General features: G+C 35.2%; 4 protein-coding genes across 10 annotated transcripts; all 4 read left to right on the forward strand.

The window, feature by feature from the left end:
- On the forward strand, positions 25,590–30,757 carry LOC109361369 (rRNA-processing protein UTP23 homolog). 4 transcript variants are annotated; one of them, XM_019606856.1, is made up of 7 exons: positions 25,634–25,684; positions 25,722–25,753; positions 26,162–26,352; positions 27,058–27,259; positions 28,854–29,168; positions 29,850–29,915; positions 30,468–30,757. In XM_019606856.1, exons 3-7 carry the CDS (start codon positions 26,162–26,164, stop codon positions 30,558–30,560), a joined length of 867 nt encoding a protein of 288 aa, XP_019462401.1. In that variant the 5' UTR covers positions 25,634–25,684; positions 25,722–25,753; the 3' UTR covers positions 30,561–30,757. The 4 variants fall into 4 exon arrangements, with proteins under 4 accessions (XP_019462400.1, XP_019462398.1, XP_019462402.1 ...); XM_019606855.1 differs by lacking the exon at positions 25,722–25,753 and having other exon boundaries at positions 25,590–25,718; positions 26,158–26,352; XM_019606853.1 differs by lacking the exon at positions 25,722–25,753 and having other exon boundaries at positions 25,590–25,709; positions 26,149–26,352.
- On the forward strand, positions 33,449–37,476 carry LOC109359145 (4'-phosphopantetheinyl transferase). 4 transcript variants are annotated; one of them, XM_019603697.1, is made up of 9 exons: positions 33,449–34,133; positions 34,352–34,565; positions 34,759–34,934; positions 35,318–35,418; positions 35,556–35,657; positions 35,817–35,972; positions 36,573–36,692; positions 36,937–37,066; positions 37,322–37,476. In XM_019603697.1, the coding sequence occupies exons 2-9, from the start codon at positions 34,456–34,458 to the stop codon at positions 37,447–37,449; spliced, it is 1,023 nt and encodes a 340-aa protein (XP_019459242.1). In that variant the 5' UTR covers positions 33,449–34,133; positions 34,352–34,455; the 3' UTR covers positions 37,450–37,476. The 4 variants fall into 4 exon arrangements, with proteins under 4 accessions (XP_019459242.1, XP_019459244.1, XP_019459243.1 ...); XM_019603699.1 differs by having other exon boundaries at positions 34,759–34,912; positions 35,356–35,418; XM_019603698.1 differs by having other exon boundaries at positions 33,450–34,133; positions 35,351–35,418.
- Positions 39,104–39,889, forward strand: LOC109360119. Its single transcript, XM_019604850.1, has 2 exons — positions 39,104–39,359; positions 39,498–39,889. Exons 1-2 carry the CDS (start codon positions 39,249–39,251, stop codon positions 39,642–39,644), a joined length of 258 nt encoding a protein of 85 aa, XP_019460395.1. The 5' UTR covers positions 39,104–39,248; the 3' UTR covers positions 39,645–39,889.
- LOC109359280 (receptor protein kinase-like protein ZAR1) lies at positions 44,833–47,426 on the forward strand. Its single transcript, XM_019603889.1, has 2 exons — positions 44,833–46,425; positions 46,526–47,426. The coding sequence occupies exons 1-2, from the start codon at positions 44,946–44,948 to the stop codon at positions 47,182–47,184; spliced, it is 2,139 nt and encodes a 712-aa protein (XP_019459434.1). The 5' UTR covers positions 44,833–44,945; the 3' UTR covers positions 47,185–47,426.

Raw genomic sequence — 72,089 nt, forward strand, 5'->3', positions numbered from 1 at the left:
AAGTCTTGTTATTAGAGTATGATATAATGTATGTGACACAGAAGGCAATCAAAGGAAGTGTTCTTGCAGATTACCTGGCTAATCAACCCATTGAGAGGCATGGGCCATTGCACCAAGAGTTCCTAGATGAGAATATTATTAATCTATTATCAGGAAAGTCGCTAGAAGAAGAAGTATGGACACTGGTTTTTATGGAGCATCCAACGCACTAGGACATGGAATAGGGGTCGTGCTTGTTTCCCCAGAAAACAACTTTACTCTTATCACTGCCCGATTATGTTTTGACTGCACCAACAACATAGCTGAGTATGAGGCGTGTGTCTTGGGTTTACAAGCAGATTTGGAAAGGAAGGTTAAAATAATGGAAGTCTTCGGGGATTATGCCTTAGTCATCCACCAGCTGAAAGGAGAATGGGAAACTCGGGATGGCAAGTTGGTACCATACAAAGAATACATACAGAAAATGATGGAGCAATTCAAATAGATCTGCTTCTACCATATCCCACGAGATGATAATAGGCTAGATGATGCCTTAGCCACTCTTGCTTCAATGTTTCACATAAATGGTGATGATCAGCCACTCATAAGATTAGAAAGTAGAGATCAACCAGCTTATTGTTGTGCCACCGGAACACGCAGAGATGGAAAACCTTGGTACCATGACATCAAGAAATACGTCCAGAGAAAGGAATACCCTCGAGAGGCCTTCGAGACTGACAAAAGAACATCAAGAAGGTTAGCCATGAGTTTCTTTCTAGATGGGGACATTCTTTACAAAAGGAATCACGACATGGTACTTCTTAGATGTGTGGAGGAGAAAGAAGCAGAGATGATCCTCAAGGACATCCACGAAGGATCATTTGGAACACATACAAATGGACACGCTATGGCCCGAAGGATCTTAAGAGCAGGATATTTTTGGTTGACAATGGAGACATATTGTTGTGCTTATGTAAGGAAGTGCCACAAATGCCAAATATACGTAGACAACATAAATGCTCCACCTAACCCCCTCAACGTCTTATCAGCACCCTGGCCATTTTCCATGTGGGGAATGGATGTGATCGGGCCCATCGAACCAAAAGCCTCTAATGGACATCGCTTCATCCTCGTGGCAATCGACTACTTCACCAAATGGGTTGAAGCATGCTAATATGCTAGTGTGACCAGAAAAGTCGTGCTCAGATTTGTCAAGAAGGAGTTGGTGTGTAGATACGGGCTGCCTAGTAAAATCCTTACAAACAATGCCACTAACCGGAATAATAAGATGATGACGGAGATGTGTAATAAATTTAAAATCAGGCATCACACTTCTTCACTTTATCGCCCTCAGATGAATGGAGCGGTAGAAGTAGCAAATAAGAACATCAAGAAGATTATTAAGAAGATGGTAGTAACCTATAAGGATTGGCATGAAATGTTATCTTTCGCCCTGCATGGGTATCACACTTCAGTCTGCACCTCCACCGGGGCAACACCATACTCATTGGTGTATGGTATGGAGGCATTCCTCCCCGTCGAAGTGGAGATCCCTTCCCTCCGGATTATGGCAGAATTAGGATTAGAAGAATCAGAGTGGGTTCATGCCCGATATGATCAGCTGAATATGATAGATGGTAAGAGGTTGGCTGCAATACGCCACAGTCAGTTATACCAAAAATGACTCATGAGAGCATTTGCGAAAAAGGTTCATTCATGTTACTTTCAAGAAGGAGACCTGGTGTTGAAGAAGATACTCCCAATCCAAAAGGACCATAGAGGGAAATGGACCCCAAACTATGAAGGACCATTCGTCTTAAAGAAGGCATTCTCGGGAGGGGCACTAATACTAACTACTATGGATGGAAATGACCTACCTCTATCTGTAAATTCTGATGTTGTGAAGAAGTACTATGCTTAGGAGACCTTTCCACACACAACAAAAAAAAGCAGAAAATAAATGAAAAAAGCAAAAAGAAGAGTATTAGTGTATTGATCACGCACATCCCCAGATACCTTTGCATTTTAAGGAGAATGATGTAGCAAATAAATCCAAAAATTATCGAAGATACCCTTAGTCACCCCATTTGAGCCAGACAATAAAGAAATGAGTTTTTTCAAAGAACCATAAAGAATTATATAACCGGGGAAAGGGTAGTATTCCAACTTATCATATTGAAAGTAGAGCAATCAAGAAGCATGAAAGGCCCGCTAATAAATAAAGGTCTTAGGCAAAAGTTAGGGCAAAGAAAAGTGGACACCAAATAAATAAACGTGTAATTCTCTAAAAGCAACAATAGTAAAAAGTTGGAAGTGGGAAAAGGAGATGGATGGCGGGAAACACATTTTGAGCCTTATACCTTTGTCTTTCAAAACCAAGTTTAGCCAGACCCCAATACAAGCTTACAAAGTCCTTGTAGAAGATTGATCTGTCTAAGATTTATGTCATGATAAAGAAAGCTGACTCCAAGGAAAACTCAAAATTATCATTTGCATGTCGTGATCAATACAAAAATACTCTAAAAATGAATAAAGAAAATAGAAAGTGATGAAACTCGTTAGGTCGAAAACCCAAAAGGGCGGCCTAAGCAAAATTTAGGGATACAAGTGGAAAGTATCCCTAAATTTGTGGATGATACTCGAGAAGGCAAAGAATGATATATTGGAGGGCTATAAGGCAAATTCATCCTCCAGGGTCTGTAAACTAGGGCAATTTTTGGAAACAAGCATAATTCACCTTGAAAACTGGGGCAAGTCTTTGAGCATAATTCACCATGATGTGCTGGGAAGTTTTTTGGGTAGTCATAGATTGTATGAAAGCAAACTAACATGGGTGTTATTCAAAACCATTGTGCACCATTTCAGCCCAAAATCCAAATATAAGCTTTGTACTCATCTTGGTTGATATATGAAATAATTTTTTTTGCATAATTTATTCCTCACACTATCTGACAAAATTTAAACAAGTCAAATCAATATCTAATAAATGTCACGAATACAAGTCTGTGACCATCCTCTAAGGAAAAAGGATAACATCAAAACAATCACTGCCAGTACTAACAATCTCCAATGAGACCAAGTCGTCTCGACCGATTAAGTGTTGTGGATGTGACGGAGCAATGAAAAGAAAAGGATAACAAGTAATCTTGAAAAACAAATTCATAAACACTCAATATAAACTATCATGGCATGCATACTCTGAACATCATTCATCATAAGCATCATTGTGCATGCTCATGTCAATCAATGCATAGTCCAAATCACACATTAATCATTACAATACAAACACCAATATGAACTTCATATCCCAAACAATAATACTTTTATACCATTCATCCGAACCATTTTCAAATTCGTGCCTTCGAGGAACCCCGTGCTTGACGACCACGAAGTCAATCTTTCAGGCTTCATGCCTGACCTTTTAAAATTTGAGGGTCACGTGCTTGACGACCTCAAATTCGTGCCTTCAAGGACCCTCGTGCTTGACGACCTCGAAGTCAATCTCTCAGGCTTCATGGCCGACCTTTTAAAATTTGAGGGCATCGTGCTTGACGACCTCAAATTCGCTCCTTCGAGGAGCCCCGTGCTTGACGACCTCGAAGTCAATCTTTCAGGCTTCATGCCTGACCTTTTAAATTTGAGGGCCTCGTGCTTGACGACCTCAAATTCACACCTTCGAGGAGCCCCATGCTTGACGACCTCGAAGTCCATCTTTCAGGCTTCATGCCTGACCTTTTCAAATTTGAGGGGCCCATGCTTGACGACCTCAAATTCGTGCCTTCGAGGACCCCGTGCTTGATGTCCTTGAAGTCAACCTTTCCAGGCTCCGTGCCTGACCTTTTAAATTTTGAGGGTCCCGTGCTTGACGACCTCAAATTGCGCCTTAGAGGACCTCGTGTTTGACGAACTCGACGTTAGTCTTTCTAGGCTTTATGCTTGACGTTTCTAAAATTTGAAGGTCCCATGTTTAACGACCTCAAATTATTCTCTCGAGGACCCCGTGTTTGACGACCTCGAAGTCAATCATTCTAGAACTCATGCCTGTTGTAAATTAATTTCCAAGCTTCGGCAGCACACAAACTTGCATCCTTGGTTTTATCTTGGGTCTCCAAGCTTCGGCAACACACAAACATGCGTCCTTGGTTTCACCATTTTCCCCCAAGCTTTGACAACACACAACCCTGCATCATTAGCTTTATCTTTGGGTCTCCAAGCTTTGGCAGCACACAAACCTGTGTCTTTGGTTTCACCATTTTCCCCCAAGCTTTGGCAGCACACAAACCTGCATCATTAGCTTTATCTTTGGGTCTCCAAGCTTCGGAAGCACACAAACCTGTGTCTTTGGTTTCACCTTTCTTCACAAGTTTTGGCAGCATAAACCTGCGCCATTAGCTTTATCTTTGGGTCTCCAAGCTTCGGCAGCACACAACCTGCATTCTTGGTCAGATCTTGCTTTCTATCACACCATGTCATAAAATCTTTTTGGACCTCAACAAAATTAGCGTTCACTTCTTTACTAGTTACTTATCATGATAGCACTCAAACCACGGTTTATGCGCTACCTAATAAGCAATAAGTAAAGAGGGGCAGTTGTGAGCACTCAATTTTGTCCGACCCAAAAATACTTCAAAACTAATTTTTGATAAATAATGTTTTGGAAGGCGTATCTCATCAAATCAAATAAATTTTATATGAATTTGATTAGGTTGTATGAATTGTTTTAAATAAAAAAATTCAATCTCTAAATGATTCCATTTTTTTTTTACTCAGAGTTGATCAAGGGTTTAACTTAGGGATTACAATCTCGCAATTTGAAAATCAAATAAATTCGATATTAAATTGATTGAGATTGCACTTTTTAAATAACAAAAAATAAAAATGCTTCTTAATTAATTAGTTTAAAGGGTCTATGCAACCCAGTGCATCAAAAACAATCTCGGCTCGAATTTTCAAAATAATTTAAGTGAGTATTTAATGAAATGATTTAATTCCAATTATGTCCCAAAGTTTGGTTTTGAAGCAAAATAAAGGAAGGTGATCGAGAAGAATACTCGATGGATAACCAATAATTCCCTAAGGGCAACCCCGCTCGTTTTTGTTTTTTGTCATAAGGAAATTTGAATGGAACAAAGTTTTAAAGTGACTTAATGAGCCCTATAGATTCTATTAAAAAAATTGTGATTATGACAATTATCCCTTTTATTGTCGTTTATGATATCAACACCAAAAACAAAAAAAGTGAAACAAATTTTGAATCTTTAAGATTTAGATTTGGATAATATGTGTCATAGTGATATAAGATCAATTTTTTACTCCGCATTAATTTGCAAGATCATATTTATTCTAATTATTAGAGACTTAATAACCTTGGCTTCCAAATTTGCACAAATTTGAAATTGGCTAGCGATAGAGAATATTAAATTAGATTAATGGAATGAGACAACTAACATTAAAGAGGTGGTAAATCAAATTTTGAATTTGGAATAAAAAACTTTCACCCCATAAACATCTCCAATGACTTAACGGAAGGATTTTCTCATAGGGTACGTATATCAATTTCTAAACTTGTAACAACCATATTTGCCTTAATGGGATGTTTTAACAAATTAACTAGTATGGCAAAATCTTGGGCATTTTTTGTCGTGCAACATATTACAATGTATTAAAATCATGTGGTTTCGAATAAAAGGAAATCAAGTCTCCCCCTTAACTTTCTCCCATGATTTAATGGAGTGATTCTGCTCCTATACTACACATGCCACACTCTGTTATTATAAATAGGAACTATACACACAGACGAATGAGGGGGCAATAGGCACAGAGACGAAAAAGCAGTCCAAACATAGGAAAAGAATCAAAATCTTCAGAAAAGCAACTACAACAAGAAAAATATCCAAAAGGCCATACCCAATTTCATTATGGCAAACAAGTAATATGCCAAAAAAACCCATCAAAAATCAAAAGAACCCTTTTTCCAAACACAAATCCAAAAATCCGGAGACCATAAAATCTTCAACCAGTGACAAACGCCAAGCATCTAAAACCATCCATCAACATCCTACAAAAGGTATCCAACTCACTCAAATCAGTCCCAGAAGTAAGAAGGGCAATAAGGTTCATTAGCTTCTACAGAGTATCAAAAGGAGTGGTATCACATAAAGCACTATTATGTCAATTAGCAGTGTGTCAATCACGTCGGTCTTTCATACTAAAACAATCTTTTAAGTAGAAATACATTCCTCATTCAATGTTTATACTCAATGCACATATACTGAATATTCACAAATAAACATATTAGGCATCCAAAAACACATTGTAAGAATATTTGCTTCAACACCCTTTTTTATAAATCAGAACGACTATTCCATATTCATAGTCTTAAATATTCATGAATACTCATTTAGATTCAAATGGCAAAAAAAAACAATTCTTAAGTCCCATAAAGTAATAGAATCAAAAGAATTATCAAATGAGCTCTAAAACAAAATCCTTATAAATCTAATTGTACAACATAAACCAAACAAAATATTAATGTGTACCTAAGTATATCCTCACGGGATGCTCCTCGACCGTTAACACTGGATCCTCTAGCTAGGGGTGTAAGCGGTTCCAGTTTAAACCGCAAAACCGATGGAACCAAACCAAACCAAACTGCAAAATATGGTCCGGTTCGGTTTTGCGGTTCGGTTCGGTTATTTTTTAAGAAACTGTTTATGTTCGGTTCGGTTTATGGTTTTAGAAATTTAGGAACCGTTGGAACCGAACCGCATATTAAAGAAATATATACTGCGGATTAGGAAATAAAGTTTTATTATTGTTTAAATTCTTCAACCAATTTTCTAGCTTAAATTATCAATTTTTGTGTGAATTGTAGTGTTATACATGTTACTAAATTTTATTAAGAATTTTATTAAGTTAGTATTATATATGTTATTAGTTACTAAATTGTTTCTTAGTGTCTTATGATTTGGAACATATTTTCCAACTTTTGTGATATTGAGTTTGAAACTAACATCTATTATATATTGTTATACATGTATTGTTACATGTGTTACTAATTATGAAATGTAAGGTTATAAATGTAACTACTATATATTTTAGTAATTGATATATATGTTAACAATCATGAATTGTATTATTATATATGATGCATATTTTTTATCATAGTAGTAGTAATGTTTATCCTTTTATGTATAAATAATATCTCTTGTAATACATTTTGAATGTTCAATTGATGCAAGATTTTTTATAAAAAAAGTAAATGGAAAAATCGTGGACCGAACCTAACCATTTAAGAGCGGTTCGGTTCGGTTCTCGTAGTTAATTTTGCGGTTAATTGAGCGGAACCGAACCATATGTTTGTGATCGGTTCGGTCACTAAAATGCACTAAAAACCAAACTGAACCGAATTTTTAAACTCCTACCTCCGACGACTCCATTGTCACGCTGCGCGAGGAGGCAACTCCTCCAATTACTAAAACCCGTCCCGACACAAGCCACCCTCTCGCGGGTCGGGCTGTATGGAGTCTAGGGCTTCAGAGCCAACCTTACGAGTCCCTCCAACCATTTGTGCCACCTAGGTGGCTCCACTGCCTTAGCCACGAATGACTGCCGCTCGCCGCTGCTATTTTTGGTGCCACTACGTCAAGCTTAGGGGTTTCACCAAGTCCCCTTTTCCTTTTTTTTCATTCTCTGTTCGTTGGAGAAGGATAACATCTAGTTGTCCTCTTTTGTTTTCCTTTTAATACATTCCTTTCCTTTGTTTTTTTAAAGCCAAATATTGGCCCATTTTGAAGCCCGTAGCCTTTAATCCCTTCGTGACTAGGATTTGTCTTCTTACTAAGTGGTACATTAGTCTACTTTTTTTTTAGTGGATCAACTAAAAATGATTTTTTTATGACAATGTAAATTAAGTCTTATTCTTTTAAATATGTTATTTTAAAATAGGGGTAGTAATATTAGTAATCAAAATTGTTTTAAATGGGAATTCGATAACGAGGTTATGTCTCGTGTCGCATCATCTTTTCCTTTCGAGTTGAGAAGTGGTTGCGGTCATTAGTACTGCCTCTATTATTTATCGAAACGGTAAAGGAGAAAGTGACCAATGTCGACTCTTTGTCTATTAATTATCCCTAAGGTTAAAACCAAACCAAATCAAACCAACTAATCTGTTCTTAAAAAAGTAGAATGATATAAACGTTTAAAAATGAAATGTTTCGAGGAGATTCGATATCGAGGTTATGACTCGTGTTACATCTTTCTTTCCATTCGAGTCGAGAAGCAATTGCGGTTATTAGTACTGTCTCTGTTATTTATCGAAACAGGAAGAAGGTAAACGACCAATATTCACTCTTCGTCTATTAATCTTCCTTCAATCAACTTTAAATAATTTCTAAAATTTTAATTAAAACCAACCAGCAAACAATTCTCTACTATAACTACATAGTCTTGATTTCCCTATTGCACCTAGGGGTACGTAGGAGCAAGATCAACTCTTGTCAGACACACAAAAAAATTCAATTTTTGTTTTAAGTAATTTAATTTTAATAAATTAAGGGTATTTAATTCATGCAATTAGTTAGGGTACCGTTTTATTACGAGTGAATAGGGTGCTAATACCTTCCCCAATTCATAATTCACTCTCGAACCTAGATATCAAGGTCAAAGGCCCAATGTGATTGGACCAAAAGATTTTTCTACATTTTTGACAGAGAAAAATGTAGTGCTGACTCTAATAAGGTCGTGCAACCAAAAATCAGGGCGCGACAACATGCATGAAGGAATGATTCACAACTCTTGATGAATCAGCCAAGAGCAATGTGAAGTTTGTAGATCATAGTTCAGTATCAGCAGAAGGAATTGACAAGGTTATGATTCAAAGAAAAAAATAGAAAGAAGGCCTACATTTCCAATGATCTCTATGTTCCGAAGATGAAGAGCAACATACTTAGCTTTAGACAACAACTAGAAAAAGGGTACACCATGGAGATGAAGAACGGAATGCAACAAGTATATGACAAATGCAAGCAAAGTGTCTTGTAGGCTCCATTCTCAGCCAACGGAAATTTCAAAATTAGCATACGAGTTGGTGACCAGAGGTGCTTTCAATCAATAATTTGAGAAAGACACTTGGCTTTGGCACAAAAGATATGAACATCTAAACTTTAAGAGTTTAGATTTGCTTGAAAGGGATGGATTTGTGACTGGTTTGCCACACGCCAAAGCACCAAAACAACTTTGTGAAGAGTGTCTCTCAACCAAGCAACCAAGGAACTCCTTTGTCTCACATATCCCTACAGAAACAGTGAAGGCTTTAGAGATAGTTTATTCAGATGTTTGTGGACCTTTTGAAGAAAACTCTATTGGAGGAAATAAGTACTTTGTGACCTTCATAGATGATCATACTAGAAGAGTATGGATTTATTTTATCAAGAAGAAGAGTGAGGTTCTAGACATATTTAAAAGGTTCAAAGCACAATCTGAAAAACAAAGTGAGGCCAACATAAAGCTGCTAAGATCATATGAAGGGGGAGAATATGTCTCAGCAGAATTCCATGACTTCTACATCAAGGAATGGATTATTCATGAGGTCGTAGTTCCTTATACACCTCAACACAATGGAACATCTGAGAGGGCAAACAGAACCATACTAAATAGGGCTAGGTGCATGTTAAAAACAAAGAGTTTGCCTAAGATGTTATGGGGATAAGTTGTCCCTACTATAGTATATATTCTCATTAGATGTCCAACCAAGAGACTTGATGATAAGACCCCTGAAGAGGCTTGGACTGGACTCAAAACCAATGTGAGTCATTTGAAGGTGTTTGGTTCCATTTGTTACAAGCATGTGCCTGAAGCTAGGAGAAGAAAGCTAGATGATATAGGTGAAAAACTCTTCTTTTTGGGCTATCACTCAACTGGTGCCTAGATTTTTTGACCCTAAGCAAAACAAGTTAATGATGAGTAGGGATTTGAAATTTGATGAGGAACAGTGTTAATTGGAACCTTATAAGCTCTAAAGAAGGTCAAGAGACTTTGCTGCAACTTGAAGAAATTGAAGAAGCTAGCAGTGTTGAGACTGAAGCAACCAATTCAAATGTGGTACCAAACATAATAGCAAATCCTCCAACAACTCATAGACAAAGACAACTACTCTCAAGGTTGAGTGACTATGAGATGTTCCCTGACTCATCAATAAATGTTGATGGAGATTTTGTGCACATGACATTACTGGCTGAGATGGAACCAATAGATGTAGGAGATGCTTTGCAACAACCATATTGGATTGAGGCTATGAATGAAGAACTAAAATCCATAGAAAATAACAACACTTGGAGTCTAACTCAACTATCAAGAGCAAAGAAAGCCATAGTTGTAAAATGGTTATACAAGACCAAGTTGAAACTAGATGGTGAGGTCTCTAAGTATAAAGCAATGCTAGTAGCAAAGGGATTCCTACAGAAAAAAGGACTTGACTATGATGAAGTCTTTGCTCTAGTAGCAAGACTTGAGACACTACGGCTAGTAATTGCTATAACTAGCTTCAAGGATTGGGAAATCCATCAAATGGATGTGAAGTCTGCATTCTTGAATGGACCCTTAGACAAAGAAGTATTTGTGGCACAACCACCATGGTTTCAAACCAAAGGCAAGGAAGAGTTGGTGTATTAGCTTCATAAGGCATTTTATGTGCCTAAATAAGCACCAAGGGGATGGAATAGGAGGATAGATGTATTTCTATTGCAACTTGGTTTTGTAAAGTGCACAATAGAGCATGGAGTCTATGTAAAAGGCTATCAATTCCTAGTATGCCTCTATGTTGATGACTTGTTGATCATTGGAGAAAATCTCAAGGATATTTCAACATTCAAACAAAAAATGCAAGATGAATTTGAGATGAGTGAACTTAGACAACTAGCTTACTTCAGTGGCATGGAATTTGTTCCACCCTGGATAATTTCGGGTTGTTCCAAGCCTGTCCCGAGCACATAAGCCAAAATAAGCATCCCTCGTTCACCCGCTAGGGACGGGCCGAACCCACTACAAGTGCCATCAATGCCTCTAACTCACTGCACCTCTGGTCCACCATTAATGTGCCTCTAACTCGTCATTAATGTGTCGCTGACATTCAATCTGCCATGCCGCCTGCAAGTTCCACCTGCCCCCGACAGATTGACAATTGCAGACCTACGGGGTGATTGAGGACAACCCGACATACCCCGCCGTACCCACCAAATACTAGCCAATGGCCAGACGCCACGTCAGTCAATCCAAACTCTATAAGTAGGAGACCCCCACACATGAAGTATCAATTAATACTCATTCCCTCATTTATTGCTTACATTCATTGCTCTTGCTCTAACTTATCTCTTATTTACTCTCATTCTCTCTAGAAAACCACATATTGACTTGATCATTATGGAACCTTTTCAGGTACCTCCCTCAATGGGTCTAGACAACACTTCGACCAAGACTCCTGCTCTTTGCTACTCAACTGGAAACCTGACTCCGACCATACCCGATCAACCTAGAAGAACATTGGCACCGTTTGTGGCTTACCTACAAGATGGTGATCACCAGTAACAAAGCTCAACCCCTCCGCCAACCAGAACCAATCACTACAAACATACCTCTGACCCACAATACTCCTTCAATCGACCCTCTAGCACTAGTACATCCATCTCAGCAAGCAAGCTTAAGTCATCCCCCAAACCCCACCCTAGAAGCACCCACCACACAATAACTCCTCCAAATGATCCAAACTCAAGGCCATATTATCCAACAATAGGTTCAGTTGTTAGCTGAACTTCGCCAACACAGACCTAGCCTAGTAACAGACCCTCTCAGCTAGTTGACGAGTAGCACTTCGTAGAGTCCGTCGAAGCATCCCGACTTATAGCCCCCCCCCCCTAAACACAAAAACCACCCAGATAACCTCCCCCTCTGACTATAACTCCCTCTCAGCTAGTTGACGAGTAGCACTTCGTAGAGTCCGTCGAAGCATCCCGACTTATAGCCCCCCCCCCCTAAACACAAAAACCACCCAGATAACCTACCCCTCTGACTATAACTCCTCATGAGCAAGATACCCCTTCAATGAAGCAATCATGTCCTCACCACTACCTAAGCATTTAGCTCGCCCAAATAACATTGACCAATATGATGGCACCACTGATCTGCAAGACCATCTAGACGCCTTTGAGGCCTCTATGCTTTACCATGGGACGACTGACCCATCATGTGTCGAGCCTTCCTTCTCACTCTGAAACGTGATGCCCTATAGTGGTTTACATGGCTGACACCAAATAGCATTGATCAGTGGACAACTCTTGCCAACAGGTTCAACATCCAATTTACAGCAAGCAGGGAACAACCAAGATCTTCCTATAGCATGTCTGGTATACGACAGGAACATCACGAGCCTCTCCATGCATACTTAGAAAGATTCAACATGGAAGCCATGAAGGTCTGCACCTTAAGTCTAGAGATGGTAGTACACATATTGGTTACATGACTGCAAGATGGCCTCTTCACGCAAGAATTAGCCAAGTCTTTGAACCTTACTATGGAAGACCTCCAGTCGAAAGCCCATCAGTTTATCAACTTCTAAGAAACACAACAAGCCCACCTATCTTCTGACCATAGGGAATACCAACTCCCCTCACGGGAAACCAAACGACCAAAAATCCATGAACATACCCGAGATGACCCATCCCGACCACCTAAAAAACCAAAATACTCCACATACACTCCCCTCAATGCCAGTCGCTCAGGACGAACCCGGGGAGAAAGTTGGGGACCCAAGACTGATCCAAATAATGTGACTTCCACACCTTATTCAGGCATGTTACAGAAGACTGTACCGAGTTGTGAGTCACTATTGAAGACTTAATTCAGGCTGGTCATTTACAACATTTCATTGTTAGGACAACCCAGCACGGACGATCGGCACCACCATGTTGACCCAGCCCTTCTAGGAGATGCTCTCCCCCAAAAAATCAACAGGAGCACCCTCCGAACAAAGACCGGGAAGACGGGTATTGCCCTAGTAACCAGCGACAAAGGAGTCTGGTGGACATTAATACCATATCAGGAGGGTTTGTCATAGGAGGCACCTCCCGAGCAGCCCAGAAAAGGTTTGTTCGGGAAGTTATGCAAGCAACTGTCTCAAATCCTCGCCAACAATATGAGAATAGGGTAGAACTCCCAATCTCCTTTAACGACTGTGCTTATGAAGGTGTCGTCTGCGGTCATGACGATCCCCTCGTCATCCCAGCCAAGATGAATAACAAAAAGGTTGGAAGACTTTTCGTTGATCAGGGTAGTTCGAAGGATATTATGTTCCAAGACTTGTTCATCAAAATGGAGTTGAAAGACGATGATTTGCTACCTTATGACGGTCAACTAGTCGGTTTCACCGGACAAGGAATCACCCCTCGCGGGTATATGGACATTTGGCTTACCATCGGGGAACAACCCCTAACCCGAACAATCCAAGCAAAGTTTGTGGTTGTTGATTGTAATTTTGCCTACAATACTATCCTAGGTCGGCCAACATTGAACCATCTTGAAGTAGTGGTCTCCACTCTACACTTATACATGAAATTTCTCTCGTCTAATCTCTGAGTGTGAACAGTCAAGGGACCCAACACAACGCCAGAAGTTGCTAGCAGATGAGCCTTCCCCCAAGTCAAACGTCAAAATAAGCGCCACCCCGAATGAAAAGGCAAAGGGGTGTGCACTTAGTTGAGTTTGACGCCAACACAGACGAAGGTGAGTTCTGACCCCAACCCGAGGGTGAAAAGACTTCTCTACAACTTAGGCCAACAAAGCAGAATTTGGTATATTTGGACAACACCCTCACCAAGACTCAAAGGTTGAGGTTACTTAAATGCTTGGAGACCAACACATATCATTTTGCTTGGTCAACTGCAGATATGTCGGGGATTGACCCCTCAATCATTTTCCACCAATTAACCACCCACCCGGGGGCAAAGCCAATAACATAGAAGAAGAGGAAGATGGACACCTAAAGAACAGACGAGGTTACTCGGAAAATCTCTGAACTCCTAGAAGTCGGTTTTATCTGGGAAATTGCTTAACCACCTAGTTGTCCAATATGGTATTGGTTAAGAAACCATCAGGGAAATGGCGGGTGTGCATAGACTACACATATCTGAACAAAGTATGCCCCAAAGACCCATATCTCATCCCAAACATTGATCATTTAGTGGATAACTCCTCCGATTATCAATATTTATCATTCATGGACGCTTATTCTGGGTACAATCAAATTCCCATGTACCCTCTAGATCAAGGTAACACTACTTACATCTCACCTAAAGTTGCATATTGCTACACGGTCTTGCCTTTTGGGTTAAAACGTATGGGCCACAAATCAGAGGATGATGAATAGTGTTTTTGGGGACCAGATCAGGAAGCATATGGAGGTCCAAATGGATGATCTAATTGCCAAGAGTCTGCCTACATAAGACCATGTCTCTATTCTATAAGTCATATTCAAACGGTTGCATAAATTTAATATGCGCCTCAATTCAAAAAAATGTGCTTTTGGGGTTGAAGCTGGAAAGTTCCTTGGGTTCTTGCTAACACGTCGAGGTATAGAGGCAAACCCGAAGAAATGTCATGCTGTTATAGATATGTGAAGCCCTCGCTCGGTCAAAGAGGTTCAAAAGTTGAATGGGCGATTGGCGGTGTTATCCATATTTCTCTTTGCATCTGCCAAGCATTCTATCTCACTCTTTCAACTCCTCAAGAAAAGCAAAACATTTGATTGGTCAGATGATTATGAGAAGACCTTCCCGATCTTCAAACAATATTTGGCCACTCCCCTAGTGCTCTCCAAGCCATAGCATGTCCAAACACTATATGTCTACCTTGCAGTAACTGGGGAAGCTTTGGCAACCGCCCTGGTCAGAGAAAGTGAAGAAGGCCAAAATCCAGATTATTTCACAAGCAAAGCTTTGCAGGGTCCCGAGCTCAAATACCAGAAGTTGAAAAAGGTCACCTACACCTTCTTTGTAGCAACAAGGCAGCTACTATAGATTTTCAGTCCCACCCTATGGTGGTCAGAACAAATCAGCCAATTCGACAAGTCTTGCATAAACCAAAGTTGGTCGGACGAATGATCTCTTGGTCTAATGAACTATCACAATTTTATATTCGGTATGAGCCCGGGACAACTATCAAGAGTCAAGTCTTATGAGATTTCTTCGTTGATCTGACTGCCCAACCAGATAATTTTGGTCAGATCTGGACAACTTATATGGACGGGTCGTCCAATCCCCGAGAAAGTGGAGCTGGTATCTTACTGGATAATGGCCAAGGCATGACCATTAAGCACTCATTAACCTTCACATTTTCCACATCAAACAACCAAGCCGAGTACAAAGCCTGCATAGTTGGTTTGTATTTGGCCAAGGAGGCCGGTGCAGAAAATGAAGATATCTGTAGTGATTCCCAATTAGACATCTCATAGATAACGGGCGTCTAACAGACAAAAGACACACTTCTGGGAAAGTACTTGGAGAATTTTAAAGAATTGATAGCTAAGTTTGAAGAAGCGTTCATCCAACATGTCCCAAGAGAGAAGAATGTACAGGTAGATATCTTATCTAAGTTGGCTAATACAAAAAATTCTGGTAATAATAGGTCGGGGTACAAGGGACAATTATGTGATCTAGTGTCATGGTAATTGAACAGATACCTATTCCAGATGATTGGGTCGATCCCATCATCAGATACCTATTAAATTGTGACCTTCTCGCTAACCAAAAAGAAAAACAAAGATTCATGCAGCATAGTTCATGGTTCACAATAATGCAAGTTTGTTTATATCGTCGGGGCTTTTATGCTCCCATGTTTAAATGCCTCGGCCCTGATAGGGCACGATACGTTCTCCAAGAAATTCATAAAGGCAGTTGTGGCCACCATCTTGGTGCATCATCTTTAGCCAAGAAAGTGCTCTGAGTAGGATATTACTTGCCGACCATAGAAAAGGGTGCCTCCGATTTGAGAAGAAATGTGTGCCCTGCTAGTTATTTTTGTCGATCTCCACAAAGCCTCACCTGAGGAGTTGACAACTACTATGACTCCTTGGTCGTTCTAAAAATGGGGCATGGATATACTGGGACCCTTCCTACTGGTAGTCGGACAACTCAAGTTCCTGATAGTGGCAGTGGATTATTTCACTAAGTGGATCAAAGCCGAAGCTTTATCCGCTATCACTTCAGCCAACATCCAAAAGTTTACTTGGAGAAACATTATCACACGGTTAGAGATACCGACCGCGATTGTCACAGATAACAGAACATAATTTTCAGATTGGAAGTTTGGAGAGTTGTTATCATGACTGCACATTAAGCAACATTTTACCTCGATCGAGCATCCTTAGAGTAATGGGCAAGAAGAGGCGGCTAATAAGGTCATCCTGAGAGGAATAAAGAAGAGGTTGGAGAAGGCAAAGAGAGCTTGGCTCAAACAACTGCATCACATCCTTTAAGCCTATTGTACAACTCCACATTCTACCACTAGGGAGTCACCATTCAACCTCACCTATGAGGCAGAGGATATGGTCCCAGTAGAAATCGGTGAGCCAACTTGGTGGACGATGCAATTAGATGAAGTCGCAAACCTAACTATCTTAAGGCACAATCTGGACTGGATAGAAGAAAAAAGGGATCGAGCTCGGATTAGAGAAATCGTCATCAAAAGACGAATCGCCAATAAGTACAACGCTATTGTGGTCCCCAGAGACTTTGAAATAAGAAGTTTGGTCCCTCGAAGAGTAGACATCGGTAGAGCCAAAGGGAAACTCATGCCAAATTAGGAAGGACCCTATCCGGGTAACAGGCACAACCGATAAAAAGGCATACGAACTAGAAGACTTGGCAGGGAAAGAGATCCCCCGCACTTGGAATGCAATGAACCTACGACAATTTTTTGCTTAAAATATTTAAATTGTATATGTCGGTCCTTTTAGCGACTAGACAACTCATGTAATCCAGTATTAACTTATATGTTAACGAGGTATTATTTAGATGTTTTTTTACAGGCCTCAGACGCACAATCAATATTAAAACCTAAGTGTGGACCAAGTCCCCTTGGTCTCCAATCATTAACCGTCAAAGGTGTGGGCATGCCCCCCTTTGGCTACAGCCTGAACTTAAAACCTAAGCATGGACCAAATCTCCATTGTCTCCAATCATTCACCCCTCAAAGGCGTGGGCCCATCCCCTTTTTGATGGCGACCTAAACTTAAAACCCAAGCGAGGACCAAGTCCATTGGTCTCCAATCATTCACCATTCAAAGGCGTAGGCTTGTCCCCCTTTTGATGGTGGCCTGAACTTAAAACCCAGGCGATGACCAAATCCCCTTGGTCTCCAATCATTCACCCCTCAAAGGCGTGATCCCGTCCCCCTTTGACAGCAGCCTGAACTTAAAACCCAAGAGTGGACTAAGTCCCCTTGGTGTCTAATCATTCACCCCTCAAAGGTGTGGGTTCGTCCCCCTTTGACGGCAACCTGAACTTAAAACCCAAGAGAGGATCGAGTCCCCTTGGTCTACAATCACTCACCCCCAAAGGTGTGGGCTTGTCCCTCTTTGATGATGGTCTGGATGGCCGATCTCATTTAAAAACAATTGAACAATCATCACCTAAGAAATATCCAACATTGTTATTCGGATCATTTATAAAAGCTCGGATAGTTATCGATAGCTGAATTGATTGGTTTTGTTATTCGGCTCTTTTGTGAAAATCCAAATAACCACCACTTCGTTCAAACATAATTAGTTATTTCGTTCATGAGATCCGGGAGTCACCACTTAAAGATTATTCAGTTTTGTTATTCGATTCTTTTGTGAAAATCTGGATAACCACCACTTCGTTCAAACCTGATTAGTTATTTCGTTCATGAGATCGGGGCAGTCACCGCTTAAAGATTACTCAATTTCATTATTCAGTTCATTTATGGAAGTCTGAATAGTCATCACTTAGGAATTACCTAGCCTTTATTGTAATTAATTCGTAGAAATTCTAGTGTCAGCTACTTGGACCTTGCTCGGCATGTTTTGGGAGATAACTCATTGTTGTTATTATGCTCCGATTAGTAAATACAAGATAAATTTGTAAGTTTTAGATAGGGAAAAATAGAAAATAAAATCTTCATTCAAAAAGGCGTCGGATTTATTTCGACCTATTACATCAGAAGCAACAAAAAATATAAAAAGAAGATACACCTAGAGAACTAAGACCCCCCCCCCATTGCCCCTGCCTAGAACGAAAGCTTCATCAGGCCCTCATCCTCGTCGGGGACTAGCTCCTCTCAAGAATAACCCTAACATTAATCCAAGTCCAGGACTAACCAGCCTCCGAAAGAACGAAACGGACTTGGGCAAAAGCTTTATTACATCCTGCATTAGCCGCCATGACCGCCTCATCCTCCATATTCACGTAAGACACCTTCAGTTGGGCCAGCTCCTTGGTCAAACGAGCAACGTCCACCCTAGCAGTTTTTTCCCACTCTTCGATAACCTCAACTTGGCACCAAGTTGACGCTTCTCTTCCTCAGCCCGACCCAAGTGTTAAGTGTCATGTTGTGAAGGAAATTCATATAAATTTTGGGCACTTATGGTGTAGTTATGATGACATTCATGCACAACTCTAAATAATCTAGTGTGATTAATCTTGTTTAAGGACCTTACATGTTTTTGTGTCAATTGTAGGAGAATAAGCAATAGAAAAGATGGAAATTGAAGGAATCTGCGTAAAAGGAGCTCTAGATCCCTAGCCCAAGCGACAATTGCTAATTCAAGGAAAAAGGCTTAAATCACCGCTTGTCCCTCGCTCAAGAGAGGGGACTGTCGCTAAAGCGACAATTCCTACTTTTAGATGTAAAAGTTTATGTGTCTTTCTCACCCAAGCGAGAAAGACAGGTTCAAAACTATGATTCTCTCGCTCGAGCGAGCGATTTGTCGCTCAAGCTAGAAGATATTTTAAATGCTGAATTTTGTTCTCTCGCTTGAGCGAGAATCTCTAGCTCAAGCAAGAGAGGCGATCGCCAAAAGCACCCAACACCCTCTAAGAAGCCCCATGTCCACCTAAGCATGTAAGGCTGCCTCCTGAACGTCCTTGAGTTGGAGCGACATCACCGATAGTTGCTCGTTGACTGCTAGATTTTGCTCCTCTAGAGCTCTAATAGCTTCAACATGTTTTTTCTCCAACTCATGTAACTTGATTGAATGCTACTCCTGAAGGTTGGAAAGGGCCTTATCCCCAACCCGAGCGGCCAATACCCACTCGCCCTCGAAGTACTTGGCCACAAAGGCAGCAAGAACCCCGACTTCCCAGACTTTCCTCAGAAACTCTGCACGGGCATGCAGTCCATGGTCTCCACCCCAACCAAGTTGAGCAACCCAGTCTCGACCGCCTTCAGGATTTTGTAAAGAAATGACTGCTTGGCGGGAGCCTTCCCTTTTGCTAGTGTTGGGGGCCCTTCCCCTCACAGGCTCTTCAGAACAGGGGATAGAAGTCCTAGTAGGCTTGACATCATCGCCAGTTAGGACAATCGGGCTAACATCCACAAGCGCATGGATGGTGTTGATCGGAGGTTCTGAATGGATGGGCGAAACGTTCGTTGGCTCGATGGATGGACCATCATCCCAAATAGGTTTAGAGTAGGCAGGCGAGTCAAACCTCACCTTCTTGGTGACCTCAGCACTCTTCCTCTTCAAGGCGGCCCTCCTCGGGAGGCTTGATCAATCTGATTGATCATCTATAGCAGCTGCTGAAAAAATGAAACAAATATAAGTCAGATCACATAACGACATCGCAAAAGAATAGGGCGCCTAAAGTCGAATACTCACCAACCTCCGCCTCGAAAACCTGATCGCCTTGGACTAACTTATAGCACGATATGACTCGGCCACCCTCTATCCAAGACATGATTTCATCTGCCACCTCCCATTCCCGAGCATATAGTTGGTTGTATGAGAAGCTGAAGGATTTGGCAGATTTCTAGTGGATCCCCCCGTTCCAAGAAAACGGAAAACATGGTAAACCGTTAGGACCATACACCCAAGTGTGCCGACTACCTCGAGCCTCCTCCGAGAAGAACTCGTTCTTCCAGTTCTTCATATACCCTTCGAATGATTGGAAGAGGGCACAACCATTTATGGACTGAAGTGACGTCCATCCTCGCCAGCCCGCGTCATTTTCATCGTTGTTGGAGCTATGACCTACCCATAACATCTAGAAGAATAGGCGGAGGGTGCATGGCCGCTCCATGACCTCACAAAATATTTTGAAACCCTAGATGAAACCCCATGAGTTAGGATGGAGTTGAGAAGGGGCCACTTGAAGATGCCGCAACACCATGACATACCATTCGTCAAAGGGTACCCTCACCTCGATCCACCGGTAGATGTACTCATACATGTAAAAACTCCACCAGCTCTTGTTCTCCAAAAGGATATATTGGAGAACCCGTTCCCAATCAGAGGGGTCGTACCATAAGATATTAGTTGTCGGGCGGGTTAGCACGTCTACATTTGGACGCTTGTCTGGAGAATAGAAAGAGATAGTGCCCAAGACTTCACAATCCACCCACAAATAAGGAGACTTCAGACCCACCATCTCCTCCATAATGGTAAATTGGTCAACACGGTCGGGAAAATTCCTTCCCATGAGCAATCTCTTACCAGAAGAAGTGTTAGATTCTGATCTGGACATGCCATCCAAGACCGGAACCCACATCTTGTAAAAAGTTGACAGGTCTGCCATATCAACCTCATTTTTGCCCCTTTTCTCTCTCAAATCACGCAACAAGGCGAGCAATGAAAGTTGTCATGCTCGCCTCCATACAGACCGGCTATTACTCGGGTAGAGGCGAGTCGAGCTCGCCTTCGATGATAGGCGGCAGACATAGTAAAGATGGGCCGAGGTCCGAACAAGACTTCCACCTCATCGGAGCTAGACCCCTCTCTAGTCATAAAACGAAAATAAATAAGCAAAATGGAGGAGAAATTACCGAGTATTTTAAATGAAGGTTCTAGAAGAAAATAGAGTTTGTTGGTTCAGATTCAAGAAATGATGCAAGCTCGGCAAAAAGAAGAGGCAAAGAAGCAAGGTAATGAAGGATGAAGGGGAAGACCCCCTATTTATAGGGAAGGGCCTGGACCCAAATCTTCCCCGAAGCCCAAACTCAAGGGCACATCCACTCGTTCAAAATCACTCGAGAGCATCCAACGGTGACTCGAAAACCAAAGCAGAAGATCTAAAATGAACAGACGCGTTGGTTGGACACCCGAGGCCTCTAGACGAAACATTGCCAATCCTCCACGTGTCGACCGAGGACATATAACCATCATGACCTACCCCCACACCTAGAGACTACCCGAGCCCACCAGACCATAACACTCTATGTCTACCAGTCTGCCCCACATTCGGCCGCCTTGATAGACTAAGGACAATTGTTCCACCCTATATTATTTCGGGTTGTTCCAAGCTCGTCCCGAGCACATAAGCCAAAATAAGCATCTCTCGTTCACCCACCAGGGGCGGGCCGAACCCACTGCAAGTGCCACCAATGCCTCTAACTCACCATTAATGCGCCTCTGACTCGCCATTAATGTGTCGCTGACATTCCATCTGCCACGCCGTCTGCAAGTTCCACCTGTCCCCCGACAGGTCGATAGTTGCAGACCTGTAGGGTGGTTGAGGATAACCCAACATACCCATGTCGTACCCACCAAGTACTAGCCAATGGCCACACACCACATCACTCGCTCCAAACTCTATAAATAGGAGACTCCCACACAAGAAGTATCAATTAATACTCATTCCCTCATTTATTGCTTACATTCATTGCTTTTGATTTAACTTCTCTCTTATTTACTCTCATTCACTCTACAAAACCACATACTAACTTAATCGTGAGAGAACTTTTTCAGGTACCTCCCCGACGGGTCCAGACAATACTCCAACCAAGTCTCATGATCTCTACTACTCAACCGGAAACCTGACCCCGACCATACCCGATCAACATAAAAGAACAGAATTCAAGAAGACAGACCAATGGATCTTTATGCATCAAAGCAAATATACTGCTGATGTGCTAAAGAGATTCAACATGGTCGAGTGTAAATCAACTTCAATTTATGCAGAAACTGGTGGCTTTGTAGACCTAGCTGAAGAAGAGAAATAGGTTGATAAAAGCTAGCTGAAGAAGAAAGGGATAATTATCTTTAGAATCACATTTCCAACAAAATAGAACAACAAAAACAACATGGAGTTGGTTAGTTTTTCTGATGCAGATTGGTGTGGAGATAAGGTGGATAGAAAGAGTACAACTAGTTATCTATTTAGCTTTGGTGGTGCACCAATAAGTTGATGTTCCAAGAAGCAAGATGGTGTAGCATTGTCCTCATGTGAAGCTAAGTATATAACAGCTTGTATATGCACTTGTCAAGTTGTTTGGATGGTGGCTTTACTGTTAGAATTGAAGATAAAGCAAGAGGATAAGATTTTGTTGATGGTAGACAACAAGTCAGAAATCAATTTGGCACTAAATCCAGTCTCTCATGGAAGAAGTAAACACATAGAGACGAGATTTCACAACATTAGAGATCATGTAAGCAAAGGGAAAGTAAAGCTAAAATTTTGCAATTGTAAAAATCAAGTGGTTGATGTTTTCACAAAACCTTTGAAGAAAGAAAGGTTTGAGATCTAAGAATGAAGATAGGTGTAAAAAATGGATAATGAATGTTGAATTAAGGAGGAGTATTAAAGAAATCATGTAATTTCAACATTAATAACAGAAAGTGGGGAAACTTTCACTAGTAGAAGTTTGGGTCATTTCAACCTTGTTAGTTTGTATAGTTTGCTTATGAAAAAGTTAGTTAGAAATGAGTTTAGTAGAGAAGCTATAAATAGATTAGTTGTATTTCAATTGAGTAAGTTGTTGTAATTGATACACCATACATTTCTTTAATATAACAAGATTTTCATTCATTTCCATATACTTCAATCTCTTCACTCTTTAATTCTCTAGCTTTTGTTTTTCTACTACTGCACTAAGTGTGTATGATTCTCTGTTCTGATAGCCTACATTAAGTGCACTATATGTGTGCGTGTTGAGCAGCTTTAGTGGCTATGTTTTAACACAACTACGAAAACATAAGGCTTCTCGAATGGTTTTGGAGACATGAAAAAGCTGCTTCAAGTCTGAATACTCAACACCACATAACGACATTAGAATAAATCAAAACCAATCCAAGACTTACGGAAAAAAAGAAAGAAAGAAAAAAAACAAGGTTGAAATTGAAATGATTGCCAAAATATCTAGTGGTATAGCTTCAAGAAGAAAGTATTCCACCTTCGTCTTCCTTCAATATGCATCCATCAGTAGTTGATAATAATAGTGTCTAGAATGAAATAACAGAGAAATGAAAAAAGTAGAGGAAAAAATACCGAAAAAATGGAGAATGAAATAAAGAAAAAATGAAAAAGAGAAACTTAGGTAGAGATAGAGGTGGAATGTAAGGAGTGATAGGTGTAAGTGAAAGAAGTTGGTGACTTAGGTATGAATAAAGTTAACTATGTGATCTTTTCTCGCTTATTTATCGGGTAAAGGCGGTGCCACTTTCTTTTATTAATTTATTTTATTTCTCTTAATTCATTGTCCCTTATTATTCATAGTTATCCCATTTTAGCCATTTACATTACATAATGCATAATATTTTATTGATATATCAGTGTAACAAATTTTTTTATATTGTTATTGTATTTTCAATTATCATTAACTCTTAAATAAAAAAAATAAAAAAAACGGTGGATGATACATTTACTGATTATATATAAATCTTTATACTATTATTGAATATATATTACACTCTACTACATAATGCATAATATTAATACTATTTTGTGTGTGCATAAAAATATTAGAGAAAAAAAAATATGGTAGGAATTTTTTTACGGTATTACTCCATCGACTATCATTCATATTTAATTATTATTGACTCTTTAAAAATAAGATAAATAAATAGTAGATGATGTAGTAATTGTATATAATTCTTTATACTAAAACACATCGATATTACGCTCACAATATATCATATTTTGTTTAAGTTAATACTATAGTCGTCATTTTTTAAAGTATACTTATCTCTCTTTTAGTGGTAGTCAATATGATGTATATATATAATTATGGGTGATTTATGTAGATTTAAAAAGATAGGTGATTTGTATAATTTCACTAAAACTCAAGATATATCATTATAATTCACTCTTTTTAATATTTATGCTTGCTAACGTATCACAACATACAACCTGCTTAGGGTGAAAATCCCAATCTTATTTATTCTAAATCCTATATAGGCTAACCTAAACTCGTCGAGGTAGCATATCTTGAGAGACTTATAGTTAGGGCTAGAAATGAGCTGAACCAGAGTTCTACTCGATAAGAATTAGTTCAGCTAGAAACTCGATTCGAGTTTGATAGAAATTATATTTTTAACTCGAGTTCGACTCGGTTAAAGTTCACAAACTATTCGGCTAAGTTTGAATTGGTTCATTAACTCAAATAATTATTTTTTTAAAGAAATATTATTTATATATATAAATATAATCTTTTATTTATATATATATATAAAATAATAATAATAATAATAATAATAATAATAATAATAGTAAATATAAAAGGTAAGGCATGAATCATAATAAATATAAAAAAATAGTTTATAATCACTTTATTTATAGAGTAAATTACATTGACACCCCATGAGTTTTAGTGAAATTACACAAGTTACCCCTCATTTTTTTACACCTACACAAATCTCCCCTCATTTTTTATACTTTCATTACATTCACCCCTGCATAAGAAATAAGTGTAATCTTTTAAAAAAACGTGATAAATGTAATTAAGTTAAACAAAATATGATATATTGTGGAGACAAGTCCAAATAATATATGAACCAATATTTCTTTATTATTTTTGGTTTGTTACACTATATTATAAGAGCGATTTAAATAATATTTCTTTAGAATTGTTGATGCATTTTGTAACAAAAATAATAAAGATACATTGATTTGTATATTATTTAGACTTGTCTACACAATATATCATATTTTTTTTATCTTAATTGCATTTATCACATTTTTTGTTTCAAAGATTACACTTATTTCTTATGCAGAGGTGATCAATGTAATGAACGTATAAAAACTAGGGGAGGTTTGTGTAGGTGTAGAAAAGTGATGGGTGGTTTATGTAATTTCATCAAGACTCAAGGGGTGTCAGTGTAATTTACTCTTATTTATATATATATATATATTGAACCAACTCATGAACCTAACGAGTCGAACTTTGTTTAACTCAAGTTCGACTCGTTTATTTAACGAGTTTAATTTCTAGTTTAAATTCAATTCATTTGGTTCACAAACCATGTTTCTTGAGTTAAATAATAAATCGAATTTCAAACTAGTACCGAGTTGGTTTGGTTCATTGTCATCCATTCTAATCATATATGGAAACCAAAAAAATGATAGAGATGAAAATAATAATTGAATTTTTGAATAAGAAAATAGTGAAAGGATGAGAGAAAGCAATATAAGAAAACCCTAACACCAGCATAACAATTCCTCTTCCCTCGACAGCGACGCCACCCTCACTCTCATCTAACACCTCTCTTCTCCCACCGTCGATTTTCTCACCGCTCATCTAGCCCTTTGTCTTACTCTCTTATTCTGCTTATAAGGTTCGTCTTCTCTGTTATCTTTATGTACTTCACACATTTCACCAATTTACTTGTTAGTAAATCACATCTGACAGTTTTATTTCTTATAGAAATTAAATTTCAATAATTATATGATATTTTTACAATTTCAACGTTAAAAATGACAACATTATTGAGGGAAAAGCGGTGATATGAATGCATATATCTATATTTATATATATATATAATTAGTTGTTTCCAGTAGAGGGTGAGACGGTGAGTCTCAGCCCAACAGTGAGTTGTATGATCACTAATTCAAATCCCGAAAACGGTCTATCTGACTGTGGGTTAATATTGACTACATGTGCTATACCTGTGCATTGGCCACCTTTTTTATTAGTTGTTTCTATAACATTGGTGCTTATGCTATATTTGTTTTATTTTGGTCAGATGAAGGTGAAAAAGCAGAAGAGACATAGGAAGATTCTGACGTTTTACACTGCCTGCTTTGGTTTTCGTAAACCTTTCAGGGTTCTATGTGATGGAACATTTGTGCACCACATTCATGTCAATCGTATAACACCTGCTGATAAGGCCCTCACAAATATCCTCACTGCTCCTGTTAAGCTCTATACAACCAGGTCCATCTCTCTCTCTCTTCTCTCTTTTAAAGAGCTGCTTTACTAAAAGGCTCGAGTTCATCATCAGCTCAACTGTGTTTTTACCAACATAGCTACTATAGAATTATGTAACATGTAACCATTTGTAATGTGAAGTATCCTTTGGATTGTTGACATGCCACGAGCTACCGGGTTCGAATAAAGTAACTGTAGAAAGGGTATTTTTGTTGTTTTAAAGTTGTTAGTTTAATGAGGTGGAGGCTTTTGATTAGTTGTGCCTAATAGGCACGTGCCTAACCTTAGTTACTAGGATTGTGATACAGGTACACACTTCATCTGGGTGTCTAGTTGATGATTTTTACGATATTCTTACTAGACTTATTTTAGGAAATTTGGTATGCAGTCACACAAGGTTATCTAAGCAACCTTAACTATGGTTCAATGATCACTGACCTGTCAATCCAATTTTATTCAATGATTGTATGGCATACTTCTCAGGGATCATGTGGACTTGATAGAATTATTTGTATCAAGTTGCATGAATTTGAATGTACAGTAACACTGCTCATTTTAAAAATTATACTTCTTAACTTAACATCTTTTTCTATATTCAGTCTCATTGGTATAAATCCTATTTTTTCTTTTTTGGGTCCTTCGGCATTTTTACCCTTTTCTTCTCTCTCATTTTCCCTTTGTAATTTTGAAATCCATATGGAGATGTTGCAGGTGCGTTCTAGCAGAGTTGAAACGGCTTGGCCGCTCATATTCCGAGGCTCTTGAAGCTGCTCAACAACTTATAATTGCAAGATGCGAGCACGAGAAATGTGCCAAGGCAGATGCCTGCATCACAGAACTTATTGGACAAAATAATTCTGAGCACTTTTTTGTTGCTAGTCAGGACACTGAACTGCGGAAGAAGTTGCAGGAGGTTAGTATAATTTTGTCAATGTTGTTTACTACTGGTAGTAGGTTGTCTTTTATTAATATTTTATTCTTAATCAAAAAAAGAAAAAAGTTATTTGCATAACATATTTGATGACATAGATATTTAAATGATATCCAGAAAGAATCCTTCCTAATTGTTTTGACTTGGAATGCAAACTTATGTTCTTATCTGTATTTTTAAAATTTATTTTGCATTGAGATTTTGAATATATTAGTCGTTACTATTATCTTTTCATATTGTTAAACGCCTTAAGCTGCTGGAAAGTTGAAATGATATTCAGAAGAAAAATCATTTATTCCAAAAGCTTGGTTGGTACTTGGTGAGGTGGCAGATTTGCACACTAAATGAATACTGCTGTATGTAAAACTTGGTTACTGATGGATGTATGCCAGTTCAGTTGGTTTGCTTGGTACTTAGTTGATTGTGACACGACCTTCATGGAGACTGTCCTGTCCAAACTTATTGATACTCGGACCATTGGATAATGCCTTATGCTAAAAACAATTTTCGTAAATGGTTGCTGTGTTTGAATTGTGGAGGAATTAGAAGATACTATCTTGGTACATAGGTTGCTAGATCATGGTTCATTTATTTGTTACTTGTGATGCAGAAAGATAACTATCATTTAAGAGTTTCAGATACCTTTAGCAACTTGAAAATTATTTTCACATATATTTCACAGGTTAACCAGTTTAAGTCTACAAAAGTCTGATCTTGTGTTTTTTATGGGATTAGTAATTAAAGGTAATCTTTAGTTAGTCAAAAGCCAATCTCCTTTCTTATTAATCGAAGAAGAAATTTATAATGGAGCATTATGGCATTGTTTGGTCAATTACATTGACCCCACCTAGTGAGATTAAGGTTTCATTGTTGTTGTGAGAAGAAATTCCTTAGTCAAAAGCCATTATTTTAGTGTCCACTGTTCAATCAGCTTCTTTAAGTGTACTTTTGATCATAGTAGTGAAGTGTTCTATGTGTGCTCATCTATTTGTACATGTCACGTTTTTCTTATTGAAGGAAGCTTTATTTCTATGGAAGGTGGTGGACTTATCCCATATGTATTCCTATTCAATCCATTATCCTTTTGCATTAACTTCACATATTAGTTTTAACTTTTAACCTCTAGGCTACATCTGCTTTCCTGAATGTGTAAACATCTTCTATCTTGGCAGTGTTGCTGATTGAGTGATATACCAGCTTTGCAATTCATCCAGCTTGTCTCATGGATGATTTTGGGTTGAGAGGAGTAGTAGAGCATTTCTAATAGTAATTAACTTTTTGCTCACTAGAGTGGTTGAAGAGAAAGTTCTTCGACACCTGTTCCATGTTCTATTCAACCCAGATCATGACTTCAAACTTGATGATGAATTTTAAATGGCTGCATTATATATTTCAGTCTTCCTCCAACTTTCCTATTTGTGTCATAAGTTTTTTATGCCACTCTGTGTTTCTTATGTACTGCTTTTTGACATTTTTTATTCGTGTCTAAAATATTGAGGTGCTCTTATAATGATGCAAGACATTTAGAATTTTACCACGGGTAGACTTTTATTCTTTTTAATCTGTTTGTCTGCAGATACCTGGCGTGCCTCTCATATTTGGTCTCAGAAATGCTCTTTTCCTTGAACCCCCATCTGCATTTCAGCGGCAACATGTGAAGGCTTCTGAAGAAGGACGATCTCAGATGACCAAAAAAGAGTACCAGATACTCAAGAACAGGGTAATGAATAGGCTGGCTGGCGAGGAAGATGAAAATACTGTTACAGAAGCAATAGAACATGAGGATTCAGGGTATCAACCCATAAATTTGCAGTCAGAAAATAGGAGTATTACTGCTAGGAATCAGATGGGCATCAAAGATAAACCCCAGTTCAAGAGAAAAAGGGCAAAGGTATACCCACACTTGTACTGTATCTATTGCTTGTCTGAGTTTTGATTTCCACATTCCAGTCTTTTTAGCCTTTATCATGTTGTGGCTGTAGGCAAACATTGTACATATAAGATGCGCAAAATCTTTTTTTATGTTTATATTATACTTTTTTGTGGGGGATTAAAAGAAATAATTTTTGGTAAAATTATTTTAAGGCCGGAATGATTAAAAATTAACTAGTTAATTTACAATTAGGTCAACAAATGGTTAGTGTAACAAACAAAAAGAAAGGCCATTTGCGGTAGGTGGTTAGTAATAGATACAGTTGTGGTAAATACTGGTGATAAGATTAAGTGGTTAGTAATTACACACTCTTTAAATACCCTTCTTGATACTTCCATTTCAGAAACAACTAACCCCTTCACCAGTATAAGTGGTTAGTACACTTTAAATACTGTTAACCAGTGGAGTTTAGTGTTTATGATATAAAAGTATCGTTGCCTGAAATCTAGTTGTTGTAAACCCCGCCCCCAAATTTTGTCCTGCTATTTTGATGTAGTTCTCATAGAAGGTACTTTAATCAAACTACAGTTGATCTTAAATCTGACAGGAGTAACTGGATTAAAGCTTTATTATTTTTAGCAGCTTATACTTCTTGTTCGTGTTGTCACATTTTGTTGATATTACACTGCAACTTTGTAGGGCCCAAACCCGCTTTCATGCAAGAAGAAGAAAGGTGGTGAAAATAAAAATAATGGTCATTTGAAGGTAGGGTTTATATGTTTCTTCTATTCGTAAATTGAATGTTTAGATTTTTTATTTTTAATGATTGAATTTCTTCAGTCTAGAACTTTAATCATGAGTTGCCAAATCATTAAAAGGGCTTAGCTTTTTTACAAGTTACAACTACTACCATTGATGTGTAGCTCTTTTGAGTTTTAATGATATAGAAATTCATTATTGGATCACAAAGTAGAAATCCTTGCCCTAAAGTGGATTAAATTTAAACCAGACTTTTCTCCTCGTTTTTATGCATATGCACAATTATTTATTGCATTTTTTGTGTGGAAGCAGCCTCGATTTTGAAGGTTTTTGCTTTTACCTTGTCATTTTCTGTGGTTATTTACTTATTTTAAGGTTTCATTAACCTAACCATTTACATTTTCCTTCGTTACCTTGATGCTGAAAATAATATTTTTTTATTACATCTTGATCAATGTGTTATATGAATTGTGTGAAGGTGTGTAGAAGTGGAAGATTGGTTAAAAACTAAGATTAGTTTCATATAGCTTTCTAAGTTATGTATTGTTGTTTTTTTATCAGGAAACGAAGGAAGGAGAAAGCACAGTGAAGAGAAGTAGGAAAAGGAAGAGGACACATAAAGGACAAACCCCAGTGGGAACAGGGAATTAGATCATTTTTTAGAATTACAAAATTGGTATTTATAGAAGAGCTCCTTGAGTTTGCTGTTTCTGATGAGTGAAGAGAGAAAAACAAATTTTGTTCCAAGCAGACATGACAGGAAAGTATATACATTAGTTGTATGTTGAATTCCGTATTGTTGTTCCTCTTTAGCCATCAATGTTAATTTGGTGTTTACTTCTAAGTAACTAAAAATATATATGTATCTTTTTATGAAATTACAGGCCAATTCTCTAATTGATTCATTGAACAAATTATTTGTCATGCTTATCTTATTAGGATGTTTGTTATATCACTTATTTTGTGCCCAAGGTAACATTTTATATTATTCAAGTTTTTTTTTGGCACTTGAAAAGTGTGAAGTATCAAAATATAAATTTTACAAATTGGTTAATTATGATTTCAACTTATTCTTTTTAGACAAATAAAAAATATATGCCATGAAACCTTATTTTCAATTAGTTTTTTATGTTAATATTCATTTTTAAATCAAATGTTTCATTGTTTTCAAAAATTTTAAAAATATAAGAAGCTTTCTATGCGTAATAATTAGGAAGATTTTTAGAAGGATGTAGATTTATACAAATCGTGTTGCAGTGACGCTCAAAACATTTTATTTATTAAAATTAAGTAAACCCAATCTTGGCTTTCCTTCTTAAATGTTGAGTATTATCACTCAATAAGCCGCAGTAGGAATTGTATTTCAGATGAACGTGTCTTCATTGTATTTTCTTGTTGACTTGCAAAGAAAGAACTCTACTTCCTTCACTACATGTGTTAATTTGAGTGGAGACGAAATCAACTTTGGGATATATTCTTACTTCATGTAGGATACCTCAATCGACTGATATGATTCCGCGGTACTCATTTTTTGTGGTCGATGTAGAGTTCTGGTGGAAATAGGTAAGTCTTTTATTAGTGACATATTATCCGGCCTATAACATCCTACACCATGCTATTTTATAAAGAGAAAAAATATAAATATTTCACAATATACAAGTTTTATATACGGTCAGTACATTATTCACTATTCACTGTGTATCCTCGCACTGAGATAATCTTGTCCGAGCCGAGAACATCCACAAGTATGTGGGACTAACTTTCCCAACGAATATTTTTTCTTTGTACAAGACTCGAATCCGAGACCTTACTTAAGGGGAATCAAACATGTACCACTGAGGCAATCCTGTCTGAGCCGAGAACATCCACAAGTATGTGAGGGTAACTTTTCCAGCGGATATTTTTTCCTTGCATAAGACTTGAATCCGAGACCTTGCTTAAGAGGAATCAAGCACGTACCACTTGAACCAACACTCATTGGTATGTACATTATATATTCAATATAACTATAATGATTATATATGACTTTTTTCAAATAAATAACATATTAACTAATTTAATTATTTCTGCTGATAGACCTATTTTAAAACAACTAGATAGTGTGAGGGCAAGATACAACAACTAAAGTGATTATAAGTACTAATTGTGTAGCAAAGACTATTGAATATAATATGTGACTCCAATGATAGTGTGAGTGATTGATAAATACCTAATTCCTAATAAAGCAATGTAATATAGTGTGCTGAGTTTGAGTCAACTAGGTAAACAACCTTGTTTGTTATAATGAAAAGCACATCCAACAACTAAACCAACTGACTTTTAAAATAATGTTCAAACTTACTGGATGGGCTTTACTAATCCAAACAAATATGGGTTGGATTGCTTACTTGGAAAAAATCTATTTGTAGTTATTGTGACATTGTGAGAATGATAACAAAATTACTGGATGAGTACCCACAAAAATATATGTAATGAATATCACAATAATACTTTGTGAGTATCATGATATCTAATTTATGGGGACCAGCAAAATTATATATTTATTTTTTTAGTTAAACATTTTCTATATTATAATTTTGTACTACTTTAAAATTATTTATTATCTATTCTATTATTTTTTAATAATAAATTTTAGTGATTACTGTATAGGGACAAACTTATCATATTCATATTATTATTCATGTAATATTTTTTTATATATACTAATTATTATAAAATATGATTATGCATAAATTGAGTGGTTTTTTTTTTTGGTTTCTCACAGGTATCCTCGCACTAGAGGCAATCCTGTCCGAGCCGGGCACATCCACAGGTAAGTGGGGCTAACTCTCCCAACGGACATTTTTTCTCTCTACAAGACTCGAATCCGGGTTCTTGCTTAAGGGAATCAAACATGTACTACTTGAACCAACGTCTGTGGGTTACTATGGAGTGGTTTGGTTTAATTAATTTTTATTTCATACTCTTCTTACTCATTACTCATTAGGATAATTTATTTTTCTTTCACTTATTTATTCTATTTCTCTCACACAAACATTTTTCTTGTAAACTAAATTATCAGCAAAAGTTTCCTTTAGTCTAACCCGCGACGGAGCTGCCAACGCCGCTTTTGACTGCCGTCTCCGACGTGCCACCACCCATTTCTCGTTCTCTCATTTGACCTCCATTTCCCCACCGCCTGGTAATGAATATAGTGACTGAACTCATTATTTACTTATTTATTATTTCTCTTATGCTGGAAATCGAGTTTTAAGGGATTCATACGTAAATCCCTTTGAAGGTAATTTTGTGGTTAATTTTTTTACCATGGTGTGATATGGTGAGTGAAAATAATGAGCAATTTGGTGCATTTGATTGAAGTGATTATTGATATATTTGTTTTTTTTTGTTTTCATGGAGTTTCATGAAATCATCTATATTGTGCTTATGATGAATCACTTAGGGTTTAGTTTGCGAGTTAAGTTTTAATGAGAATGAAGAGAAAACAAAGGCTCTAGAGTCATACAACAAGTGTATTTTATGGCTCTTATGCATTTCCCTTCCCTTCATTATCCTCCAAAAACCACATCACAAACAGGCTTAGTCAAATACTCGAATTTATGTTTGTGGGATTCCCAATCTGATTCAATTGAAAGCTTTGATCACAGATTTTATGTTTGTCTAGATTGTATCATTATATGTATAGTTCATTGGTTTGTACAAGGATAAAGCCAAGAAGCTGCTAATTGAGTTTAAAGCATAAAATCAAATTTACATATTGATTAAGTGGTTAGAAATCAGAACTATGGGTCATGTATTGGGAGCATGGTATACATATTGCTTGCACATTGCCTCTACATGTAGGAACCCCTGTGATAAACCTTTTATTACATACACCATTTCTGAAATTTTTGCTTTTGAATAGAGCACAAGGATGTTGTTTGATCCATTTAGCTGACTCCACCTAGTAGGACAATGTTTGAAAATTCATTGTTGGGTTACTGATGAGGAGAATGCATCTGTGTTGGGAAATTCTGGAAAAAGTGCATGAATTGGGCACACAAATCTTTAAAATAAATTTCGGATGCTTAAATTGGGACTGGAAGACTGCAATTATAACACTAAATCTGGAATTTTTACTGAAAGGTAGGTGGAATCTATGATCTGCTTCCATTAAATGAAGAGAACGATATTTTCAAGGCATAAGAATAGCTGTATCTTATTATGATATTCCAGAAATTTAAGGTTCCGTTTTTTGCCTTTGTAGCCCTGAAATTTTTTGTTGAATTCTGGAAGAGCGATTTCATTCAGTTTTGGAAGCTAGTTTGAGTATTCACTCCTGTTCACATCATTCATTTAAAATAGAAGATACAACGGATCCTTCCTGTATGTTTATATTTCTTTTGGTTGTAATGTTCTATAGTTACAGTCTGTCATCTAAATAGTATTTTAATGTTTCCCAGGAGGTATTTATATTGGTCTTGTCTGTCAGTGCTTTTCTTACTTGGTACTGCAATGAGGAACTGATTTAGAAGACAGCCCTATGCATGCTTGGTCCTGAGAATCCATGAGTTCATTGCGGGACAAAGCACTTTTAACAATGAGTATGTATTGCTTTGGAAGGAATTTCGCCACAGCTTCGTCCTCTTTACTTCCTGTGCAACTGCCGTCACCAAAGTATAAGATTATTAAGTATTTAACAATTTTTTAGTATTCTATGTACCATTCAACATGTTCATATGTGCTATTAGATTTATAATTTAAGTAGAACGTTGTTGGTTTCTTGTCGTTGTCACTTTTGTTTTTAAGTAAAATCTTATGGTGTTACTCGGTGAATTGGATGCCAACTATCTTTCATGTTGGAATGTAGGGAAGCTCATTTTTGGTACATCTTACCTGATGAAATAAAGAATGCAAACCTATTAAACCGATATTTAGATATTTTATCTCCTGGTGAGAAAGAAAATGTACTTCGTATGAGTGGAGACCAACTAAAGAAAAGAGCACTCCTAGCTCGTGCATTGGTTCGCACTACATTATCAAGATGTAAGTTTAATCATTCTGTTACTTGGCTTTCTTAGTTTTTATTCCCTTTTCATTTCATTTCTATAACTTTGTTCCTAGACATTTCTGTAAAGGTTACAGATGCAAGCTATAGCAATATCTGATACCTAACTAGTTTTTCTAGTGACAATCACCCGTTGACATTGTTTCCCTTTTCACCTTGAAACAATGACATTAAGTAACTCCTAACCTTAGCCTATTGAAACCGTAATCACAGTTTGGCTATTTTTCACTTAATTGACATATAGCCTACTTGTTTCATGGACCACTATATGTATGGAAATCTGTCATAATTACATCTGTAACCTTTATATTGTTCTTTTCTTTCCTTCATTTTGTTTTGACATATTTATATCGTGATAGAGATCATATATCTAAACAGTATTGTTTACTGCTAGACCAGACAAATTGTCAGATTGATCCAAAATCCTTAAAGTTTAGAAAGAATGATTATGGGAAGCCTGAGGTATTTATGTAATTGTTAATTTATAACCTGTAACTTATGTTTGATTTCTCTTTCTTCTTGCTTAATTTACATATACTATTCAATTATTCATTGACGACTCTTGTAAACACTCAAGGTTTTCTCACATAATTGTATAGGTGGACTGGCAATATGCTGATGATAGAAGCTTACCACCATTGCATTTTAATATTTCACACACTTCATCTTTGATAGCTTGTGGAGTAACTGTGGGCTCTGCTGTATGTATTCTGTTACACAGATGTTCATTTATTTGTTTATCACAAATATGTTATTACATTCGCTTCTAGTTCTATTACTTTTGTCTTCTTCAGCTGTCACTTTTCTTGCTGAAGACCATTTGTTCTTTGAGCTGATTTAACTTGCCATTCTCATTGTAGATTGGTATTGATGTGGAAGAGAAACAAAGGAGACTAAAGAATGATATTTTAGCCTTTGCACGGCGATACTTTTCTCCCCATGAAATTGAAATGCTGACTACCATTGCAGACCCTGAACTTCGGCGTCAGGAGTTCATAAAATTATGGACTTTGAAGGTTAGGAAGAGTATTGAATGCTACTTTTTCTGTTCAGTTATAGTTTTACTTGTTAGTTTGAGTCGGGTGAGAAATTGTTTTATCTTCAAACAATTATCTTGTGAAATTTGAATATTGCCTTTTTATTTAGCTTCATATTACATTTTCTTTTTAGTTGATTTTTTTGAAACTTTTTGGGTTGGAAATTTGAAGTAATGGAGTACCTTGAGGTTAAGTAGTTCTACAGTTCTACCTTTATTGGCTTTGAAGGCAATGGTAATACATTACCCTACTATTGTGAAACTGAACTTATTAAACTACTTACCTGGAAGCATCTGGCATTAATTGATGGTCTAGTCAAAGATGCCATTTAAACATTTTCTTAACTGGTAAAGGTGCACACTTATAAAATATTTTTTCAAAGGTATCTACATGCTTAATTTTTTATTTTTTTAAATTTAATATCTATCTGTTGCTATTTTTTTGGTTTAATAAATTAACATAAAGACGATTAAGAATATAGTGTGTAGTATGCACAACTTGTCATTGTAGATTGAAAATAAATTTATCTTTTGCTGTTCTCCGCCTGTCACTTATGGAGTTATTTCCCATCATTTATAGGAGGCATATGTAAAAGCAATAGGGAAGGGCTTCTCAGCTTCACCATTTAAGACTTTTACTGTTCGATTAAGAGATCATATGAAAGAATGCATTCATCTTCCACCTCATATGATTTCTAAGGTATGCCTCACTCTTGCAGAGTTTGTTTGATATATAGTGAGCTATATTAGTGATATTATATTTTCATAAATAACTCTTCTTCTGTATGGAACTACCATTATATGGGCAAGTGTTAAAACATATTGACTAATATTACTGCAGGAATTGCAGTATAGTGTGCAAATCCATGTTTCACTACTAACAGTAAATGTTTGCATATGAATAATTGGTTTTGTATGCCTTAAGCATTTTACTTCGCTGACAGGCACCTGAAATTATCGTTGAGCCTTCTGATGACCGGAAGAATCTCCCAGGCAATTGGAATTTTGCGCTACTGGAGTTGGCTGGTTCTCATTATGCTGCTGTTTGTATAGAACAGGACAACATTAATGGAGGTAGTAAGTTGTCTTTTTGTTCTATTGGTAATAATTAAGTTCCATTTTATGTTATAAGTATATTGCATCAATGCTACCTGCTCAACATTACTTTCACAATTGCACACATATCTGCAACTATTTTTGCTGCAGCCATATTTGTAGTCGTGGCCGTTTGTAACTCCTTTCGGCCATTGTGTGAGTTGTATTATCTAAGAAAGTATTATGAGTTTGAGTAGCTGCTAAGGCCTCATGTTTGTGGTTTACACTTTACAGGCAAAGGGAGCATTCCAGTAAATCTGACCATTCGGAAAACGATCCCATTCGTTGAAGATGAATGTATTTCTGCAAGTGACACTGCTGTAGTGATCAGTGGCTCGACCAGATTGATAGTGCGTGATTAGTGATTCTGTAATGAAAGTTTTGGCAAACATTACATTTTGCCTTTCTTTATCTAGTTTGGAATCAGTGGTTTCCAATTTAATTTAGCGCTACCTTTTTCCTTATTGTCATAAGGTTTGTGTCTCTTAAACATTGTAATATCTTGTTAACTTTGTGGAAGTAACTTTTTGTAAGCAATTTTATTTATTATTTATTTTTCAAAGAGAGGGGAAAAGGGCAATTGTCATGGTTTGAACTCTGACACTCATACTTAAAGTCTCACAACTTACTAATTGAGCTTAAGCAGGGCTGGAGTTTTTAATTTAATCGAGCAAAAATTTTGTATATTAACTGGAACAAATTAGGTGTTTTACTAGAAGTAAAAAATTTGAGATATTATAACAACAATCAAGTTTTAATGTCATTATCTGGTGTCGATTATATGAATTTAACAATATCATAATATTTTATTATAAATCATTGATAAAACATTGATTTCTAAATTTTTCATAATTATTTTGCCTATATTTTTTTTAGCCTCCAGAAACCTGAAAGATCACCTATGGTTCCCCCAAATTTGAAGTGGATCTTGGACCATCCAATTTAATTTGCTTAGAATTTTAGATCTGTGATGTTAGAGAAGTGAAAATGGTCAAGAAAGTACTCTATCTAGTGTCATTTTAAGTTTTTATCAAGAAAACGAGGCCATTGATCTAGTGCGAGCCTGCTAGGCAGCGAACGTATCACAAGTCTCAGCGAAAATATATAGCAATACTTACAAACGACATGAAAAATTATCATTAAAAGAATCAAGCTTGACATGTTTTCCAGGTATTATAAGCCAATCTTGGCATTCTAACCCATGTTGATAATAATTTCTTCAAAATGTGAGGTAATTAGATAAGTAAATCTAAAAATATGAGGTAATTTCTGCAAAAGGATGTGACCATTTTTCATATTGCAGATCATTATTTCAAATTGCTGATCACATTATATATTGCTGCTATGATGTTGTGACTGGCCGTCACGGGTGTAAAAGTTTTGCGAGAGGAACTCATGCAACTGTATTTTATCTATTATCTTTTAGGCCTTATGGCAGCGTAGACAGTAGAAACACTTTTGCTTTCAGAATTTTCAGGCTACTTTGGTTGTTCTACTGACATGCCTCGCGAGCTTCAGGCAACTCTCATGGCTTTGAAGCATGCTTGGAATTATGGTATCATGAATCAGCTGGTCAATGGTGAAGTTCCCTAGTGGGACAAAGATTTACTATATCAAAGTATGTCTCAAATCATGTATCAAACTAATGAAAATATATCATGTCAATTAAAAAATTAAATATTATTCATTATTTTTTTATGTTTTTCCTTTGTTGTCATTGGTTTTGAACATGGTTTGTTTGAGTGAGACAAAAAAATACTTATCCTTCCTAGCTGTACGGGTATGTGGTTAATTTTATATGACCATTTTTATGACAAATCCATTATCGTGATTTTTTGGTATGGGGTACATAGCTTAAATGATTAAATGAGAAAAATAAGTAACTACCTAGTATATACTCATGTTTGCTTCGTTTTTATGACCGAAAATTTAGCCAAATCTGAACAGGAATGCAATTAATTAAGACCATAAAACTATAACAACCTTAGCTTTTGAGAAACTTGCACGTGTCCATTGAGAAAGAACATTTCTTGGTATTGATTATTAGATCATGGATCCTTGACAATGAACGTGTTTTTTGTTTTCTCTTATCTTTTCTCCCATACAATTCCATAATAATAACAAGGTTACATAATAGCATTGCTTGAAAGGTAGAAAAACAATGGCAAACTCAGCTACATTTCCAGCTGCAGATGTTGTTGGAGAGTTGAATCCTGGGATAAATACTGAAGTTGAAGTTGATCCTATATCATCTGAGGTGGCTGCCTCTAAGGTATTCATGTTACCTGCATATCTTTTCTTTTAAACATGGGAAGTTCTTTTAAAAGGAAATTGTGAAGAAATCAAATATTCTCTTTATCATGTATATCATGTACTGACTGGTTTTATGCATATACTTGATTGGTTGAAGGAAGAAGCAGAGGCCAAACAGAAGAAAAAGGAAAGGAAAAAGAATGATACTTTGCAAACACTTAAATCAGGCATTATAATTTCTGCCATAATTGTGGCTGTGGCAGGAGCTGCTTTTGCCATAAACAAGAAGTTAAGAGAAAAGTGACCTCACAATTCCTGCAACATATGAAATACTTATGGAGATTTGTCTATGTTAGTCTATTTTTCATGTCTTTTTTCTTATTAGTTCACATACTTCTGGGTTCTTAAATAAATTCACTAATGTACCACAACCCTTATCATTTTCATCTCAGTGCCAAGTTACAAACATATAGATACATATTTTTTTTATTTTCAATGAGTCTTGTAATTTGATTATTGAGTTTGAATATCATAATATATACATTTTTTGTTTACTTTATTAGATCCCAATAATAGTATCAAAGTAAACAAACTTTAATTTCATTCAAATGAATGCATAATGTCTTGCAATATGAGCAATTTTATAATTTCCAAGTTCCAACAAATATCATCGAATATAAACAAGTTTAAAATAACTTACAAATATAAGGAATAAAATAAATCACTGAATATTCACATGTCAATTATCTACTCTCATAATCCTGTTCTATCAAATTTAGCCAACAATAATCATTTAGAACTTTTTTCATGGGATGGAAATAAACTAGACATTTGTGGTCATAATTATGGAGTAGTTAGGATGGAAGGAGAAAGGAAAATATAAATGTTATCGTCTCACAATTTTTTTTTTATTTTTTAATCTTAATTATTAATTTTTTATAATAAATTAATTACTTTGGAAGCTCAAAACATGATATTCTCTAACTCAATATGAGGCATGCTAGAATTTTGCTTGTTATTTGTTTTGTTACAAACATCAAAAGTGTTTTGAGAGTTGTTGAAAATAGAAATTCACTTGAATCATTGAAGAAAAGAAAGATGTTTACTAAATATTTTCCTAAATTTGGATAACTAGTTTTGTCAAATTAAATTTAAAACGTGCTTAAAAATTTGTCAAAAATAGAACTCATGATTTAAAATTCATAGTGGCGCGAGTAACCTATCAAAAGATTAGTGCCCAGAGTAATTACACGAGGTTATTAATTCCAAACCAATAATCAATAGCCAATGAAAAAATAGGTTATAATATTCTGAGCTTCATATATATATTTTGACAAATTCAAATAGATTCATGAACTAAATAAAATTTGCAATTGGGTGCAGAATGCATCGAATAAGTTCTCATATGTTATTGTTTTTGGGTCAATAGTGTATGCTATTATTTTAATATTTTTACTTGTCTAAAATTATTTTGCTATTCTAAACAATAAAATATATTTTGTCATTTCCCTCAAGGACTTAGAGTCTTTGCCTACTTATAGATATCATCCACACATCTCATGTTTCTATTAAATTTTTATTTGTTTTTCTATGGAATTTTCTGCCCATTTCATCAATAAGAGATTAATTTTCTAAGGTAAGGTTATGTACCAAAGAAAAATCCTCCTAACTATACTATATAATTAAGTTAAAAAGATGAGCTCTATTTAGGGATGACAGTACGGGCTTGACCTAACGGACTAACTTATTTGGATTGACATTTTTAGTATGTCAGACTCGAGATTTTAGTCTAAAAATCTATATTCAAGCCAGTTTGGAAGCTTGTTTTTTAGACGGACTACGGAGGGTCGGGCTGGCCCACGGGCCAGCATTAAAAAATGCCACAAAAACGGGAAATTAAAAAAAATGCCACAAAAATGCATTAAAATAATCAAAACGTAGGCTATATGTTTGATGTAAGTATTTTATACTTGTCTGGATTAATAGTTTAAATATTTAGTGGTTTAATTATATATTTATTTACTATTAAGATGTTTTATTTGTGACATATTTAATAGGAACTAGATAGGCTATGTATTTAATGTAAGTATTTTATACTTTTCTAGATTAATAGTTTAAAAAACTAGCGGTTTAATTATATATTTATTTACTATTAACATGTTTTATTTGTGACATATTTAATAGGAACTTGATAGGCACAAGACACAATTTACCACAAAAATGGGAAAGTCACAACTTGATCTTTATTTAGAGGAGACATCTTTAAATTTTAAAGATAAAATAATGATTTGAATGTGCTACAATGGTGGAAAGAAAATAAAAGTCGATTTCCAGAGCTATCAATCATGGTCTGTGACTTGCTTTGCATTCCTATTACAAATGTTGCATCTGAATCTGCATTTAACAGTGGTTCATATGTTCTTAACAAGTATAAAAGTCGACTTTTATCTATAAATATGAAAGCTTTGTTTTATGCTCGAAATTGGTTGAATGATTTTATTTGTGAAAGTAACTTATTATTTTTCAATGTAATTATCATTTATTTGTTAGTTAATTATTCTTATAAGCATATATTAATTTAATCATATACTTTATGGAGAAGAAAATTTGAAAGACGTTGATGGTGATAGTAATAAAAAAGTGGAGGCATCGTTTTCGAACAAAATATCTAATGTTTAAAACTTAGAAACTTTATTGTGAACTAAAAGTCTAAAAGTTTAAGAGTATATTGGCTTGTTGTTTAGAATTACAATTTTTAAACTAAAACGGTATGTTATTGTGAGACTGTAGACTCTGGTTTATGATTTTTTGTTATAAAAAACATTTATGAGGCATGATGATTATTTATTTTTAAAATTGTATTGAGTTGATTATAAATATATGTTTTGAAGAAAAAAACGAGTCAATCATGTCAAATATGACTTGGGCTCACATTTTATGTCTTTTTAACAATAATGGTCAAGTTGGACCAGCTCACATTTTGGCAGACCAAAGGCATGCTGAGCAGGTCCAGTCCGGCTCATATTGCCACCCGTAACTCTATCACATATGGGTAAAATAAAATTTCAAACCACAATTTCTAAAATAGAGTATTTTTCCCCGTACACACTTGGGTACTCCATTAGCTGTTTTGGATAATATTTGAACCAACATCTGTAGATTATAAGAGAAACTATTTTACTATTATATGGGGGATGACTTCTTCCATTTCAATTTTTCATATTTTGTTTTGCATCAGCTTTTTTTTTCTTCATATTATGTTTAAAGTATACATTTTGGTAAGATGTAAATATTTTCATTGAATGTAAATACTATATACTATAAATTGAAATAATAGTATTTTCTTGTAATAAACATGTCACGTTATATGTGTATTAAATAAATAATACAAAATATACTTTTCATCATCTTCGTGTAATAATCTTAGTTGTGTTTTAAATTTTAAATAATTAATTGATGGTATATATAAAGATAAATAATTATAATATTGATATAGAGTTTTTTATATCATCATCATATTATATATATCCACCACACATATATATATATATATGTATATATATATATTACTCATTAAACATTCAGCCACTTTTAATACAAGACTAGACAACCTATTTTATAGGAGAATATAATATTTACAAAAAAATATATATATATAATGTAATACTTTTTTCTTAGAGTATATATACAATTTTTTTATATATATACAATTTTCTAATAAGAGCAAGAAATAAATATAAGAGTGTAATACCTATGCACTATCTAACACCCGGTTTTTGCAACTTAGAAATTACCACTTCATTATAAAAATATGATAAAAATTTATAAAAAATTAGAGACAACATTCTAGAAAATCATAGCGAATTTAAAATTTCTTTTCATTCATGATACAGAACTATTCAATATTATCATACCCAAAAACGAGGTATCACATTCAGCCTCAAAACCATGATTTATATAATTATCTACTTTTAAATATGTAAATTTACAAAATTATTAATTTAATCTTAACAAAATGATTATAAAAGACATGGTGTATGCAAGAAGAAATCACTCTTAAATATTTTTCATAAAATATAACTTATACAAAAATCAGTTCAAAAGACCAAGGACATTCCTAAATTAGAGTCAATAGTTCCAATATCAATAATATACTTAACTAGACATCAACTAAGTTCTTCTTGTCTATATTTTTAGCAATGGATATCCATAGAGAAACTACAACAAACCCGTTCATACAATAATATCAACAAAAGAAAAGACAAAGAAAATGGAGTAAGAACCAACTACGGCGACCGCAGCGTGAAATTACATTAAAGTGAGACACCCTATAACAACACTATAACCAAACAATGTCAAACATATGCAAATGATGCATGAAGTTAGTGTCTTATACAATACAAGAGGATATTCACGTCCTCAATAAATATATCTTTCATGCAATGCAATATGCAATTCAACCAACCAATCACCACCAAATTACAATACTCGAAGGCTAAGATCCTAATGGGAAAGCAACCGGGAGTAAAGATATCATTAACATCGACAAGTAATAATATCCATGTTTTCAATTACCTCTATCAGAGATGCTTACGTGGTAAGTCCAGTCCGTTTCAGGATTCCTCTCTACAGATCATGGAATGGGCAAGGGGTGTTAGAGATCGCTTAGTTTGCATGTAGGATTATCCTAATCATACGGCTTATAAGACCGGACCCTCATTGAACTGTCCTACTTAAGCAATCCCTCAAGGCTTCTTGACGAATCACTGTCATTGCCGCCCCTATCCAAATCTCAATGATATTTCTAACAACGTATCTTTCCATTTTCTTCAACTCCAACTATAAGAATGCAATGCATGTACACTAACCGAAGTTAGCCCATTAAATCTTTTAATCAAGGTTTTCATAAGTTTTATATCCACAAATATCACATAAATTAGTCATCACAGCCCTAATGCATTTCTATCATGCTAAGTCCAGCGGACGAGCTCAAGATGCTAATTTAGTGATCAATACAATTGGGCAAAGCCCCAACTTCAAAGTTATGTATTTTCGAAATTAATATAACAACTAACATATGTATTTCCTATTAAATATAATAATCACTTATAATATTTTCAATTTCAATATGACAATACAACAATTAATAATATAACCATTGCAATTGAGATATTTCCAAATTATAACATTGACACAAACATTTAACACATAAAACAATTATCAATTTATCACAATACTCACATGTATACAAATATAATCATTTAACAACTTTTCATAATGATGTAATACCATAAGCGAGTACCTCGCATTATGTTACACAAAAATAAATTTGTACACATATATTTCCAGTACGATCAATAAAGGATTATTGATACATATATACCATTCATTTATATTATTTTTAATTGTTTTTAATAATAACTATATATATATATATATATATGAATGGTGGATAAAAGATTATTCTATATAAAACTCATACTTCACACTTTCATTCTCTCTTTAACCCTCCATTGTCTTTTTTCTTTCCACATTTCTCAAAGAAACTAAGCTAATCTTTATCTTTCTCTGAACTTTCCTCAATACTTACGAAGTAGGACAAAACATGTTCCCTTTAGTTCTCTTCCTTTTTCTTCTATACAACTCTCTTGTTGCACCTGTGAACCCTCTAAGCACCGAAGGCTATGTGCTTTTAACACTGAAGAATTCTATCACCAACGACCCAGAAGGTTCTATGAGTAACTGGAACTCTTCTGATGAAACTCCATGTTCATGGAATGGAATCACATGCAAGGACCAAAGTGTTGTTTCCATTAGTATTCCAAAGAAGAAACTTTATGGGTTTCTACCTTCTGCTATAGGATATCTTTCTCAGCTTCGTCATGTAAATTTCAGAAACAACAACCTCTTTGGGAATTTACCTAAAAAGCTTTTTGAAGTTCAGGGATTGCAAAGTTTGGTGCTTTATGGTAATTCCTTATCTGGGTCTGTTCCAAATGAGATTGGGAAGCTCAGGTACCTTCAAACTCTAGATTTATCACAAAATTTATTCAATGGGTCTTTACCTGCTACAATTGTTCAATGCAAGAGGCTCAAAGCACTTGTTCTGAGTCATAATAATTTCAGTGGTACTTTGCCAGATGATGGATTTGGTAGTAATTTGCTTTCTTTGGAAAAACTTGATCTTTCTTTCAATCAGTTCAATGGTTCAATTCCTAGTGATATTGGAAATTTGTCAAGTTTGCAAGGAACTGTTGATTTGTCTCATAATCATTTTAGTGGTTCAATCCCACCAAGTCTTGGTAATTTGCCTGAGAAGGTTTACATTGATTTATCTTACAATAATTTAAGTGGACCAATACCCTTAACTGGTGCTTTAATGAATAGAGGACCAACTGCTTTTATTGGAAATTCTGGTCTATGTGGCCCTCCTTTGAAGAATCCATGTGCATTGGATAATCCTGGTTCTGCTACTGCACCTTCATCTTTTCCATTTTTGCCTGATAATTACCCATCTCAAGGTAATGGTTCTGGGAAAAGTGAGAAAAACAAAGGGCTAAGTAAGGGAGTTATGATTGGCATTGTTGTAGGTGATGTAATTGGGATTTGCATTTTTGGTTTGTTGTTCTCTTACTTCTATTCAAGGGTTTGTGGTTTTAACCAGGATCCGAATGAGGATGGTAGTGACAAGGAAGGGGAAGTTATGAGGAAAGAGTTCTTGTGTTTCGGAAAGGGTGAGTCTGAGACCCTATCTGATTATGTTGAGCAATATGATCTTGTCCCATTGGATACTCAAGTGGCTTTTGATTTGGATGAGCTTCTTAAGGCTTCGGCTTTTGTTCTCGGAAAGAGTGGAATAGGGATTGTCTACAAAGTTGTGCTTGAAGACGGGCTTACGTTGGCTGTGAGAAGATTGGGGGAGGGAGGTTGTCAAAGGTTTAAAGATTTCCAAACTGAAATTGAAGCAATTGGAAAGTTAAGGCATCCTAATGTTGTTACTTTGAGAGCTTATTACTGGTCTGTTGATGAAAAGCTTCTCATCTATGATTACATTCCCAATGGAATCCTGAATACAGCAATTCACGGTGAGTTTTCGTTAAGGGCAAGTCTTTATTTTCTCCAATGACAATTTCTTTGTTTTTGGTGATCTAACACTTAGTTCATTTGTTTGTTTGGTTTCATTAGGGAAGGCTGGACATGTCACATTCACGCCATTATCTTGGTCTGAGCGAATGAAAATCATGAAAGGAATTGCAAAAGGATTGGTCTACTTGCATGAGTTTAGCCCCAAAAAATATGTCCATGGAGACCTGAAGCCAAGTAACATACTACTAGGCCATAACATGGAACCTCACATTTCTGATTTCGGTCTTGGACGGCTTGCAAATATTGCCAGTGGAGGCTCTCCAACCTTGCAATCGAACCGTATGGCCGCAGAGAAGCAACAAGAAGGACAAAAGAGCTTATCCACAAAAGCCACAGCTAATATTTTGGGCAATGGTTATCACGCTCCAGAGACACTGAAAGCGGTGAAGCCATCACAGAAGTGGGATGTGTATTCATATGGTGTGATCTTGCTAGAAATGATTACAGGACGATTGCCGATTGTCCAAGTTGGTAATTCAGAAATGGACCTTGTTCATTGGATTCAATTCTGCATAGATGATAAGACGCCTCTCTCAGATGTTTTAGACCCGTATTTAGAATACGATTCGGATAAGGAAGAGGACATTATTGCAGTTTTGAAGATTGCAATTGCTTGTGTAAATAGCAGCCCAGAAAAGCGACCGATAATGAGGCATGTGCTTGATATTTTGGATAGATTGTCCATATCCACTGACTAAGAATCTTTATGGTGATGCTTTGTGAGGCTTTTACTCTTTTCTGTCATGGTTGAGAAGGATTTCAAGGTGCTAGGATTTGTCATTAAGAGTTTTCACTAGATGTTTGAATCTTTCTTGTATTGAAGCAGTAGAAGAGAAAATGAAGTAACATGTTTGAGGCAAAGAAATCTTTCTAAAGATTCTAGTCATTGTCATTTGCCATTACTTAGAATTAGGAACTGAACTATGTTGGTGTTGGTATGCAACATAGCATGCAAGAAAGACTCTTGATTTTTTTATTTGTCACCAGCTATGCTTGCTAGTATTTTATCTATTAAAAAAATGGAGAGAATATAATGGTTCAGATCTATTTACTAATTCAAACCATTAGAGTTCGCTAAAATGAGTGATTAAGATGTAGACTAAATTATTTTATCTCACTCTTTGAGTAAGTGAATTCCCTCCCTTAAAAACAAATAATGTTTTCATTTTTCTTTATACATTAGTCATGAGAAAAAGATAAGATATTTTTACATTGTCACTTCATCATTCTCATTCATATTTTATCATCATTAACTCTTGAATAAGAGCAATATAAATGAATGATGAGTGATGCATTAATTTATATAAATTTTTATATTTTCATTGCATATATATTAACTTAAGTCATAAAATCATAAAATATTGGTTTTATTATGCCAGTGCAGTGACTGCACTGATATAGAAACTAGAGTATATTGTTTTCTGACACTTTTCAATTTATTAATGCTGGCACCCTTGACATGCATCTGAAACGTGTGATATTGTCTCAATGGAAAAATGAATTTCTTTTGGGCTACTTACTAAGGTTTATGGGGAATGTGTGACTTATTTCTTAACTCCTCCATAGGACTTGATTTTGGTTACATTTGAATTATGATAAAATAACATTTTTTTGACCCATAACAATTAGAGGTAAGTCCGGTTCCAAGTTTTTTTACTCAGATTCCATGTTAATAGGGTACATTTTAAATTACACTGACCCCCCTGAGTTTTAGTGAAATTATACAAACCACCCCTCACTTTTCTATACCTACACAAACCTCCTCTTGTTTTTATACTTTCATTATATTGACCACACTTATGCATAATAAATAAGTGTAATCTTTTAAACAAAAAATGTGATAAATGCAATTAATTTAAACAAAATATGATATATCGGGTAGACAAGTCTAAATAATATACAAATCAATATATCTTTATTATTTTTTGTAACAAAATGCATCAACAATTTCAAAGAAATATTATTTAAATAGCTCTTATAATATAGTGTAACAAACCAAAAATAATAAAGAAATATTGAGTCATATATTATTTGGACTTGTTTCCACAATATATCATGTTTAACTTAATTGCATTTATCATATTTTTTGTTTAAAATATTACACTTATTTCTTATGCAGGGTGGTTAGTGTAATGAAAGTATAAAAATTAGGGGAGGTTTATGTAAGTGTAAAAAAGTGAGAGGTAATTTGTATAATTTCACTAAAACTCAGGGTGTCAGTGTAATTTACTCAAAATTTTAATATCACAGTTTGAACGACATATCAATTTTTAAATATCAAATTTAGACGAACTCTAAAAAAATTATTATCTTTTTTTGTTATTATATTCACCAAATGAATCTAAATTAAAAATATAAAATGTAACAAAACTATTACATGGTTTATAAAAATAATTAAACTAATAAAATAAATGAGAAAAAATAAAAATATTTAATTAAACATATTTCTATTTAAGAGAACCCTTATTTTCGTATAAAAGTATAAAACAATTACATAATCTATAAAAATAAATATCTAATAAAATAAAGCAGAAAATAAAAATATTAAATTTAATGTGTTTTTATTTAAAATGGATCACATATTATTATGGCCCTGAGCTACCGTACTAGTTGCATGTGTTAAGGTCAATCCTGTATGTTAAAGTTTTATCTCAAAATCTACTAACAATGAGATGTTTATCCAACATATATTCGGAATATTCTCAAAAGGAAGTTATGCATAGGGTATTTACTTCCAATAATAAGTGAAATGTATTATGAACAATAACAAATAGTTATCTATTTGTATTTTGCAATTTATATAATTTTTTTTGTATTACCAAAGTATTCTCTTGCTTTGTAAGTAAAGAGTTGACATCTTCTGTCCCAAAAAGTGTGTCACTCCATGTACCACCACTTGTGATTGAGGAAAATACTTAATTATTAAATTTTTAACTTAAATATATTTTTTCAACTAATCACAAGTGTGACACATAGAGTGATATACTTTTTGGGATAGAAGATGTGGTCCCATAAGTAAGGAGTTAATTCTCTTTAGTGTACATGATTGTCCCTCTCAACAAGTGTTACTCATCAGAATCGAACTTTAGACCTTTTAGTCATCTTGGAGATCTAGCAGAACCTTACACCACTAAACCAATGCTTTATTAATAAATGTTAAAAGTGATAAATGAAATATTTATTCACCTTTTGATTCATAAAATATTTCAATCTACCATGCTTGGGGTTGAAATTATAAAAAATGTGACATTGAAGATGAAGTAAGCATGATTGGAACTAGAGCAAAGGTTGGATGGTGGGAATGCTTGAGGCACTACAAAGGTGGTAAGTGTTCAGATAATTGCTTAGACTAGGATGATCTCAGCTTCCATATTGCATGTCATACCTTAACTTAATCTCTATCTATAGACAATTTTTAAAATTTAAATCTTTTAAGAAGTCTGATCATATAATGTCAAAAATTCGATTCATGAGAGCGACATTTATTGAAAGGGGAAGCCACATACCCTGAAAAAATTAGTTCCTTACCCAAAATGTGAGGAATACTCTCGGTAGTACAAAAAAATGTTGATGTTCCATTTCTAGGAATAACATTTATTTATGACAAATTAGTTCTCTGTCTACCCTCATAAAAATTAATTCTCTTCAAATTATGATGGTAGATGGTATATTGTGTATAAATTTTTATACTGACAATGACTCAGTTTTAAAACCCATAATTTTTTTAATCATCTGAGTACACATTAGTTTATTGTTCTCACCTTTTAAAAAATAGAAATTATTCTTCTCCCTTTTTCCTGACGCTTACCACCATAAATAGTAGGATATGGATGGCTTGTTATTAACTTCACATACAAAATGAAGGACCCCACATTTCATAAACTGAGTTCACCAACTTCGGAATTAGGAGAAATGGACTCTAGCAATTTGTTAAAATCCCACATTTGACATGGATGAGAAAAACTTATATAAAAATCTACCCAACACGTTATATTTTGTGTGCATTTATGATTTTGGTGTTATCTTTTTGACTAAATTTTAATTAGAATTAAAGTTTTAATATGCTACTAATTAGACATTTCATACTTCATACAAGTATTTCTTTATTATTGTTCTTTTAATTTTTGACCGATAATAAATATCATTATCCTTTTTAGGGTTTACAACTGCTGTCTTATTCCTTTGTGTCACTCCATGTGCTAGTACATATGATTGACAAGAAGAATATTTAATAATTACAATTTTAACTTAAATAATATTTTGAACCAATCAAAGATAATGATACATAAAGTGATACAAAAAGTGGGACAACAAATGTGTTACCTCCTTTTATCTACTTTGAAACTTGAAAGAGACATTAATTTCCAGTTTTGAAAGTTGGGGTGTTTGTTATTAACGAGAAAAACTTGCATGAAGACACATACAACACGTCATATTTAGAGACAAATGTATTTATGTTTTTTGTGCTATCATTTATGATTAATTTTAATTGAAATTAAACTTTTAATGTGTTGGCAAAGTCATATTGACTGTCTTTACATACATACATCTCCACACAAGTCTTTTAGCCAAAGCTTCAATAATCAAGTATCAACTCTAGGCACATTTGTTCTATGGTGACCTTCTTTAACCCATGTTTTCGTGAAGAAGATCTTGCTCTTGACCTTGACACGGTTTTGATGAAGACACCAACATCACCAAAAAGAAGAAAATAAAGAATACTTATGAAGACAATGAAAATTCAAGCTTCAAGATATTCAAGACTTTTAGTGTAAGTCTAAATAGGTACTTCTATCATATACTCTTGAATATATAATAGTAGTATTGCTCAAAATATTTTTAAAGAAAATTGAAACGCTTCAAAGTTTAAAATACTTAAAACAATTTTAAAAAATAGTGTGTAACGAGTTACTTCATCTAAGTAACATATTACGAGTGTGAGAAAAGAGTTATCCAAATTAAAACTGATCAGAGTAATCCATTACTGTCTTTGAGTAACATATTACCAGTGTTAATGAAGTTTAGTAACAAATTACTCAAATTGCTGTAATCGATTACTCTAAGTGAATTTTAAATTCACTGTTGGACAAAACATTTGGGTAATCGATTACTCAATGCTGTAATCGATTATTGAGAGCTGTTGCATCATATTTTCAAATTCAAAGTGAATGAGTTTCAACCCAAAAGGCATTGTTTCATTCCAATCAATTCCTACCCTTTCAAAGAGGCATTTTGGCTAGTTGGAAAGACTAAATAAAGGCATTGAAACTCATAATCACAACACACAACTTTCATACAACTCTCACACGATTCTGAAAAATTATCTCACTTTTTTTCTGCACTTTTGCACTTAGTTCTTAAACTTTCAAAAGAGAATTTTTCTGAGTTACTTGAAGTAATTGTTTCAAAGTTTTACAAACCTATTGAGCAATATTATTTAGTATACAATAAAGTTATTAGATTGCAAGTGATATTATATTTCATACTTGTAAAGGCAATCCAAGCCACTGTTGTAATTATTCATTCATTGAAAATACTTTTTTTCACTTGGTGTGATAAGAAAGAGGATGTAGTTACTTGGAAATGTGTTTTCCAATGTGATAAGTATTAGTGAGTATGTAAGGTACATAGAAGTCTCAGGGTGAGATATTGTAATTACAACTCATAATATTTAGTGGAAAATCTCTTGTGCTGTAAGAGTAGTGGACAAGAAGGTGAACCAGTATAAAAATTATTGTGTACTCTCTTCTCCCTCATCTCTTTGATTTTACTTATTAATTTTTTGCATATATTTTTCACTGCACTTTAACTCTCGATTTTGCAGAAAAAGTGGTCATTATTTTAAGTCAACTAATTCACCTCCTCTTAGTTGCAATCTCAGTCTTACAATTGGCATTAGAGCGATTTTTGAGTAAGATAATCTCAAATTTGATCCTATATCAAAGATGACCTCAAGATCATTCATAGGTGAAGGTTCCAACATCAACCACCCTCCAAGCTTTGTTGGAGAGTGCTATGATTTCTGAAAAATCAGAATGAGAATCTTCATAGAATCTCAAGACTTGAATATATGGAATGCAATTGAAGAAGGACCATATGAACCCTTCACAATAGGGTTAAACAACCAAAACCAAAATGTTCATGGACAGTTGAAGATAAGAAGAAAGTGCAATACGACCTTAAAGCCAAAAACATTCTTGTGTCGACTCTAGAATAAAAAGAATTCCTTAGAGTGTCAAGTTGCAAAACATCGAAAGAAATTTGGGACACTCTAGAAAGGATACATGGAGCCAAAGAAGTACAAATGTCTACAACAAATAGTGAAGCATCGACATCAAAGCAAAAATCTACATGCTTTATATGTAGAAAACCAGATCATCTTGAATGTGCTTGTCCAGCCCTACAAAAACATCATACTTTCAAAAGAAAGAAGGACAAGAAGCATAGAAGAACAAATATTATATCAGAAGATAAAGATGATGGTTCAAATGCAGAACTCAGAATTAAGGAGCAATCACATATTTCATTGATGGCTTCACACAATTCAAATGACGAATATGAGGTTAGTAACTCTGAATCAAATGATACTTTTTCATATGATGAGTTAAAAAATGCTTTCAATGACTTACATCAAGAATATGTTAAGCTTTCCATTTCCTAAAACAGAAAAATGAAATTTTTATTTTGGAAAGCCATAACAAAGTTCTAAAGAAAGATATTGAAAAACCCACTTCTTCCTCATGTCAAAAATGTGTTGCTCTTGAAACTAACGTTTCAATATTAAGTCTTGAACTTAATAAACTCAACAAGAGCAATCACAATTTAGACAAGATCATAAAAGTCCAAAGACATTCAACAGACCGTAGATGTCTTGGTTATACAAATAGTCGTGTGGCTAAAAATGGGAATATCATAGGAAAAACAATTGTGGGAAACACTATAATGTTTCATAAAGAAAGTGTTCATACTAATCCTATTTTTAAAATAAAATCTTGGACGCGTAAGCATCTACCCACATGTTTTTACTGTGATAAATTTGGCCATACTCCTAATTCATGTCATATCAGAAAAGTTGATATTCCAACTGACCAATATGTTTGGGTTGAGAAAGGTGCTAACCCCGCAGGACCCAAATCACATTGGGTACCTATAAAATATTTTTAATTTGTTTTGCAGGAGTGCTTGAAAGCCATAAGCATAAATGTATTATCATGACAACAGCTGTTCAAAGCATATAACATGAGGAGATTCAAAATTATCATTTATTCAAGCAATAAAGGCCTTGTTACCTATGCCTAGAACATCAAAAGAAAAATCCTTGGTATATGTAACATTGTTATTATATTTATCTAAGTGCATGGTATGATCGTCTAACTAAATTTATATTTGAAAAAGGTTTCAACAAAGGAAAGGTCGACACTACACTCTTTATAAAAAGAATAAATCATCATACTCTACTTGTTCAAATTTATGTAGATGATATTATTTTTGGTTCTACTAATGAGATTCTGTGTAGTGAATTTGAAAAAATGACGCAAGGAGAGTTTGAAATGTCCATGATGGGGAAGTTAAATTATTTCCTTGGACTTTAAATCAAACAACTTGATAGTGGCATTTTCATAAGTCAATAGACTTGCTAAAAAGATTTGACATGGATGGCTGCAAGCCAATAGCTACTCCTATGGGATTCGGTACTTACATTGATACATATGAAGCAGGAAAAATCATTGAACTATCAAAGTATCGAGGTATGATTGGATCTCTTCTATATTTAACTGCCAGTAGACCTGATATCATGTTTAGTGTATGTTTGTATGCACGCTATCAATCTAAACCAAAGGAGTCATATTTAGTTGTCGTTAAGAGAATCATAAAATATCTTAAGGGTACATCTAACGTTGGGTTGTGGTATCCAAAAGTAAGTATATGTGATTTGGTTGGATATTCGGATTCAGATTTTGCTGGGTGCAAAACTGAGAGGAAAAGTACAAGTGATACTTGCCATATTTTTGGAAATGCTTTAGTCTCTTGGTCTTGCAAGAAATAAGCATGTGTTGCCCTAAGCATTGCTGAAGCTGAATATAGAGCAGCAAGTAGTTGTTGTGCTCAAGTGTTGTGGCTCAAACAACAATTATGAGATTGTGAGAAAAGAGTTATCCAACTTAAAACTGATTAGAGTAATCCATTACTGTCTTTGAGTAACATATTACCAATGTTAATGAAGTTGAGTAACAAATTACTCAAATTGCTGTAATCGATTACTCTAAGTGAATTTTAAATTCACTATTGGATAGAACATTTGGGTAATCGATTACTCAATGCTGTAATCGATTATTGAGAGCTGTTGCATCATATTTTCAAATTCAAAGTGAATTAGTTTCAACCTGAAAGACATGGTTTCATTGCAATCAACTCCTACACTTTCAAAGATGCATTTTGGCTGATTGGAAAGCCTATATAAATGCATTGAAACTCATAGTCACAACACACAACTTTAATACAGCTCTCACACGAGTTTGAAAAATTCTCTCACTATTTTTCTGCACTTTTGCACTCAGTTTTTAAACTTTCAAAAGAGAATTTTTCTGAGTTACTTGAAGTAATTGTTTCAAAGTTTTACAAACCTATTGAACAATATTACTTAGTATACAAGAGAATTATTGGATTGCAAGTGATATTACATTTCATACTTATAAAGGCAATCCAAACCACTGATGTAATTCTTCACTCATTGAAAATACTTTCTTTCACGGGGTGTGACAAGAAAGGGGATAGAGTTACTTGGAAATGTGTTTTCCAATGTGATAAATATTAGTAGTGTGTAAGGTACATAGAAGTCTCGGGGTGAGATATTGTAATTACAACTCATAATATTTAGTGGAAAATCTCTTGTGCTGCAAGAATAATGGACGTAGCCTTCAGTGGACAAGAAGGTGAACCAGTATAAAAATCCTTGTGTACTCTTTTCTCCCTAATCTCTTTGATTTTAATTATTAATTTTCTGCATATATTTTTCGCTGTACTTTAACTCTCGATTTTTCAGAAAAATAATCATTATTTTAAGTCAACTAATTCACCCTCTATTAATTGCAATCCACCTTTGACCAATTAGAAACTATGTATATCTGCTTTATACCTAATACTAGTAAAAGAGAAAACCCGAAGGCAAGAACAATAAAGACTTGAAGGCCTTTTCATCCTTTTCCATACAAGTACCAATAAATAGGATGAGGATAAAGGGAGATCCCATAATGTTAAACTAAAATTGATACAGTGAAAACTTGGATCTAAGCTAAAGGATGGAGACATGTCATTGGCATGTTTAAAAGTGAAAGCAACTTGTCAAATTAATTACATCAAAATAGTGGAGAATAATTTTATACCAAAAGTCATTACTAAGAATTATGCCACACCTTGGGGATTGAGATCACTTGTGTTATTGTGTATAAATGTATGTTATTCTCTGTTTCTTACCAATAAGATATTGTCAGATAAATAAAATTAAAAATAATAATAATTTTATATTACTTGTTAAAATATGATTGATTTGAGACAAAAAAAATATGATAAATATATGTGATATTTGTCCATTTATAATAGTAGAAGTGAGACCCAATTTCAATAACAGGTGAACTTTACTTTGGGGTTTGAAACAATGAGATGAAAATGTAAAAGAATTGTATTTGACCATCATATATGCTCGTGAGATATTGGTGAGAAAAATATAACAAAGGGACCTTCATGAAGATTTAACTTCTTAATTTGTTGAAACTTAACAAAATGATTTTTGTTATGTTAGCATTAACACTAATGTTGAACATTACTTTATAAATTTCCATTAAGGAGTAACTATCATAACTTTCTAAATCTAAAGGTCCGATTGAGAGTTTAGTTTTAAAGAAGAAGAGAAGACTCAAAAACTATTATTTCGTGACTCTCAAACTTTTCCTTTCCATTCATTTCCCTCCATAACAATTGGCAAATCCACTGTAAAAGACCATGTGCTGTCAAAAAGTAAAACAACTAATCATTATCTACTTTAATTTGTTTCAATGAATCAATAATGGTATTTAAACCTAACAAACTCTTAAATCTTAACAAAATTATGTGTTTCCAGCATTCTCATATAAAGCTTCAGATATGATAGTGAAATATTCAATTAGAATATTTAAAATAGGACCCCTTTGTCTAAGTTGATAGATATGTTTTGTGTTTATACATTATGTATTTTGGTTTATCTATATTCTTACTTCATTGTTATTTTTATAGGAATGACAACGGAGCAGATTGGGGTTGGGTTTGTGCCACCCAACCCTGAATCAAAAATCTAAAACCCGAATCAAACTCAACAAGGTTGAAATTAACAATATCATCTCTGAACCCGTCAGGTTTCGAGTAACCCAAACTCAACGGGAATCGAAAAAAACAATTTAATATATGGCTGTTGCATTAAATTTATATGTGACAATTCAATTTGTGGCAACTCAATTTGAAATTTGCAACTCAATTTAGAATTTGCAACTCAATATGATAATACCTTTGCTACATTATAATATACCCCTCTTAGTGGTATTCATTTATAATTTCCAAGCATTATATCCTTAAACTATTTGCATCTATAATTGCATTTTCATATCTGATTCCCAACATTGTGGATAAAAAAGGAGATACCAAATAGACATGTTAGATTAAGAAGCACCTACTCCAATAGTACTATTGAAATGGTGCTATAATATCTAATTTGGGGTCCTCCATTCCAATTAATCTAACACATCAATACAACAATAACCCCTGCTACATTATAATAAATGAAATATCATTTGGAATTTGCAACTAATATTTATTTGATCAATTGGGACGAGTTCGAGGTAGGTAATCACATGCACTAAATTCGAATCCGAAAATTAACACGAGTAAAATTCAAACTCAAACCAGTCCCAACAAGTTTACCCTATTAAATTCGGGTTGAGTTCGGACGGGTACCTATAAATTTAGTTTTTATTGTCATTCTTATGTTTTTCTAACAACTTCAAGATAAAGCTAGGAGTTAGAATTATTGATCAGATGGTAAATGACTTAGATTACATAAATGCTGGAAATTGATAACTCAACAGACAGGGAACCTCTATTAAATGAATGAGTATGGATGCTGGTAAGAGATACAATATTTTTTAAAATATAAGATATAAGTATATGCCAATATTAATATAATTATAATTATAAATATAAAGATATAATTATATGCCAATATCAATATTTATTGAAGATATTTTATAAGTTATTTTAGAAATTGGTTGGGTGGCTAGGTGATTAGGAAGCTAACTAATTAGTTTGTTAACTTTGTATTATTTTTGCTTGGATCATAAGCCATTTCATTTATATAAGCAAATTATATTGGCTTCACATTTCAATCAATGAGAATAAAATAAATTTTCACATTCTCTTTTTGCTTTTTGATTTCTAATATCAAACAATTTTAGTAACCCAAATAAGTCATCCAGAGATAAAATTTGAGACCCAATTTTTGCCGATGACGACATATTACTCCTTACCTAACCTAAATGGACTAAGTTATACTTGTTTCTATTATTAAAAAAAAGCAGTGTTACAAAATGGTGGGTGAAAGCTAAGAGAATTAGCTAAAACATTAAAAGAATGAATGAGAGGATGCATGCAAATAGTTTCAAGAAAACTGTACACTTCTGAGACTAAGATACAGATCGATTATAACATATCATCTTGTTTGCTTGGTAGAAAATCCAGTGAAATTTTGAAGTGGGGTTGATGAGTTTATTGAACATATGCACTAAATCTACCAAGTCAAATAAAACTATGCTGCATCAAGCTAAGGCAGAAGCATCAACACCAACAATGAACAAGCCTATTCAGTCAAGGCCAAGTAATATGCATCAAGCTACTAAACCAGGACCAAACTTCATAACCAACACACAAACATCAGACCCAAGCCAACATGGCACTCCACCAGGGATAAGCAATGCTGCAACTTGTGTTGACCACATATTAGACACACCAAAGACTTAGTTTTAGCTAGGTCTCTGTTTTATTTTCTTCCAATTCTTTTACTTTTTGCCTAATAGCTTGCTCTCTTTTAGCTTAATTAGTTAGTTAAATCAGTTAGGGGTTTGTTATCCTTTGCTTAATTCTTTTACTTTTCTTGGCTTTCTTGTGTTTCAAGTCACCTTGTATATATACCCAAAGGGTTATCCATTTCAATCAATGAAAATTGTAGAGGTATTATTAAAACTTGTTATATGGTATCAGAGCTTCATACCAAGACTGCAACACAATATAATCATTCATTGCCAACAACACCATGGCTGACTCTTCAAGCATCCATCAACAACAAGAAAATCAAGTTACATCTAACAACAATGATATACAAAGTCCAAACTACCTACATCCTGGAGAAAAACCAGGAGCTACTCTTGTCACTCCTTCACTAGATGACACCAACTATCATTGATGGAGTATGGCAATGAGAAGAGCATTACGCTCTAAGAATAAATACAAATTCATAGATGACACCATACATGCACCAAATCAGGAACATCAAGACTTTGATCTTTGGGAACGTTGCAACACAATCGTAATCTCTTGAATAACTAGATGTCTTTCCACTGAAATATTACAAAGTACAGTATACATTAAGAATACCCATGAACTATGGGAAGATCTAAGAGAAAGATTTACCAAAGGCAATTATTTTCGCATCTCTGGTCTCTTGCAAGACTTGCATTCTATCAAGCAAGGTGACATAAACATTTCTACCTACTACACCAAGTTGAAAACTCAGTGGGAGGATCTTGAAGCACTAAGACCACTCCCCTCCTGCTTTTGCTACTCTAAATGCACATGTGGAACTCTTGCTAGGATGAAATCATACAGAGACAATGAGTATGTTTTGTGCTTCTTAAAGGGCTGAATGAAACTTTTAGCATATCAAGAACACAAATTTTATTGATGGATCCACTTCCATCAATAAACAAAACTTTTGCAATACTTCTACAACAAGAAGGACAACTAGAATAAGGTGACTTGGATGCCAAGATTCTCTTCAATTCAGCAAATCCAAGGCAACAAGGGGGATACAACAACTAGAATCAACCATGGAGAGCAAGAAACAACCCTCGAAGATCAGGATATGGACAAGGTCGAGGCAGAGGGTCTGTTAGATCATACAACAATAAGAGCATTCCCATAAAAGTATGTACCTATTGTAACAAAGATGGGCATATAGTGGATACATGCTACTTTAAGCATGAGTTTCCACCAAATCCACAACAAGATAAGCCTAAACAACCCTCTGGCTCAATCAATGGCACAACAACAAGCACTCATACTCCCAAGAAAGGCATCCCAAAAGTACAAACTACTAACAACTCATACAATTTTGGGCATGAACAATATGCACAACTTGCATCACTATTGTAGAGTGTTGGAGCAAGAAGCACAAGCCACAACGTGAATTAGTTTAACATCACACAATATGCTCCCTCTCAAGACACTCAAGAAAAACAAGAAGTCACAGGTAACAACAACTCTCATTGGGTCTTCGACACATAGGCCACTGACCATGTGTGCCCTGACCAAAATTGCTTCACTGCCTTGTATGCTATAAGGCCTATAACAACTAATTTTCCAAATGGGTCCACTATCATGGCCAAATACTCAGGAGCTGTTGTTCTATTAGACAACATAACTCTACACAATGTGCTGTGCATACCCGAGTTTAAGTTCAATATGATTTCTGTCCTAAGACTCATTAAATCTATGAACTGTAAACTAACCTTTCATGATTCACAATGCATAATTCAGGATATGACTACATCGAAGATGATTGGACTTGTTGAAGTAACAAATAGCTTGTACATGATTAAGGGAAATTTAGTTAATAATGTTGCACATGAACACAATGTCAATACTATATCTGCTATACCTGATTTTGATTTGTGGCACTTTAGAGTAGGCTATCCTTTTATTTCTATTTTGAATGCTATTTGTAAGAGACATGCTTATATTAAATACAATTCTACTATTGTTTGTGATTACTACCATATAGGAAAGCAGACAAAGTTACCCTTTCCAAATAACATGCATAGAAGTCTTAATACCTTTGATCTAGTTCACATGGATATATGGGGACCTTTGTACCAAACTTCTATCAATGGCCACAGGTACTTTCTCACTATCATAGATGAGCACTCAAGGCATACTTGACGTTTTCTTGATGAGGACAAAGTGTGATACTAGAGCCTTAGTCAAGAACTTTGTGAAATTAGCTCAAACACAATTTGACAAAACTATGAAATGCATTAGGATGGATAATGACATTGAGTTTAGTATACCTAACTACTACAATGAACTTGAGATTATACATCAGACATCTTGTATTGAAACTCCACAACAAAACTCTATTGTGGAAAGAAAACACAGACACTTGTTGAACACCACTAGGACACTCTTTTTTCAATCTAATTTCCCTAAAACCTTTTGGTTCTATGCTGTTCAAAAAACTACATACCTCATAAATAGAATCCCAAGCCCTATCTTAGAACACAAAACTCCTTATGAGTTGCTGTATGAAAAACTGCCCAACCTACTTGAAACCAAAGTTTTTGGCTGTCAATGCTATGCATCCACACTTACACACCAAAGATACAAGCTTGACCCTAGAGCCATAAAATGTGCTTTTCTTGGACACAAACATGGAATCAAGGGATATATCCTTTTTGATCTAAACACTGGGGAAATATTTGTGTCAAGACATGTTATCTTCTATGAGTATATCTTTTCCTATGCAACCAATGAATCTAATCACCCTGCAAACCATATCGCTGACTTAGATGACCCCTTCCTTGACTATGATATCCCTAGGGAGCACAACAATGTTGTCCTTGAAATTACTGCTGCTAACATTGAGGATCATCAAGATCCCTCTACACTGGGGACACAACCCTTGCATCAAACAACAATTCCCCTCTTCTTGCCTCTAACCAAGATTCTGGAAGATCCAACAAAATAAGACAACCACCTAAGTACCTACAGGACTTTCATTGTAACCTTATCCATTCTCATAAACAACAACAATCAGCAGGAGTATATGACTCTCTATCCTCTGTCATATCCTATAACAAGTCCTCTACTACTCACCTAAATAATATACTTTCTATTACCACCTACGATGAAGACCTATAAACAAGCCATTAAATCCCCTCATTGGATTAAAGCCATGCAAAATGAACTTAATGCCCTTGAGTTAAACCAGACTTGGGAGCTAGTTGACTTACCTCCAAATAAGAGACCTATTGGCTGCAAATGGGTCTACAAGATTAAGTTCAAGTTTAATGGCCAAATAGAAAGATACAAAGCTAGACTTGTGGAAAAATGGTTTAACCAAACTGAAGGCATTGATTTCCTAGAAACTTTTACACCTGTTGTTAAGCTAACAACAACAAGAATTTTACTTGCCATTGCCTCTTCCAAAAACTGGATCATCCATCAGTTAGATGTCAATAATGTATTCTTGCATGGTGATCTAAAATAAACTGTTTACATGACCATCCCACCAAGGGTCATATGCCATCATCCTAACAAGGCCTGCAAACTCAAAAAAATCCCTTTACGGCCTGAAACAGGCTGGGAGACAATGGTTCACCAAACTTTTTAAATCTATCTTAGTCTTAGGCTACACTCAATCTCATCATGATCACTCACTCTTCACCAAGAACATAGGGTCCCTTTTCACAACCCTTCTAGTCTATGTTGATGATGTTGTTTTAGCAGGAAATCACAAGGCCGAGATAGACAGTGTCAAGACCTACTTGGATAGAAAATTTAGAATCAAGGATTTAGGTACTTTAAAGTACTTCTTAGGATTAGAAGTTGCAAGATATTCCACATGTATATCCCTCTTCCAAAGAAAGTATGCCCTTGATATACTTTCAGACACTAGTTTCTTGGCTACCAAACCTGCACCTACTCACATTGTCAAAACAACCAAGCTTCATCAACATGATGCATCACCATACCCTGACCCACCATATTATAGATGACTAGTAGGAAGACTCATTTACCTTACTAATACTAGGCCAGATATATCCTATGTTATTCAACAATTAAGCCAATTTCTGGCTCATCCCACAACCTGCCACTACAAGGCACTCAACAGAGCTCTAAGATACATCAAAAGGAATCATGGCCAAGGTGTTTTCTATCCTATCACCTCTTCTATTCATTTAAAAGCTTTTAGTGATTCTGATTGGGCTGCTTGTGTTGATTTCAAGAAATCTATTAATGGCTATTGTGTGTTCTTGGGAAATTCCTTGATTTCATGGAAATCAGAGAAGCAAACTACAATTGCTAGATCATCCTCAGAAGCAGAATATCGTGCATTGACATTAACAACTTGTGAAATTTAATGACTCACCTATCTCCTGTAAAACTTCAACATTCCATTCATCCAACATGCCCTCCTATACTATGACAACAACTCAGCAAGACATATTGCCGCAGACTCAGTGTTCCAATGAAAAGACAAAGAACATACACATAAATTTCCATGTGGTTAGAGAAAGAATCCAATCAAAACTGCTACACCTTCTCCCTATATCAACAACATAGCAACTTGCAGACATCCTCACAAAGGGACTTGATTCAACTCCCTTTTCATACCTACTTTCCCAAGGAGTTATTTGAAAGTGAAAAGTGTCAAGATAGCACTATTAGATTGTCTATGTTTTGATGAAGTCAAGGATTTAGTGAAAGCTTGACGAAAACTCAACAAATCAACATGCCTAGGACTCAAGAGCTTCATATCTAGACTAGAGTCATAAATAGAGTCATCATTAGTAGTTTTAGATATGTGTCTTAGTTATTGAGTCTAGGTTAGGTAAACCTAGATGCAAATCTCACAAGTCCTAAAAATGATCATATCATTTACATGAGACATGCCATCTAGATTATTATATGTTCATGCATTAATCATACATGTTATTTGTGCATCTTAGGCATAACATAATGGTGAAACATGTATAGTTGATAAGCATAACATATAGGTAGTTTACCATTTAATCTCTTAGCTGAAAATTAAGCCAGTTAATCGATTAACATGAAATCAGTTTTAAAAGATAACTAAAAAACAGAATCCATATATTTTCAACAAACCGTTAATCGATTAAAAGGGTACTTAATCGATTAATTGGGCGTCTAACAACTTTTCTATATAAACTGTGTTTTTATACCATGCTTCATATATTCATTCATTCATTTTTAGAATTGCTAAGTTGGATATTTTTCGTGCTCATTGTATGTCATATAGGCAGATAGAAATTCATGTGAGATAGTGAGAGATAGTATCATGCTTATGATTTAAAATGTCATCCAATTGCATGTGATTAAATGTCTTCATCATTCTATCTTTTCTTGCATGATTCTTGTATTTCTTTTAGAGATTTGGTAGGGTAGAAATTACATGTTTCTGCATAATTTTGAACTCATACATATTCTTGTTAATTTGTGACATTTGTATAGGGTTTATAGTTGGATTTTAATTGTAATATTTGAGTCATATTGTGCTTTATAATACTCTGTTTTGTGTTGTTTTTGTGATAGAAAAGTCGTCTCTTGGTGTCTTACCACCAAAGAGATTCAGTGAGTCTTCAACAAGATTTAGAGGTCTTGAGTTTAGAATATATTCTTGGTTGGGGCTAGATCGTGAGAAAGGTTTTCTTAGGCGATTAGAGTAGTCAAAATAAGGTAGGGGTTCTACGAATTCAAGAAGGGAGCATCTAAGGTCTTGTATTTAAAGTGTGCATATAATATACATTCGTTAATATTACATGCACACTTATCTACTACCGTTAATCGATTAAAAGCTGCATTTAATCGATTAATCATAGTTAAAATTCCAGATTTTCAGAGAAATGAGCCCAGGTAATCGATTAAAGTAGGACATTAATCGATTAAATTTCGTGAAAAGAAAATGTTGGCTATTGGAACTCATTTTAATCGATTTAGAATTATGGTTAATCGATTAACAAACATTAGATTTTTAGAAAGAAGAGGTTTTTGGGTTTTAAAAGCATGCAAAGATTTCTAACATATATCAAACAATATTTAATCAAACACACAAACATATAGAACTTATCATGCTAGATCATGAGTTATATTAGAAATATAATGCATTGAACAAATATACATTTTGAAGCATATAAGATATTTAACATGCGAAGCACATAATAATGTTTTAGACGATTTTAGTGGAGATATTTTTCATCAAGGATTCCAAGTTATCTCTGAAGAACATAGAAAGTATCTTGTGAGAGGGGCTTGGTGAAAATATCAGCCAATTGCTTAGTAGTTTCAACAAATTCAACCACACAATCGCCTTTTTGTACACGACCACACAAGAAATGATGTCTAATTTCTATATGCTTGGTTCTCCAATGCAAAATGAGATTCTTGGATAGGTTTATGACACTTGTATTATCAAATTTTATAGAGATCTTGTCTAGATTAAGTCGAAAGTCCTTAAGTTGCTGCTTCATCCATAGGATTTGAGCACAACACACACTGGTGGCAATTTATTCCGATTCGGCGGTGGACAAAGCAACACAAACTTGTTTTTTACTGTGCCATGCAAATAGGGAACTGCCTAGTAAGTACAAGTCCCACTAGTGCTCTTCCGATCCAACTTGCATCCAACAAAATCGGAATCGGAATACCCTACCAAGGATAATGAGGCATCCCTAGGATACCATAATCCCATATTAGTTGTTCCTTTTAAATATCTCATGATGCGTTTAACAGTAGTATAATGTGAATCTTTAGGTAATGCGTGAAATCTAGCACATATACAAACACTAAACATAATATCGAGGCAACTCGTAGTTAATTATAATAATGAGCTGATAATCCCTCGATACTTGGTTACCTCGATAGCTTTTCCCTTTTCGTCTTTATCTAGATAGCAAGCGGACACCATATGTGTTGAAGCTTCTTTACATTTTTCCATGTCGAACTTTTTCAGCAACTCCTTGTAGTATTTCAATTGATGAATGAAGATGCCACTTTCCATTTGTTTGATTTGTAGCCCAAGGAAGAAGGTAAGCTCACCCATCATCGACATCTCAAATTCTCCCTGCATCATTTCAGAAAATTCTTTACAAAGAATGTCATTAGTAGATCCAAAAATTATATCATCAACATATATTTGAACTAGTAATGCATGATCATCTAATCTACGGATAAAGAGGGTAGTATCAACCATACCCCTCACAAACCCTTTTTCCAAAAGGAAAGAGCTCAATCTATTATACCAAGCTCTAGGGGCCTGTTTTAGACCATAGAGAACCTTTTTTAGCTTATATACATGGTTCAGATATTTAAAATTTTCAAAGCCAGAAGGTTGATCAACATATACCTCCTCTTAAATGTAGCCATTCAGAAAGGCGCTCTTGATATCCATTTGAAAGAGCTTAAAGTTCAAAACCAATGCAAAGGATAGAAGCATCCTAATGGCCTCTAATCTGGCTATAGGAGCGTAGGTCTCATCATAATCAATGCCTTCCTCCTGGTTGTAGCCTTTGGCCACTAAGCGTGCTTTATTTCATATGACCAAGCCAAATTCATCTAATTTGTTACGAAAGATCCATCTAGTACCAATCACTAGACGTTCTTTAGGTTTAGGAACCAACTCCCATACATTATTACGCTCAAACTGGTTTAGCTCTTCTTGCATAGCTATATCCCAGTGCACATCCTCAATGGCCTCATTGATGGTCTTTGGCTCGATTTGAGATACAAAAGCAACGAAGTTACAATAATTACGTAAAGAGCTACGGGTTACCACCCCCGTAGTTATATCACCTATAACTTTGTCGAGTTGTCTTCCACGCGATCGGCAGGTCCTGATGCTCATCTTGGGCAATTTACTCTGTTTCTTCTTCTTTGTCCTGGTCCATGTCCTTAGAGTATGCTTCTTCTAAAGCACCTACAACATCATTAGAAAATACCTTTCTCTTCTCTTTTGGAGAATATTCGTCAAAATGGACATGTACAAACTCTTCTACTTGCATTGAATATTTATTAAACACTCGATAAGCTTTACTATGCAATGAATACCCTAAAAATATACCCTCATCAACTATTGAGTCAAATTTCCCTAAAGCTCTATTTCCATTATTTAATATAAAGCATTTACAACCAAAAGCATGAAAATGAGCAATATTAGGTTTTCGGTCTTTTAAAAGTTCATAAGGAGTTTTAAAAAAAGTAGGCTTAAAGAGTATACGATTTATTATCACATAGCAAGCTGTATGCACTACATCAACCCAAAAATACTTAGGAACCTTGCTTTCGTTCAGCATGGTTCTAGCAAGCTCCTCTAAGACTCGATTCTTCCTCTCAACAAAGTTGAGAGGTATGAGGAGCCAAAAACTGATGCATAATACTATATTTATCACAAAATTTATCAAATTGATGGTTTTCAAATTCGTCACCATGATCAGATCGAATATATATTATCTTATAGTTAAACTGATTATGGATTTGTTTGGCAAGGTTTTTGAAAGACTTGAATGAATCGCTCTTGGATGATAGAAATAATGTCCATGTGAATCTAGAGAATTCGTCAACAATTACTAAAGCATAAAAACTACCACCAAAACTCATAACCTGTGATGGTGCAAACAAGTCCATGTGGAGAAGCTCCAAGGGTCTTGTTGTGGATATCACATTCTTTTTACCAAAAGAGTTTTTAACTTGTTTACATTTTTGACAAGTATCACAAGTTTCCTGAGTTTTGAAATCAAGTTTTGGTAGCCCATCAATTTATCTAGATGCTTTACATGAATATGAGCGACGCGCCTATGCCAAAGCTCTTTAGATATAAAACATTTTGAAAATAGAGTAATGACATCCTTCAGGTTAACCATATAGATATTATTAATACGATATCCGACAAATTTAACTTTATTAGATATATTGTCACGAATTACAATATTCAGAATCAAAAGATACACAATTACCTTTGTCGTAGAGTTGGTTGATACTCAAGATATTGTGTTCCAGGCCTTCAACATATAGCACATTCTCGATCACTACTTGATTTGAGTTGCCAATTGTTCTAGTTCAAAATATCTTTCCTTTGTTGTTGTCTCCATACATGACAAACCCTTTTTCTTTTAATGATAGATCTAGGAATTTTGATCTATCTCCTGTCATATGTCTCGAGCATCCACTATCAAGATACCAATGTTGTCCATGTGCTCGTAGACATACTTGCAAAATAGATCACTTGCCTTTTTCAGGTACCCAATTTATATTGGGTCCCTTTCTGTTAGTAACCAGGGAGTCATCTCCCTTTTTCATGCAGACATATACACCACTTGGTATACCATATTTCCTGATGTAACAAGAGTAGAAAGTGTAGTCATGTGTGCTACAATAAAAGCATGTAGGAACCTTCTTATTATAAAATTTCTTATTAGGCCGAGTAACAAGTCTCCTATATGGTCTCCTCCTACACATAGGAATATATCCTAGGCCGTGTAATAGGTCTCCTAACATGTTTTGACTCTCTTTGAGTTTTTCATTAAGCTTCAAGTTTTCATTTTTCAAAGTCTTGCAGGACTCACAGACAATTGATTGACATAAATTATCTTTTGAGCAATTGCATGTATTATAGGAATATATTAGATCTAATGTTTCACTCTCTAGTTTTAGCTCATCTAATTCTTTCTATAATGAAACTATTTTCTATTCATTTAGAAGGATTACTCATTTTCTATCAGAACTAATCTTAGCTAATTTCTTTAATTCATCATGCAATTCAACATAAGCATTATATAAATCCTCATAAGGAGGTGAATCATCAGATGAAGAAGATGAGGTGTCAGAATATACCTCCTTGTTTACCTCCTTTGAATTTGAGCCACATGCATCATTTGTTCTGGTCATTAAGCATAGCTTGGCTGTCTCATCTTCATCTGAGGTGCTTGATGTCGTATCCTCCTCTGGTACGTCCCATACAATGTAGGCCTTCTTTGACTTGAAGTCCCGAGGAGTGCTATTCTCTGAATCAACTTTCTTGAGGTAAGTAGGATATTGAAACCTCATGTGTCCTGGCTTACCACACTCGTGGCAAGTGAAGCACTCTTTGTTACCCATGCATTTTCTATTTGACTCACGTGCTTCTTTCTTCTGGAACCGTTTGAAGCCTTCTTTCTTTAGGAATTTCCCGAATTTTCGTACGAGAAGGCTCAACGTTTCATCATCCATATCTGAATCAGACTCATCATCTTCTTTCTCTTCTGTAGATTGAGACGTTGTTGCTTTAAGAGATATACTTTTCTTTTTGTGGTCTGATTCCTCGTGCATCGTCAAGCGTCCAAGCTCCATCTCGTGCTCTTTAAGCTTTCCAAATATTGTCGCCAAAGGCATGAAGTCAAGATCCTTGGATTCCATAATAGTTGTAACTTTAGGTTGCCATCTTCTGTCAAGACAACATAAAACTTTATTAGTAAGTTCTCCTTTGGTAAAATATTTATCTAGAGCAACTAAATGGTTTACTATATGATTGAATCATTTTTGCATGTCACCGATAGATTCACTCGGTAACATATGAAACAACTCAGACTCATGTGTCAGGGCATTCAACCTGGCACGCTTGACTTCGCTAGTGCCTTCGTGAGTCACTTGTAAAGTGTTCCACATTTCCTTGCCACTTTGACACTGCGAAACCCGAAAGAATTCATCATATGATAGGTCCGATGTGATGATGTTTTTAGCACGTAGGTTGTGTTGAACCTTTTTACGTTCATCATCGGTCCATAGACTTTTCGGTTTTTCTTTCGGTTCATCGTCCACTAAATATTGTGGAACGAAAGGCCTGTTGACTACGGATTCCCAAACATCCGAGTCAATGGCTTCTATGAATATTTTCAAGGGACTTTCTAGTAGGCATATCCTTCGCTACTGAATACGGGAGGGCGATTAATGGATGCGCCATCACTGCCAAAGGGTTTTGTGGAACTCATTTGTTTTCCCTTAAGGATCACACGTATGTGGTTGAGCTAGCACGTCATACTAGATCTGATATCACTTGTTAGGTATCAGTGGACAGAACACACCTAGAAGGGGGTTGAATAGGTGTCGCAGTTCCCAAATACCGCTTTTTGCACCAAAGCCCTATTATGGAAAACGCCCAGTTAATCGATTAAAGCACCGACTTAATCAATTAAATTGCACAAAACAGCAAGTTGCTGAATGGCTTGTTTGCACAACCACTCACCGATATTAGAGAAACAATACATCATAGATATTTGAACATAATTAATTTCTATATGGCAGAATTACTGCATTCAAAATATCAACTAAAATAGGCAATTAAACAACTTGAAAAGTAAAGAGATAAAGAATAGAAAAAGCCTGCAACAAGAAATTTTATCCTGGTTCGTTTTGCGGTCCACTATAAAACTACATCCAGTCCTCCCTTTCTGATCTCGGGAGATTTTCTTCACTAATATTGAAACGAATGTATATTACATGCACACTTCCAATACAAGACCTTAGATGCCCCCTTCTTGAATTCCTAGAACCCCTATCTTGGTTTGACTACTCTAATCGCCTAAGAAAACCTTTCTTTGGATCTAGCTCCAGCCAAGAATATGCTCTAAACTCAAGACTTCTAAGTCTTGGTGAAGTCTCACTGAATCTCTTTGGTGGTAAGACACCAAGAGACGACTTTCTTTATCACAAAACAACAAAAAAACAAAGTATTATAAAGCACAATATGGCTCAAATATTACAATTAAAATTCAACTATAAACCCTATATAAATCTCACAAATTAACAAGAATATGTATGAGTTCAGAATTATGCAGAAACATGTAATTTCTATCCTACGAAATATCTAAAAGAAATGCAAGAATCATGCAAGAAAAGATAGAATGATGAACACATTTAATCACATGCAATTGGATAAAATTTTAAACCCTAAGCATGATACTATCTCTCACTATCTCACCATGCATTTCTCTATGCCTATATGACATACAATGAGCACGAAAAATATGCAACTTAACAATTCTAAAAATGAATGAATGAATGTATGAAGCATGGTGTAAAAACACAGTTTATATAGAAAATATGTTAGACGCCTAATTAATCGAATAACTGCCCTTTTAATCGATTAACGAGCTATTGAGAATAACTGAATTCTGTTTTTTAGTTATATGTTAAAATTGATTTCACGTTAATTGATTAACGCCTTGCTTAATCGATAAACTGACATATTTTTCAGCTAAGAGATTAAAGGGTGAACTACCTATATGTTATGCTTATCAACTATACATGTTCCACCATTATGTTATGCGTAAGATGCACAAATAACATGTATGATTAATGCATGAACATATAATAATCTAGATGGCATGTCTCATGTAAATGATATAATTATTTTTAGGACTTGTGAGATTTGCATATAGGTTTATCTAACCTAGACTCAATAACTACGACACATATCTAAGACTACTAATGATGACTCTATTTATAACAACCAGGATAAAATTCCTTGTTGCGTGCTTTTTCTATCCCTTATTTCTTTACGTTTCAAGTTGTTTAATTGCCTATTTTAGCTGATATTTTGAATACTGTAATTCTGTCATATAGAGGTTAATTCTCTTCAAATATATATGATGTATTATTTCTATAATATCGGTGGGTGGTTGTGCATACAAGCCATTCAACAACTTGCTGTTTTGTACAATTTAATCGATTAAGTCAGGGCTTTAATTGATTAACTGGGCGTTTTCAAGAATAAGGCTTTGGTACAAGAAGCGGTATTTGGAAACTGCGACACCTATTCAAACCCCCCTTCTAGGTGTGTTCTGTCCACTGATAGCTAACATTATTAACATATACTCTTCAGTTTGTGAGGGGGGGGGGTGTATTGAATATATGCACTAAATCTACCAACTCAAATAAAACCATGTTGCATCAAGCTAAGGTAGAAGCATCAACACCAACCATTAACAAGTCTATTTAGTCAAGGCCAAGTAATATGCATCAAGCTATTAAACCAGGACGAGACTGTAAGAACAGGATTGCAATTAAGAGGGGGGTGGGGGAGGGTGAATTAGTTGACTTAAAATTATAGTAACTTTTTCTGCAAAATGTAAGAGTTAATGTGCAACGGATAATATTGCAGAAAATAAACAAGTATAAATTAAAGAGGAAAGGTAAAGGAGATTACACAAGTATTTTATACTGGTTCACCTTGTCCACCAAAGGTTACGTCCAGTACTCTTGCAACACAAGAGATTTTCCACTAAATATTATGAGTAGTAATTACAAAGTCTCACCCCGAGATCTCTAAGTATCTTACCCACTCACTAATATTAATACCATTGGAAAACACTTTTCCAAGTTACTCTATCCCCTTTCTATTCACACTATGTGAAAGAAAGTTTATTGCAATGAATGAAGAATTTCAATAATGGTTTTGGATTGCCTTTACAAGTATGAAATATTATAACACTTGCAATCCAATCAACTCTCTTTGTATGCTTAGTAATAATGCTCA

This window comes from Lupinus angustifolius, chromosome LG11, assembly GCF_001865875.1.
Source record: "Lupinus angustifolius cultivar Tanjil chromosome LG11, LupAngTanjil_v1.0, whole genome shotgun sequence".
NCBI lineage: Eukaryota > Viridiplantae > Streptophyta > Magnoliopsida > Fabales > Fabaceae > Lupinus > Lupinus angustifolius.

Bases quoted from the DNA above. Each gene is read 5' to 3' on its own strand.
- LOC109359280 (XM_019603889.1), top strand. From the start codon at position 44,946: ATGTTCCCTTTAGTTCTCTTCCTTTTTCTTCTATACAACTCTCTTGTT. The intron at 46,426-46,525 runs GTGAGTTTTCGT...TGGTTTCATTAG, and splicing joins CCTGAATACAGCAATTCACG to GGAAGGCTGGACATGTCACA.
- LOC109360119 (XM_019604850.1), top strand. From the start codon at position 39,249: ATGGCAAACTCAGCTACATTTCCAGCTGCAGATGTTGTTGGAGAGTTG. The intron at 39,360-39,497 runs GTATTCATGTTA...GATTGGTTGAAG, and splicing joins CTGAGGTGGCTGCCTCTAAG to GAAGAAGCAGAGGCCAAACA.
- LOC109359145 (XM_019603697.1), top strand. From the start codon at position 34,456: ATGAGTTCATTGCGGGACAAAGCACTTTTAACAATGAGTATGTATTGC. The intron at 35,973-36,572 runs GTTAGGAAGAGT...CATCATTTATAG, and splicing joins TAAAATTATGGACTTTGAAG to GAGGCATATGTAAAAGCAAT. The intron at 36,693-36,936 runs GTATGCCTCACT...CTTCGCTGACAG, and splicing joins CACCTCATATGATTTCTAAG to GCACCTGAAATTATCGTTGA.
- LOC109361369 (XM_019606855.1), top strand. From the start codon at position 26,162: ATGAAGGTGAAAAAGCAGAAGAGACATAGGAAGATTCTGACGTTTTAC. The intron at 26,353-27,057 runs GTCCATCTCTCT...GAGATGTTGCAG, and splicing joins GTTAAGCTCTATACAACCAG to GTGCGTTCTAGCAGAGTTGA. The intron at 27,260-28,853 runs GTTAGTATAATT...GTTTGTCTGCAG, and splicing joins TGCGGAAGAAGTTGCAGGAG to ATACCTGGCGTGCCTCTCAT.